At 34.0% G+C, this 72,089-nt stretch overlaps 4 protein-coding genes and 1 long non-coding RNA gene across 5 annotated transcripts in view; 3 read left to right on the top strand and 2 right to left on the bottom strand.

Moving 5' to 3' along the window:
• The window catches only part of LOC105336975 (uncharacterized), a 10,349-nt gene extending 275 nt beyond the window's left edge, over positions 1–10,074 (bottom strand). Inside the window, exons 1-19 of the mRNA XM_020070919.3 lie at positions 9,927–10,074; positions 9,398–9,481; positions 9,173–9,225; positions 8,670–8,744; positions 7,689–7,784; positions 6,746–6,863; positions 6,285–6,405; positions 4,841–4,910; positions 4,419–4,610; positions 4,166–4,295; positions 3,746–3,865; positions 3,443–3,540; positions 3,139–3,260; positions 2,894–3,039; positions 2,546–2,656; positions 2,205–2,302; positions 973–1,084; positions 450–646; positions 37–109 (exon numbers count right to left, since the gene is read on the bottom strand). Of these exons, the coding sequence (XP_019926478.3) occupies positions 37–109; positions 450–646; positions 973–1,084; positions 2,205–2,302; positions 2,546–2,656; positions 2,894–3,039; positions 3,139–3,260; positions 3,443–3,540; positions 3,746–3,865; positions 4,166–4,295; positions 4,419–4,610; positions 4,841–4,910; positions 6,285–6,405; positions 6,746–6,863; positions 7,689–7,784; positions 8,670–8,744; positions 9,173–9,225; positions 9,398–9,481; positions 9,927–10,014 (2,104 nt within the window). The 5' untranslated portion in view covers positions 10,015–10,074. The remainder of the gene's footprint in view (positions 1–36; positions 110–449; positions 647–972; positions 1,085–2,204; positions 2,303–2,545; positions 2,657–2,893; positions 3,040–3,138; positions 3,261–3,442; positions 3,541–3,745; positions 3,866–4,165; positions 4,296–4,418; positions 4,611–4,840; positions 4,911–6,284; positions 6,406–6,745; positions 6,864–7,688; positions 7,785–8,669; positions 8,745–9,172; positions 9,226–9,397; positions 9,482–9,926) is intronic.
• Positions 10,075–14,348: 4,274 nt separating this feature from the next.
• Positions 14,349–18,219, top strand: LOC105335633 (uncharacterized). The gene is made up of 2 exons (XM_011439611.4): positions 14,349–15,294; positions 17,612–18,219. The coding sequence occupies exons 1-2, from the start codon at positions 14,805–14,807 to the stop codon at positions 18,199–18,201; spliced, it is 1,080 nt and encodes a 359-aa protein (XP_011437913.3). The 5' UTR covers positions 14,349–14,804; the 3' UTR covers positions 18,202–18,219.
• An 11,817-nt stretch (positions 18,220–30,036) lies between these two features.
• Positions 30,037–31,448, bottom strand: LOC117690349 (ATP-dependent DNA helicase RecQ-like). Its single transcript, XM_066088270.1, has 4 exons — positions 31,275–31,448; positions 30,982–31,152; positions 30,754–30,845; positions 30,037–30,638 (listed from the first exon to the last, which is right to left on the bottom strand). Exons 1-4 carry the CDS (start codon positions 31,403–31,405, stop codon positions 30,037–30,039), a joined length of 996 nt encoding a protein of 331 aa, XP_065944342.1. The 5' UTR covers positions 31,406–31,448.
• Positions 31,449–32,452: 1,004 nt separating this feature from the next.
• LOC136276426 (uncharacterized) lies at positions 32,453–33,976 on the top strand. The gene is made up of 4 exons (XR_010714854.1): positions 32,453–33,141; positions 33,310–33,445; positions 33,542–33,661; positions 33,763–33,976. It is a non-coding gene; the product is annotated as an uncharacterized lncRNA (long non-coding RNA).
• A 131-nt stretch (positions 33,977–34,107) lies between these two features.
• LOC117690350 (uncharacterized) lies at positions 34,108–36,783 on the top strand. The gene is made up of 7 exons (XM_066088271.1): positions 34,108–34,446; positions 34,553–34,804; positions 34,992–35,259; positions 35,401–35,667; positions 35,798–36,055; positions 36,185–36,316; positions 36,402–36,783. Exons 1-7 carry the CDS (start codon positions 34,147–34,149, stop codon positions 36,743–36,745), a joined length of 1,821 nt encoding a protein of 606 aa, XP_065944343.1. The 5' UTR covers positions 34,108–34,146; the 3' UTR covers positions 36,746–36,783.
• Positions 36,784–72,089: the final 35,306 nt, after the last annotated feature.

Here is a 72,089-nt window from a genome sequence, read left to right on the forward strand (position 1 = left end):
AGTCATTATTAGTAAATAATCTACAGTTCATCTTACCACATGCTCCAGATTTTAAAGAAATGTTGTCCAAGGCAATGTTCTGCCAACCTTCGTTTGCTTCAATGATGAGCTGTAATACAAGATAAGATACACAGTTTATATTTAAACTGTAAAATATTGAATATTTTTTCATAATTAGTATTTACAAGACAATTCGCCATTTAATGTAGTTATACGAAGTCACTATTTGTTACTAACGTAAATTAATTGTTAGGTTTTGTGTGTAAAACTTTCGAACTAACAAATGCATTTAAAAGGAACAATTGCGGCAATACAACACATTAAAATCAATCCCCCCGGTCCGTATTTTCATTAACTTGATTATTCTGATGAACATATAATTTTGAGCTCGGGGAAAAAAAACTCTCCGTTAGCAATTGTATTGGACCCTGAGATTTAGTGTATTATACCTGCAGACCGCTCACAGCGGGCAAATCTAAAGATTTGGTTTGCCAGGAATTGTAGCTGACGTCAGTTGTTCCAATTGTGAACAGAGTGGATTCGGTGCCCGCCGAGTTCCTGTACTTGAATACCATTGAAGCATCATAGCCGTCATCGTAGTACCGATCAATGTACAGGTATTTAAAGCTCAAACACCTTGCAGCCTCTGTCAAAACCATAGGAAAGGTTTTAGGAGACATACAAAGAACCTTATCTCGCTTATGTTATGATGCATAGAATGATGCATTATTATTAAATGAACTATAAATCTCTTTGTAAAAAATTAGTTTCTTTACAAAAAATTGTAGATTTGTTCAAATAAAAATTAATGGTATATTTGCTTCATGATATTAAAAAACCCACGCAAAATACATGATTCATTTAATAAATTTATATTGTGTTTGGTTTCGTTTTTTTGACTGCTGTTTTTAGGATTACTAAAGAGAGTTGTTATAGTCAATGATTTCCTCCTTAGCATTAAATGTGTGTTACCTTGAAAATCAGCAGAAGTGACTAAATAAGCTTTGTTTCCAGGATTTTTGTTTCCATCCATCACCAGATATTGGAATCCGTCTTCATTTCCAGGGTATCTAGTATCCACAGTCTGAAATTAAGAATTTGTAACATAAAACTTATCATCCCACAATAATGTAGTTGTTAGGGCAGTGTCACATGACCTTCTGATTACCTCTTATATAATTTTGAGTTTTCATTTTGATGACACTCTTAAATTTAAAATCAAAGGCCGGAACGGCCACAAAGGCGTCGAGCTGACATTTTCTTTTATATAGATTGATAAAATGAAATGATAATCAATAGTTTGAATTTTTGTACTAATAGTCGTATATCAAATAATACATATTAGAATAAAATTATGTTTTGCGTTCTTTAAAAACAAAAATCACTATATTTCCATATAAAATAGGTTGTGATGCGTTTATAATACAATTACTCATCATAGTTACAAAAATCAAAGAAATTTCAAAATTAAAAAAAAATTATATTATCTATCTGCTTTAAACAGTCTTTGAACATTTTTCAAGGTGAATACATTGACTACAGTGTGTCTCTAATTATAATAATAAAACATACTTTTATTTATTTCAATTCCCGTTTGAAACAAGATTACCTATGGTATGGTTGTTTACAAACAAATCCACAACATGTGCTATATTTTGCTCAACCAAACCGACTGCATTATCGTGTTTATTTATTGCAACAAAATCACTAGATACGTTTATCGCTTACATTCATTTTGGAGGCCGTGCCCGATAACAAATAAATTTACATATCAAATTTTATTTCTATCGGACACGGTCTCCAATTAAAATGTAATCGATAAACTAAAATAATATTTCGTGAATGTTTACACCTTTTGTATTCATCCGCCATTCTTGAATATTATGCAAAGAGTTATCAATAACCAGGGAGGCAAAGTTGGATTTTTTGTACACAATGTAGTTGAATTAGTGGAATAAAAATCTTGTAATACGTTTAATACTTTAAGGAAATTATTTTTTGTGCGCATTTGAAAGGCGGTGCAGTGCATGAATTTTTGGACGATTGCCAATCCAGACGATCGCTAGAAGGCTGCCGAGCATTAGCTCGACGCCTTAAAAAAATGAAAATCGAGAAAAGTATAAATGATTTGCCACTTATTATAAGTTCCATTCCCCTTTTCTAGTGGTGTTGAAGATTTTATAAGAATTTCATTTCTTACGTACACTCATGAATCTGAAATCAAACGCTGATTTTGATTTGTCCACTTGGAAGAGACAGGTTTGAAAATCTTTCTGGAAATCACAAGTCGTTGTTGCAGCGGCTTCATTTAAAAGTAAATTAAAGAAAACTATATAGATCTATACATGTAGCATAGGCCAAGATAATCAGACTTCGTATATTTATATCATAACGTACAATTGATTTACCACAAAAATCTTAATATTTTAACATAAGTTTCCATGGGTCATGATATCCGACATTCATTGTTTTCACAGTACATGTATATTTTTAACCAAATAATTTGACCATAAATATTATGTTTTAACGCATTTCAGTAACTTACCCGCCAGTGTGTTGCAGTCGTTACCGGAAAATCCGTTATTACACGTACAAGTAAAACCAGCGCCGTTACCCTGACATTTTCCGCCGTGTTTACAAGGAGAACCAACGCATCCTTAAAAATAATCGTAATGCGAAATTTCGCCGAGACAATTTGTTAGTCATACATGCAACAGAATGAATTTACCATCAAGGGGAGGTGATAATCATATAGCATAGTTTAGCAGCAGCGAAAATGTCAAAATGTTGGGTGTAGATTAATTGATTGATTAATTTTTAAATCTATATTTTGCATGTTTTGAAATTGTCTGGCCCGTACCCCGTAAATTTTGCACAAACTTGTATATCATACCTGACTCAACTGCCTCGACTGTGACCGAAAACCCTTTTCCCGCAGCCTGATCCGAGTGTTTAGCTGTATTGAATCGAATCATCATTCGGCCTGGGTCGCCAACCATTGCTTTAGTAAAACTTGCCCCACCTTGAGTACCACACCTCCTATTAAATAAATATAAAAATGTGTCTCTTTATCAAATTTCATATAACTTTGTTTATCTTTTGTGAAAAATTGTTTTAATTAGAACCGCGCCATCTTACTCTTTGCCTCTATCGCCTATAAGATAGTCCCTAAATTCTAGCCAATGGTAGCAGTCGTCGTATTCGTTATACGGTAGATCCAACGAATCAATTGTAGCTTTAATGCGATTATTTGCTGGTCCCTGCAACAATTGCAAATTATATATACGATTAATACTATGTTTATACTATGTTTTGTTGTTGTTGTCTTCATAACATAACACACGTGTTTATCAAAAGGAACGATTTGTACATTTAAATTAATGTGGATTTTCATCATTGAATTGAGAAAAAAAAGAATGAACAAGTTCGGAATATGTTTTACCTTGATGACCCAAGTACATACTACACCAGGTGTGTAACTACCCATGCTAATTGTTTTCTTGTCCCCACTGCTACTTAGAGTAATAAATTCACCACATCCTGAGTAGATTATAAAGCAAAAAATTAACAACTAAAACACTAAATATAAACAAGCAAAGACTATTAACTTTGGAAATTAGTTGTAAGAATTTCAACAATTAATTAAAACTTCATAGAATTCCTTTATTATATTAGAGAAAATGAGTGTAATATTTGAAGAGCATAAAAATAATGAATATTCATTTGCGATGAACTTTGAACATACCATCACTGGTGTCAAGCTCAGAGCAATCGCTTCCTTTCAGACCGGAAGGACATTTGCAAGAACAGCCACTGCTGCCTTTCGTGACAACACCGCCGTTTTTACAAGTATTGGTGCAATCAGCTGTATACATGTATAAAAAAAAAACCATACAGTTGAAAGTCGCAGTGAAAGAACATAACCCATTGTTTTTCAAATTCTTATTGATGAGTTAATGTATAAGTCCTTCATATAAACTTTTCTAGTCAAAGTTGTAAGTCACTGAGAATAAAATATTGCAATCTATCGATTAAAATTAGACTTAAAAACTGCTGCACTACGATACGTCTACCGTATCATGATGGCGCGGTTTTACAAAACGATTAATTAGTCTTAATTAGTCTGAAAATATGGTGTATTTTGAAAAAGCAAATTAATGCACACCTGTACATTTATAGCCACTGTTAATCTCGCCAATGTCATATAAGGACAGGGTATTTTTTGTGTTAGTGATAAGGTACTCAAAGCTCGTGTCTGGTATAGACATGGAGTTTTTCCCATTCTTTCCGAATGACTAAAAACGATAAGAAACATAACATATATATATAATGTTTGAACAACAATACAATACTTAATATCATTATTATTCATTACTCGAAAATTTTAAATTTCAATTTCATGAATCATTAAAATTTACTTGTAGTTCGTATTGCATGACAGATTTGTAGTCGTAGGGCTGTGCGTTATTGGTATTCGCCATATCAAAATTATTCAGATTCTTGGTGTCTATGTTCTTCCATAACATGGACGTCATTTTCATTCTGTCACTGCGAGACTGCTCGTGTTGTGTTCCCATAGCATGCAGCAATTCGTGCAGAACTGTATGAACCTAACAACGAAGCAAGCAAACATATCACTGTATTTTTGATGCCACAAGGTATTTGTTAAATAAACAAATAATTAATCAGTTCAATAACCTTAGAACTATTTTCTTAATTTACGTGTACATTATCCAGTGCTGACCGTATAATACGTTTTCAATTTACGTACATGTAACACAGTTCTGATCGTAAGACTAATCAGTTTCTATTTATTAAGTTTACCTAAACCCATACTGACCGTGAGACAGCCGTCCTTCTCGAGAGAAATCTTCTGTTCCCCACCGGTCTTCCCAACATACGACCAGCATCTACAACACATATATATATATATATATATATATATATATATATATATATATATATATATATATATATATATATATATATATATATATATATATATATACGGAACGTCAATTCGAGTTTTCCTGTAGTTATTTTTGAACCCTATTTTTCTCAGTGAGCACTGCTGCCTTTCGATAAAAAAAAAACTCAGATAACTTTTGAAATACAAATGAAAGATAAGTTGTTAATTAAAAAGCTGCAAAAATGCACTACATACCGTATACCGGTATACAATTTTTTCGCACTTCTAGTTGCAAACTGTTATGCCCTTTTCACGGGCCGCCGGAAGGCGGTCCGTTATTTGATATACATTTAAATATTGTTACTGCGTTTATGCGGGGTATTTCTTTTTAAATAGAATTAATATTATGCTTCTTTTTACGAATAAAAAATAAATTTGCATGTAGAAATATGTTTTATGCCTTTTAAAAAATATCACATATTTTTTGTTTTATTCGTAAATAAAAAATAGGTCATACTCAGTAGACTGTCGTGCTTAGCGCGTTTTTATCGAGACTATAATCTATTCGGAAAATTTCGGAGTTCTTCATTCTTTTCAAAACAATGCATCGGGATAGGTATGCGGGACATACTAAAGACCTGAATGTCATTAAATTTTATGTAAATGCTATATATGAATTTCTATGTGCCGTGTCAGATAAAATGACTTTGTATGTGTATTTATTATATCTCCATGTAAAATGTCGTAGAAAAAATCATGAAATGAAATACATATCAATTATTTACGCAAAATTATGACAATGAAATTTTGAATTGACTGGAAAATTTGAACTAATCCATTTTTATTTTATCATGTGGTCCCTTGAAATCATATAAACTAATGCATTACGTTTTAATTCAATACAATGCAACAACAAAAAGCCAAAATGGTTTGAAATACATAATCTCCAAGAGAAAAATGATGAGTTAAACTTTGTATTAGAGTAATGTACAAATCAATCTGTTCTCCATTACTTCAATCTATGGCAATGAATATAAAATTACCGTTAGAAATGCTTACAGTAACGAACTCGATTCTTTATGATAATAGTAAAATGTTTAACTTCAAAACAAGTAGCTGAAAGTATATGAAAATTTACTATAAAAATTAGTACAACCAACTTTTATTTTTTTCTTTGTAGTGTGTTTTTATGTAAACGACCAATAATTCATACAACAATTATATTTTTTGAGGCCCATTTGACGCTTGCATCAATATGATTTCTTGTTTGAATTTGTGTTTAAAGAGAGATATTATGGGACATGGGAATTCGCCTAGTCTAGTCTTAAATTCGCCCGGTGAAAATGAATGCGAAAGGGGCGAAAATTGCACCCACCCGTCAGCACTAGTGATAAGAACGTAGTTCTCCTCCGTGGTTCTCTCCACCCACTTGACGCATGTGTCAGAGTTCAGCTGGTTGATTGCGTCAGCAAGTTGACTCTTCAGTGTAGAGAGATCTGTTAAATGTATAAACGTTTTTTGATTATGTGACTATTCAAATATTCAAATAACGACCATAAGATAGAAAAATGTTCCGGAAAAGGTTTTAATTTTATAAAATACTTTTCTTGAAATTATTGATAAATTCAGGAGGGGTGAGTATTAACATACGTTCTATATCTTGTAAGTCTTTCTTTTAAAATTTAAGTATATAAATACAAACTTGAGAGAGATACATGATACTGAAGGGATCGAAATAAGAAATAAAGTGTTTACTTTTCTTTTTATATCTTTTTATATCACCATAAAACAAATAGCCGAAGTTACTAATTCAAGTGCTAAAATAAAAATGCATACATCCGCTGAAGGAGGCCTCGTCGATTGAATAGGGAATTATGCCGTCCGTCCATAACGTTGCAGACTCCTCGAAAATCCTTTTGTTCCCCGCCAGATACCGGTACACATTGTAAGTGGCCTAACGATTATTCTTAATATACATCTCCATGTTAACATATCAAAATACACACTACATTTTCATTTCAACAACAGAAGTTCTTATTGCATCAAATACATCTTTACCAGGCATTTCAACGAAAGAAATACTAAAATTGAACATATAAAGTTATCTCTTACAGTCAATGTCCGGGCTATGCATAATAATAAAGACTTTGATGATTATTATTGAAGCGGAAAACGCACTATTTTCTTACATGCACTTTACTTCATGAAAATTATTATGCAAATATACTGTATTAGTTGTCATTATTATATATTAATGTTCTGAGTATTGGAGAACATGACCATTGTTCGTAAATAATCATATGCTTTATAATTAGTTTTCTATCCACGACATCAGCAAAAAGGTATATGTACCCTTTGCATTGGTAACACCTGACTGCACACCAGGAACTCATGGCCGACGAGCTGGTATTATATCTGTTGTTGTGTTAGTGTTTGTACTTATTTTGACACTTTATGTGTTATGTGTGTATGTTTGAAATGCAGTTACCCATGCACCTAATGTTTCGTTTTTAGCAAGTCGCGAATTTGACAAAATTCTTACTGATCAACGAAACTGTGGTGACAAATCATTTTAATGTGATGGAAGAAATACGTTCATAACAATACAGATGACATCAACCCCCCCCCCCCCCCCCAAAATACTTTGATATGCGAAGAAGGCAGAGGCTTATAGACAATGAATGAGATGGCTGTCAAACATGGCGGATAAGATCTTTGTGAGATTTTTGTTCAGCTCTAGCCATTAAGAATACTACAAATTGGACGTAGTTTAACAGACCTTCTTCGGTCCACCACCAAGTCCTACGCTGAAATGAGATTTATCCAGATTGTCCTCTTTTTGTTCTTCCTTGGAGTTTGGGTTAATATTTTGTGGCTATATAAAAAAATGAACACAAAAAAGATTACGTGAAGTCCATTAAATGCATTTTTTTTCAATTTGTTGACTTACTTACTTCAAATTAACACTTTTTGTCAGAACACATATTCTTCCTTCATATTAAAGCTGCTTGGTTCGATTTTTTTGTAATTACAGTATCAAATTTTTTTTTCATACAAATCATTTATCTCAGAAAGTTATGGACTTTCTCCTATTTACACCAGGAGAATCAGTCTCCTTTCAAAGTTAGAAATATTCAAAGTAAATAAAAATAATTTCTCTTTGGGCAAACGAAAAAACAAACCAAAATGCTTCACGGGAATGTTTAGAAAAGGAAACCGCTTGGTTTCGTCCCCCGAATGATTGGTGTTATTCAATCCGCATGCTATGCATCGATTGTAAAGAAAGCAGACTTTAGAAATATTAGCGAAAAAAACGTACACATGTTTATTTGTAATTTGTCTGATCATTTCGACCTTTATTTCAAGTGATGTCAATGTCGTAAAACAACCATACCCGTCTCGTCGTCAGGGGTGAAATGTCGTTTGTTTTGTTAGCAAATTTTGTACGTATTTTTCTTCATTGAAATTTGGCATAATTGACGGGTAAAACTACTGCAATGTCTATTATTATACATATACTAAGCATAGCCATCGTTTAAAAGCGTGCATAAAATTTGATATAAAATCGGACCAAGCAGCTTTAAATTACTACTGGTAGTTTCATTTTAAATGTACATTTACAGAGAGAGAGAGAGAATTTTTTTTCATCAAACTAAGAATAAATGAAAAGATAGCCCAAAGTAAGAAATCGTGGCTGGGAAACGGAAAGAGTTCAGAGACATTACAAGAGCTTATCAAGCAGTTAAAGAAGACGTCTAACCTTCTCCTCCCCTCCCGGCAGTTCCACCCTCTGACTCTCGGCGTCATCCTCAGCCTCGGATTCACTGTCAATATGCTTCAAGTATGAAAAAATAAATAAACATTAGTTACATTCATATAGATAACCCCCCCCCCCCCCCCCCGGCGGCTGATCAAACTCTTCCTTTTGATCCGTATCTGCTAAAATTTCAAAAAAAAATTCGTGAAATTTTTTTTTCTTGGCAAATCTTTTTAAAAACTTCTAGATTTGATATTCAAATGTACAACAAGAAAGCTAAATGTATCTATCTCAGTGAGCTAAAAAAGCTGTGTCCCTCGAACAAGCTCTATCCACTTGCTGGTCCGCAAAACAGCACCATTTGAACGTTCAGTATAATATACATGTACATCTCAATTTAAATATTGTGGGATATCATTTATTATTTTTCTTTTCTGAATATAATTATCATTATAAGAATACAGAGAGTTTTTAAATTGATTAACAAAAAAATCCCGATATCTTACCGATGTATCGATGTTGTTTTCATCATCATCATCATCATCATCATCATCATCGACTGAAATGTTATAATTCATCCAACTTAGCACAGTTTAAAGCGATATTGTACTTATCAGGACAACTTAGCAATTTCATTTTGTGCCTTTATATGTTAACATAATGATATTGATATTAAAAAAATAGTATTTGAATTAAAAAAAAAATTAATCTCCGAGTGAATTTGTCCTCACTGTCGCCTCGTTTTCCCGTCTCTTCAACCTTCACCTCATCTGTTCTCAGTTCCTCCATAAGTTCCCTCAGAGTTTCTTTCAAACCTGGCAGGTTAATAAATGTCAATCAAGCTAGTATATAACCTATTTTTTTTTCAAAGCTTACGTTTGTCTAAACATATACTTGGTTCAAAATATTTTACAAATTCCAATACAGTTTTCATTTTGTTTCTAGACATTAGCCAAGTCTTGAAACAAAATCAAAACTGTATTGGAAATTTATTTAGAGTTATTTCTTGCCAAGATTTCTTCGATTAAAATTTTCAAACTTTTAAGAGCCATAGTGGCCAAAACAAAATGCCCATCAGACCCACTTTAAATTTTTAAAAATGATTTGTTAAGCTATTGAATATTCATAATAAAATTAGTAAAGAAATATGTTTTACTATATTTTCATAAATGTAATATATTCTCAAAAATTTAACACGAAAAGCTTTTAAAGTAAAGTATCAAAGCGGACCAAGACACAAAAAAAAGAATCTTTTCTTACCCTTATCAAACTTTGAGTAGCCTGCGGCCCGCTCTACCGAAGGTTGAACACAGGCCAAACAGACGAGTAACAGCAAGATCAGCTTCATGTTGGAAATTGAACATTCACTTTAGTTTACCCGGGTTAAAAACATGTGGTCTCACCTGAGTGATAACAATTCCAGCCCCAATAAGCAGTGTCTAGTTTTGTTCCACTTCATTCGGTTTACACATTCACAGGCGGACTGTACTTTAGATTTAATATGAAAATTCATCGCAGGTTCGGCCATTTGGATAATTGTTGTCAAGCCATTGTTTGTAAAATGTACATTTGCCATTAACGTTGATGGATTTATATTTAATCGTACCGACATAGATTCTTAGTGGTTATATTATATTTGGCTAGTTTCAGAACACTCTCTACATTGACAAAATGCATATGTCTTTTACAAAAATATATGTACACTTATAAGCAAGCTTATTTGACATCCTTATTACATAAAAGTGTCATATTAGCAATTTGAAATGAAAGTCTAAGTATTCCATTAGTATCTTATATGTTAATGCGTATAGACAAACATATTATTATTTTATAGTCTTTGATTTCATAATGTAAAGTTTCAGACATTACAATTATATTCCAAGTTCTTTTCTTTGAGTCATTTTTAAAAAATAATACTAGTACTTTGTTGTTTTGAGCTATACACATACTACACTCGGTTTCTTTCATTTTCAACATCTTTTACTTGACTCAGAGGATTTGGAAGACCAGTTAACAATATGATTATAGATTGAAGAGGACTTAATAATATTGGCATTTTTAAGGCTCTGTTGACCCTCTTTAGACAGAGCTGTGTATAGGCATTAAGATATATAAAAATATATAATTAAAATTCAAGATAGAAAAAACATATCATTTTTAATGGTTTAAGGTTTGCTGACTACCCAGCTTCTATAATTACAGAAACCTGGCTTTTGTGAATAACCTTCTATCCAATTATCCATACTACAGTATTTGAAAACTAAAGAGTGAAAGGCTGCTATAACGACTAAACATTATAAACTAGACAGATATTTTATTCAGTATATTAATCTTAAGTGAACCAATTCCCTTCACATATCCTTGGTACCTTTTGTACAGGAGAGATGAACAAAACTAGATTATTATTGATAAGATTTATAGACATTTACTCACATATTAAGCATATACATATAAATACATATAATTAAATGCATGTATTTTTTTTGTAGGTAACAAACTGGAAAGAACATTTATTCGAGCCATTTTTCAAAACATATGAATGTATATTCGTTAAAAAGGCAGCTTCTTTAAAATCCACCTTGAATTTTTTTTAAAATGGCGCATGTATTAAACATATTAAATCTACCCAGGTTAATCACCCAGAACAAACAACCTTCTTGTACTTTTACAAGATTTAATTTGCCCACCTGCTGGGAAATCCTGAGAACTGATGAAACATACATAAACACTGACCCTCAAGTCAACCTTATATTTATTTCTAAGTGGTCGTCTTGAATCTTTAATAAACGTTTGTTTATTTTTTCATGGACATAAATGGAATAATCGTTGGATGTAAAAGCGTGTTTGTTTTTTCTAACTCAGATGTAATTCAATCTTACTTTGTTTGACAAAATATATTTTCCCATACCTCATGGAGCAAATTTGGATGCAATAAATTACATTTCCTTTTACCAACATACAGTGACTAAATATATCTGTGTAATCGTTGTTATTTACTCGTTTAACAAACAGTTTGATTGCAAGAGAAGCGTGGTCAAAATACTAAAGGCTGTTCACACATTCACTCTTTACAAGCATAACTTATAATTAAACTTACTCAAAAAGAACTAAAAGGTATTATGTATAGTAATTAAGATTATAGTTGTTTAAAATAACTAATTAAAGTTAATGTAAAATGTAAATGACACCGTACGTGCATCAAATAATTAAATTAATCATTGAATTCTCTCTCTCTCTCTCTCGACCGATCGAAAAAGAAGAAGACGACGGTGAAGAAGAATATTTGATACGAATTTCAATCCAGAAAAAAACCTAGTATAATTTATACTACTATTTATTTATTTACATTGTATAATTAATTGTCATATTCGGTTATTGAAAAACATATGATAAAATGAGAAAATTTGATGCCGTCCGTTTCTGTGGTAACCAATTTAGTGAAATGAAAATAATTTTTCTTGCAAAATCCGGTTATTAAAATAGTGAAAATGGTGGGTGGAAAAAAATGGTGGGTTGACAGCAGCTGCCAAAAGATGTCCCTATTGTACGAATAACTCCTGCTACAGTTTTCAAGGAAGACAGTTTATATATATATATATATATATATATATATATATATATATATATATATATATATATATATATATATATATATATATATATATATACACATCACAGAGATGTTCTGTTGAACTTATTTTGCTTGGCAAACTTTTGCTTAAAGGGTGTCTCTATGTGGATAACTTCTGCAGAGGTTTTAATTTGGAGATTTGTTTTGCATCAGGGATTAGTTTTGATAATTTATGAGAAAAAAAAACCTGTTGAAGTTATTACTGTGGTTTCATCAATATTCGTTGAATACCAATTTTCGTGGATTTCGTTATTAAGTTGATCCACGAAATTAAATGTTCATTGAAGTGCAATTTCTATTAACATGTTGTATTGATAGGGTCATTGGCCACGAATTAACGTATCCTTGAAATTATGATTTTCACTTTATCCACGAAAATTGATACTCTTGAATATTAATGAAACCACAGTATTATCTTTTTTTCTTTTACAAAATATTGCATATAGTATACTCAATTTCTTTGGATAGATAAAGTTTATATATAAAATTTGACAAATGTATTATGAATACTATTCACAAAAGCCCTTTTTTATTGTATGCGTCCATCCGGATAGTAAGATTTCATTAGACAATGAAATTCGGGACAGAATTTTTTTTTTTAAACAGTCACTACGTTTTATAAAACCATCATCTTAGCCCCAATAGCAGTGTGCTGGTTGGTAAAGGCTTAAATAAGTTTAATAATGCATAAAGTTTATCAAAAGTAAAAATTGGTAAGTGATTGAATTTTTTATATTTCAAACACAAATTTAAACTAAAAAACCAGACTGAGTATAAATATGAAAGATTTAGGTTCGATAAATCTTCAATTCGTACGAAAAATGCGGTTGACACGTCACTTTTTTTATTTGAACGTAGAAAAGTGCAAGATAAAAAAAACAAAAACTCCGACTAAGCTTAAAAAAAATACAGAAACAAATAAAAAGGCGTCGAGAGATGAATAAAAGGTCATTCGGGCATTCGAAAAAAATATACGTATGTTTTTAGCAGATCTAGGCAAAAATTGGAGGATGGAAAGATTTAAATTCCATTAAGTTTAAGAGGCCCTTTCTCGGAACAAAAACATATATTTATTGTGAATCCATTATCTTAATTTTTATCATTTAAAAGTTAAATAGCACTAAACACCATGATTTTTTAAATCGTAATTATCAATGTTTAACCGAAAATCCTTTAATCTGTTCGTTTTTAACACAAACTACATATTTCATCAAAAGCGGCTGAAAAAAAACAATTTGAATATTTTTTTGGAAAAAAATTATAATCCTAATTATGCTTATTAAAGGATTTACTATTGTTCTGCTTGTTCAATGCCATTTCGTTGACAAAACACATCATTAAGATAAATGATAATTTCAAAGGACATGGGGTTAAATAAAGGACATAATACAAATAAAGTTTAAGAGGACTTTTCTTTGACCTCAAACTCAGACCTGAAATTTTGTTTAAAGATTATTGCAAATTCATTATTCATCATGCAAAGAATGGGTGAAGTATAAGGAAAATAGACCCAAAAGGAGTAAAAAACAACAAGAGGCCCATGGGGCCAGATCGCTTACCTGAGCAACAATGGTTCTATATGGGTGTTCAAAGGATAATGTGCCGTATGGCCCCTCGGTAGAATAAACAAGAGGCCAATTGGCCTTAACGGTCACCTGAGTAGCATATATCCAATACACAAACTTGTCATGGAGTCTCATATATGCCTCTTATTAATTAGGTTTCATACTGGAGTAGAAAAATTATAAATTTGTAATGACAACCACATTTAATTCAAAAAGAACTGTGAAACCTATAATGTTGGTGAAAAACTAAAAGATCTGGTCTACAAAATAATGAATTCAGTTTTCCTTTCAGGTGTGTGGGAGTAAAGAAGATAATTTTTTAATGTTATATGCATTAACATCTATACATCCATTTTGGCCCTGCCCTAGAGTCAAAACTCATACCCCAGGGGACATGAAAATTAAAATTTCAGTAGAGGACTTCCTGGTAAACATAATTATTAGTCGGTTTTTTTTTTATATGTTATTTTTTATGTATAAAAAATTTTGTTTATACATATAAAACAATAATTTTCATGTGTATATTTTCATTCTTCATGTAATGTGTGGTCTACATGTATTTAGGTTTAAACAGTCATTTGCTGGATATTATTTTATAGTCAACAATGTAGGATTTGTTTTATACTTTATATGCAAACAAGCTTGGTCACTCTGTAGTAGTTATTTTTAGACCAGGCAGTGGGTCCCTAATTATTGCAGATACCTAAATTCCATGTCCAAATTAGGTAATGCATTGCATAATGGGCAGCTACATCTCTGGTGGTCAGCCACCACGTGATTCTCTTATCTTAGCAGTATTAAGTTTCAGTAACTACTTGTAGCATCATTCCTTTGTCCCGACTCTAGCTAAGCAGACGCATTGTGTTTTTAATTATTATTTTTTCAAACTTTCGACCAGCTTTACAAACCATTAACGTTTTCTTTAATTTCACGGGATTTAACATGGCAGACCGCCGCAGTGCACGAGCGAGATCTAGTGCAGGTGCCCCGTACGATCTCAACAGACCTGAGAATTGGACAGTCGAGAAACTCAGAGAGGAGTTAAGAAAGAACAACGTTAGTTTTCGTCAGTCCGACAAAAAGAGTGTGCTATTGAAGAAGGTTAAAGACTTGACTTCTAGTCGTAGTCGCGTGGATCATGAAGAGCGCCCCGTACAGTTAGCATCGGGCTCGAGTAACAGAAACGGATTCCAAGATGGCGGCGACCATCGCCAACTAATGCAAACGATCTCGACTCTTACGGAAACAGTGTCAAAGTTGCAAGATGAACTAAGAATCGTTTCAAGTAAAGTGCACAGCGATCAAGCAACGAGTTCTGATGCAGTGGATACGGGACGGTTGATCGCACAGGAACAGCAGAGGCCCGGGGACGATCATCACGATGGCTTCACTCTACAATCCGCCCTACGGAATCCAAGCCAAAGTGTCGAGGGTAGGTCAAGCTTTCTTCAAAAAACGAAGTTTGGTTATGCTATAGAATCATTGCCCTTTGTGGAAACTGTGTCCCCTTCGATTCGTAAGGCCATTATTGAAGGTAAAGACGTAAACCTAGCACAGCTCCTGATACCAACGACCAACGCCATTTCTCTCAGGGACAAAGAAACGAAATACGGAGAAGAGAAACCGGAAAAAGATCCAAGACTTTATAGAAGCCTGTCAATCTCAGAATTCATCTATGCGTTTGGCATTTACAAAAATATCATGTGCCAAACTTACCCGCAGAGAAGAGAAGAGCTGGACTTGTATGAGAGAGACATTGTAGACATGTCTAATCGCTATGGCGGTAAGGGCTTTTATGAATACCATAAAACCTTTTCAGCACGAGCAGCAGCACATTTGAAGTACTCAAACATACCTGTAGACTGGTCTGTTAGGGATAACACTCTTTTCTGCAACATATTTGCAAACTTGCGTCCTTCTGCATGCTACATATGTAATAGCATCAGCCATACTGCTGGATTTTGCCCTATGACAACATCTAAGAACAACTCCACTATACGGACTCAAAGGAAAGGTCAAGAATCAGACAGTCAAGGACGTCCTCGTGTAGCATACCAAGACAGGGAAATTTGCAATAACTTCAACTCATTTAAAGGTTGTGAAAATGCTAGATGTGGAAATACCCATGTTTGTTTGCGGTGCCAAGGATATCATTCAGTCAAAAAATGCAACGACTCAAAAAACGGCCAGACACCCCGCTCCAAACATTAAGCGGGGTTAATTTTCAGTCAAGTGTGTCATCATCTTTAAAAGTATCTGTGCTGCAAGAGGAACTGAAACATTATCCCGACCAATCATTTGTAAATTTTCTCATCAAAAGTTTGACAGAAGGATTCCACACAGGAATTAACCCCCTACCCACCATACCTTTAGAATGTAAAAATCTTTTATCGGCAAGGCAAGATCCAGACACAATTACTCAGTTAATAGACGATGAACTTAATAAGGGTTATCTCATTGGACCGTTTGAGGAGATACCTTTTGAAATTTACCGCATCAACCCCTTAGGACTAGCACAAAGTAAATACTCTAAAAAGAAGCGTTTGATAGTGGATATGTCAGCTCCACACAATAACCAGGATCATCCAAGCCTAAACGAACTCATTAGCAAAGAGGATTTTTCATTACAATATGTGACTATAGATCATGCAGTGCGAATAATCCAATCTTTGGGTAAAGGAAGCTGGCTATGTAAAGCTGATATCATGGACGCTTTTAAACTTATTCCAATTCACCCTGCATTGTGGCCATATCATGGGATTAAAAACAACAACAAATATTATTTTTTCACTAGACTAGTCTTCGGTAGCCGTTCAAGCCCAAAAATATTTGACTACCTATCATCTGTGTTGTGTTGGATTTTGCGGGAAAATTATGGAATTTCAAACATTCTTCATTTACTGGATGATTTCTTAACAATTGATTCACCAGACTTTGAAGCAACACGAACTATGGCCTTGGTTCATCATGTTTTTGCTAAACTTGGTATCCCATTATCAGATAAGAAAACAATGGGACCATTTACAGAACTAGAATACCTGGGAATTATCTTGGATACCAACAGGATGGAGGCGAGGTTACCAGAAGAAAAATTGGTTCGAATATCTCAACTGGTACAGCAGTTTTCTACAAGGAAATCCTGCACGAAACGTGAATTACTCAGTCTTCTCGGCCATCTTAATTTTGCCAGTCGTGTGGTCCTTCCTGGCAGATCATTTGTGTCCTATCTTATCTCGCTTTCCACCAAAGCTCGGGAATTACACCATTACGTTGCCTTGAATTCGGAGTGTAGACTTGACCTGTACATGTGGTCCAAATTCCTGGAAGGATGGAACGGAAGATCGTTTTTCTTGGACAATGCTACCACAGATGCCACCGATCTACATCTGTTCACAGACGCCACAGATACGGCTTTTGGAGGATTTTTTAAAAATCAGTGGTTTCAAGGTTATTTTCCGAAAGAACTGACCTCAGAAGACCAATCCCTGTCAATGGCTTTATTCGAGCTCTATCCAATCGTCGTCGCATCGGTGCTCTGGGGGGCACAGTGGTCTGGTTTAAGAATTGTATTCAACTGTGACAATGAAGCGACAGTTCACATCATTAACAAAGGGCGTTCGAAAATACCCTTAATTATGAAGTTTATGCGGAAACTAACTCTATGTTCAGCAAAAAACAATTTTATTATCCTTGCTCAACATATAAGTGGTGTCAAGAACTGTATTGCTGATGCCTTGTCTCGATTTCAGATGGACCGCTTCCGACATCTGGCCCCACAAGCCGACCCTGTACCGAAGCCATGCCCAGCATATTCGAGCCTCATCGCGATCTGAAGAACCATGCCGAACATTTAATCGATGCCTCCATTGAGTCCAGCACTGCAGCTACATACAGAGCAGGACTAGACTGTTTTTTAAGGTTTATATTGATGTCTCGAATGTGCTCAGCCTTTGATAAATTACCTGTCATAAATGAAGATATCCTTGTGTATTTCGTATCCCATTGTCAACTTATGTTAAAATTGAGGTATGAAACAATCAAAACTTATCTTGCTGGTGTACGTTTTTTCTACCTGAAAGATGGCCAATGTCTTATGTTTAAAGATTTTGAGAGGCTTCATTGTGTCTTGCGTGGTGTCAAAAAGCAACAATGCAACCTTAGATCAAAGAGATTACCGATCACCTTTTCAATTTTGTCTCAAATGTGTGATTGTTTGAACAAAGGTATTTTTTCACCAATGTTAGATCTTATGTTTGACTGTATCTGTAAAATGGCCTTTTTTGGTTTCCTAAGATGTGGAGAATTTACAACAAATTTTCACAAGCAGAAAGATTTTTAACTATACAAGATGTCACATTTTCAGAGGATGAGTCTTTTTATATCTTGAGGTTAAATTCATCAAAAACAGATCCCTTTCGACATGGCATTGACATTAAAATTTTTGAGAATTCTTACTTAAATCCAGTAAAAACTATGAAAAGGTATCTCGATAGACGCTTGAACCTTTGTCACACTCAAGATCATGCTGCTTTATTTATTGATGACAAAGGTTACCCAATGTCAAGGCAATTTTTCTTATTTCATGTGAAACAAATCCTCTGTAGATTAGGTTTTGATGAGACAAGATATTCTGGGCATTCCTTCAGAATTGGTGCAGCCACTTCTGCTGCTGCAGTTGGTATTCAAGATCACTTAATTCAGTCATTAGGTCGCTGGAATTCAGACTGTTATACAAGGTACATTAGAATCAATCAAAATACCATCAAGTCTGCACAAACAAAAATGTGCTCACTGTAAATTACTGTAAATTTTATCTTCTTGGGGGCACTCACTCACATCAATTATTGGTATCCACTACAATATGATGTTTATTCGTTTTGGCCTGGTTACCCCCAATTCAGATAAATTTCTATGCATTATGTAATTAGTTATATCTACCCGCTGGTGTCAACCCGGGTCCCTGCATTTAAACCTGATGGTGTCAACCCAGGTTCCATCCCTTAAATCCCGATGGTGTCAACCCGGGAAATACTCTTTAAATCCCGATGGTGTCAACCCGGGAACCATTATTTACCCGACGGTGTCAACCCGGGTTTCTTAAGTTACAGCTAATAATTTCCTGATGGTGTCAACCCAGGAGTTTTTCAGTTTTATATGTGAGTAGCCCCCGAGAAGGCCAAATATGTTGTATTTTGTGTGATTTTTAATCTATGCTTTGTCAGTAGATTTATTTGTTGTGCTTTTGTTGGTGTTTAATAATTGTAAAGTATTTTCATGTGTAGGTTTAATAAATTGTTCAACATACTTTGATTTGCTCTTGATATATGTATAAAATGTTATTTTTTATGTATAAAAAATTTTGTTTATACATATAAAACAATAATTTTCATGCTTCATGTAATGTGTGGTCTACATGTATTTAGGTTTAAACAGTCATTTGCTGGATATTATTTTATAGTCAACAATGTAGGATTTGTTTTATACTTTATATGCAAACAAGCTTGGTCACTCTGTAGTAGTTATTTTTAGACCAGGCAGTGGGTCCCTAATTATTGCAGATACCTAAATTCCATGTCCAAATTAGGTAATGCATTGCATAATGGGCAGCTACATCTCTGGTGGTCAGCCACCACGTGATTCTCTTATCTTAGCAGTATTAAGTTTCAGTAACTACTTGTAGCATCATTCCTTTGTCCCGACTCTAGCTAAGCAGACGCATTGTGTTTTTAATTATCCCACCCACCATCCCCATGCTTCACCTTTTGTATGCTTTAGATAAGACATTTGTATTTTAATTTGTTCTCAATGCAGTCGTTGGGGCTCTCACAATTAATTGTAAAAAAATTTTAAATTTTTTTTTCTTTTCTTTTTTTTTAAACTGGCCTGGGCCTGGTTACCCCCAATTCAGATAAATTTCTATGCATTATGTAATTAGTTATATCTACCCGCTGGTGTCAACCCGGGTCCCTGCATTTAAACCTGATGGTGTCAACCCAGGTTCCATCCCTTAAATCCCGATGGTGTCAACCCGGGAACCATTCCTTAAATCCCGATGGTGTCAACCCGGGAAATACTCTTTAAATCCCGATGGTGTCAACCCGGGAACCATTATTTACCCGACGGTGTCAACCCGGGTTTCTTAAGTTACAGCTAATAATTTCCTGATGGTGTCAACCCAGGAGTTTTTCAGTTTTATATGTGAGTAGCCCCCGAGAAGGCCAAATATGTTGTATTTTGTGTGATTTTTAATCTATGCTTTGTCAGTAGATTTATTTGTTGTGCTTTTGTTGGTGTTTAATAATTGTAAAGTATTTTCATGTGTAGGTTTAATAAATTGTTCAACATACTTTGATTTGCTCTTGATATATGTATAAAACAGATGTGTGAGAATAGAGAAGAAGATTTTTAAACATTATATGCATTAAAACTTTATTGCCATATTGCCCCCTCATGTCCTGAACCCCTGACCCTGGGGCCATGAATTTCACAATTTAGGTAAAGGAGAATGTGGATATCATAACCATGTATTCAGTTTTTTGCCCACATGTGTGGGAGTAGAGAAGAAGATTTTTTAAGATTTAAATCATTTTTACTATATGGCCATATTGGCCCCACCCTAGAGCATGAACACCTAACAAAAGGGTCATGAATTTCACAATTTTAGTAGAGAGCCTCATGGACATCATAATCATGCATTTAGTTTTTAACAAATATATATAGGAGTAGAGAAGAAGATTTTCCAAGATTTGAAACATTTTTACTATTTGGCCATATCGGCCCCACCCTAGAGCCTGAACCCCTGACCCAGGGGTCATGAATTTCACAATTTAGGTAGAGGGCTTCATGGACATCATAATCATGCATTTAGTATTTAACAAATATATATGATAGTAGAGAAGAAGATTTTCTAAGATTTAATACATTTTTACTATATGGCCATATTGGCCCCACCCTAGAGCCTGAACCCCTGACCCAGGGGTCATGAATTTCACAATTTAGGTTGAGGGCTTCATGGACATCATTATCATGCATTTAGTTTTTAACAAATATATATGATATAAGGGAAGAAGATTTTCTAAGATTTAATACATTTTTACTATTTGGCCATATTGACCCCACCCTAGAGCCTGAACCCCTGACCAAGGGGTCATGAATTTCACAATTTAGGAAGAGGGCTTCATGGACATCATAATCATGCATTAAGTATTTAACAAATATATATGGTAGTAGAGAAGAAGATTTTCTAAGATTTAAATAAATACATTTTTACTATATGGCCATATTGGCCCCACCCTAGAGCCAGAACCCCTGACCCAGGGGCCATAAATTTCACAATTTTGGTAGAGGGCCTCATGGACATCATAACCATGCATTCAGTTTTTTCCTCACATGTGTGGAAGTAAAGAAGAAGATTTTTGAAAATTTGGCTTTTTTTTGCATATTTGGCCCCGCCCGTGGCACCCCAGGGGTGGTAGAGCCATAAATTTCACAATTTAGATTCTTCTTACCATAGAGATGCTTCACACCAAAAATGGTAACGATTGGCCTGGTAATTTTCAAGAAGAAGTTAAAAATTGTAAAATTGTTAACGCACGACGCACAACGCACGACGACGGACGAAGACCAATTGCAATAGGTCACCTGAGTGACTCAGGTGACCTAAAAATACCGCTAAGTATCACAAATTTACACTTATTTTTGCATACACTTAATCTATGACATTGTACCTTTATGAAAAACCATTAGATCCTTTGCAAGATATTAACTAAATTTTTGGTAGGGGTTCACGGTTAACTTCTTAACTTCCAAATCCCTTATTTTAGGACCCCACCACTTTATAGATCTAGAAAGATCAAAATATATTAGAGATATAGGTACATTTTCTCCCTCAACTACCTACTTATTATTGTATGTTATTAAAAAATTCTTATATGTAAAAGAAAATAGTACCTCAATGGCTCAGTTCTCAAAAATTAAATTTTTATTGATCTTCTCCATTTAAAATGATATTCGTTTACCTGGCGGGAATTCATTTCGTATGACGTTTCATAACCTTACTCACTTGACTGATGACTAAACTTAATTGAAAAATGTTGTCACATCATATGTTAAAGAGCTATAATTCTAATCAATGTATTGACAGGCATATCGCTCTATTGTACTAAGGTCAATCCATTATTTTTTTTCTTTTTTTTTTGATGAAATGTTTATTAATAAGCCAACTGCTTCTACATACATCACGTACATACATCACAAATATTCAAGGACACAAAGTATGTTTAAGAAAGCAACGAAAACAATTACATCAATAATGCATATATAATGAACGTTTACTAATAGAGAAAAAATAAAATACATATTGAGCACTTTTTTATTGAGAGAGAGAGAGAGAGAGAGAGAGGGGGAGAGAGAGAGAGAGAGCACTCTAGAGTGAGTTAATCACAGGGGTCCAAATTTCCCAGTCTGTATTGAACTTATCCATTTCACTTCTTTCTTTTGCACAGAATTGGAATACTTTATATAACTGTTTTAAATCATTCATAAGGGCATTTACTGTTAATTGGTTTTTCTGGCATCTACTTCTGTATATGTATTTTTTTATCAATATGAGTATAATATTGAACGCTTTTGACTTCACATCATCTAAGACACCAAAAATAAAAGTTTTATTATCAAGGACTATTCTAATTCCTTTAGAGTTGCAAACTCTAACAAATTCTGCTAATAAATGTTGTACCCTTGGACATTCCCATAATAAGTGATATATTGTTTCCTCAGCATCTTCACAAAAGGTACATAGATTAGTATCCACTTTACCAATTTTATACATAAAACTGTTTGTAGTTAATATATAATGGTTTATTCTGTACTGCAAAACATCCATTTTTTTCATCTTTATTAAAAAACAACAAATGGCTACAAAGAAAGATGATTTTCCGCTGCAATAATTTTTTAAGGACAACAATGTTTTTATCCTCATAATAATAATAATAATGTTTCAGAACTATGGAAACTGTTTAAAAGACGTCATTTTTTACCTGTGTTTAGAAAACTATCGAATTGGTGTAGATTTTATATAATTTATCGTATAAGAAGGGACATCAGAAAGTAGTTACAGCATATAATCTTTTTAGCAAGTCATTTCTAGTGATTAACCAAAATTTCTGCGTCAATCGTAAAATAATAAGCAAGATACAGAGATTGGTTTGAGTCATATTTTCGTTTATATGAGTTTATTACATTCAACTTAAGATTTTTAAAACTTGGTATTTTCTATTCAGCATTTAAAATAAAAACAAATTAAAGCATGACTTCAGCTCTGTGTACAAACATAGCACTGTGCGCAAATCGTTTATAATACGGAACAACTTGACCATCAGATAATGTTAGTAAATAGAAAATTATAAAAAATTAAACACAGGAAAAATTAACTAACTAAAAACAAAAAAAGAGCACAATTTTTTTTCATTAAAATATATCTATATATTTCTAGTAGCGAAAATAATCTCCGTTTAGACTGAAAATGGTGAGCATCCTCACAAAACACGTTGCATTGATTAATCAAAATGATTAAATAGTAATCTTAACGAATTAGCGATAGAACGAATAGTATTTCATAATATGTTGTTAGTGCATCAGTTTTGCTCATCTTGCGCAGGTAAACAATCAGCCGTCTGATTTACCGAAGTCTATGTTTGATTTGATCAAAAATTCCAAAATACAGGCGATAGTTCCCCTCAAGTTTCTACTTCTATCAGATTGCGGCCAACATCAATCGATGATATCTCTGCCACTTTGATACGCATCCCGAATTTTAGAGTTAAACGTTAAAAGGCATGATCAACGAAAATAAAACGAAAATCGAAACAAGCTAAAACCACCATCACAAATGAAAATGTCAGCGCATTGAAATATATAGCCTCATTTTACTTCACAAAATTGGCACGTATATATTTTGCATGTTTCAAATATTCCCTTAGCACGTAAATTCATCTTTGTCAGTTTGAGCCGCTTATCATGCGTCCAACATGGCTGCTTCAAACAAAGAACCTGGTTTTCGATAAACGAAATACCAAACCCGAAGTTATAAACTGATTGACCCCCCTATTCTTATTATTTTCGTAAATTACTTAAATTTGAAACAGAAGTAGCCCACAATGTTCGCAATTTGTAATTTCCTTTCCATAAGGATTATTTATGCTAAATTTTGTTAAATATGACTCGGTAGTTCTTTAGAGGAAGATTTATAAAATTGCACCCCTTTTTTCTACAGTTTCCGGGTTTTCTCCGCTTTGAATAAAGACCGGTCTTTCAATTCTGCAATTTATATTCATCTTACCATAAGGATGTTTTGTGCCAAATTTGGTTGAAATTGACCTAGTAGGTTTAGAGAAGTTCGAAATGTAAAAGTTTACAGACGGACACAGGACAAAATGTAATCAGAAAAGCTCACTTGAGCTTTCAGCTTAGGTGACCTAAAAATTGGTCCAGTCCAGGTTTAACACTACTTTGAACTTGACATTTGACTTATGAACTTTATCACTGCACACTCTTTACCAACAGGAAATCTTGTGGTGAAGTATGAACAAGACTGGACAAATGTGTTCAACATTGGATATTCAAGAGATTTACTATGATCTTTTTTCACTTTTGATCTTAAGCTTTGGTTCAAGTAATGCACATCTTTTTCCACATCGAACACTCTTTTTTTAAAAACATATTGTTCGTCAAATGTGATAAACACAATATTTACTTCCAATATAGGTTCTTCACATGTTTTTAGGGACAGCAGCAATGCAATCATGGCCATGACATCAGCTCTTCTATAGTGGCCTTAATACATGCAAATGTTGTTAGTTCGGAATATCCTTGAAAATTCTGGATACTATAGGGTGCTAACATTATTTTACCTAACAGTAGAAATCATATCTTAATGTCTAGTATTTCAGGTACATGCAGCCACAGGAGTATTTCACTGGAATTGAATGAGCATTTCATCTCAATAACTCGATCTCATTTTTTCGAAGACTGGTGGGATGTGAAATAGAAGTACATAAAAAGGAAAAAAAAAAAAAAAAGTTTGTCCTTACAATTTTAAAGAAGCCGTTATTGCAGGGGGAAAAAAATTACAGGCTTTGTATATGTTCGCAGTTCTCTATACTTTGTAACATAAAATTCGCATGAACGACAAAAATACCAACAACATTAAAATATAATTGTAATTAAATGCATTGGTTGCATTCTAAAATGTACATTTTTTGGTTTTAAAAATGCATGACGTGTATTCAACTGAGGTTATGTTTCACTCAAATGACCAAGCGATTTTCATGAACCCAATACCAAAAGCTAACATGTACACACACGATTAGTAAGCTAGATGAAATCTTAACACGAAACATTTAGCATAGGTTTTCTTGACAACTGGAAGCTTTTTTAAAAGATACCATGTTTACTCGCTATAATGTAATTTGATATTCTATTTGAGAAAAAGAAAGAAGAGTATTGTTTATAATTTAAATTTATATACGATATCTAGTCGGGAAAAATGCATTTTAACGTTTCTTTGCTCTGTTATAATTTGCTGCATCATTCCAAAAGTGTATTTTAAATTTTATTGGTCAAATTACATATTGTCACACTAAGTTATATTGTTACATGTATGTGATCCTTCATCCTATCTGTGTAAAAATTCAAACATGCAAATTGCTAAATTTAACCCATTCCGGTAGTTTTTTTCTACGAGTGACTGCTTTTAAGAAATTATATCAAATATACCTGTATCCGTTTGGTTTATGATATCATTTTCTCGCATTATCACCGGTGTGAGATCGGTTTGTCCGGTGTGAGACAGCAGTGTGAGATTTTTCTGTCTTACACTGTGTATTACTACGCTGTTTTAAAACGTAAACAAACGTTGTCTGCTGTAGGGAAATGCAAAAAAGTGCATTAAGATTATCCATTAAGTAATTGTGTTGCATAATTAATTACAATTTTTCATATTTTAATTGAAAAAACTGACGTATGCTTTCATTAAACTTGCACTATTTGAAGCACGCGGAGGGATAAACCGAAAGTAATCTTTTGAACGTCATAACAGAAAGTTGTCAAACATCATTTTTTTAAGCTAATATAATGCGAGAAAAATAATCATTCATTATATACTCGTGTGGGATAGTGAAATTCCACCTCGGGGCCAAGATTCACGGTCTAGGACTCGGCAAAGCCTCGTCCTAGACAGTGAATCTTGTCCCCTCGGTGGAATTTCACTATCCCACACTCGTAATAATGAATGATTCTATTAATCTCTTTAATACTTGATCCCAGCAAAATGCAATAAACTGAACGAAAACAAGATATCTGTGACCCCCACTCTGATTTGAATATGCCAAATAAGCAAAGTCGACATTTAACAGAAAGTTGGCGTTCGATTGGAACAAAAATATTTATGTTCTTATTCACCAGTTCAAACGAACATAGATTATTTATAAATTAAAAACTCAAACACATATGTAGGAACTGCTTCGCCTGCGTCTGTGCAACTGACTTCATTTTAATTCAAATGTTTACAACAGCAAGTGTATTTTTTATATCTTCTGGTTAATAATCAACATTCTACAATATAAAAAATAGAACATTAGATACATGTACATAGTAAACGTAAAGCAGCGAAAGCTCAGATGCCTTTAATTTCCTAATACCTGGACACAGGTAAACTACCTGTTCCACACGAGAACACTTAATCTCGTATACTCGTCAATAATCCAATCGAAATAGTTATACTATTAATAACACCGGAAACAATAACAACACGTGTTTCCTTTACAATTTATAAAAATATTTAAGTTCTTATTCACCAGTTCAAACAAATTATTTATAAACTGAAAACTCAAACACATTTGAAGGAACTGCTTCGCATGCGTCTGTGCAACAGACCTTGAAGAATAAAGACCGCAAAAAATGGTCCTTCCCTTATATACCTAAATTTTTCGAAACTGTAAGTTGTTGCAAAACCCTGAAAAAAAAAGCCTGATTCCAACTAAGCCGGAAAACATGAACATTAACATTTAGCTGAGTTCTTCAATCGATAAGATTGTATATATTATATGATGTATAAGTCTTCCAAAATGTATAATCTATTATAGATTTTGCTTACAATGCATTGTTTAAAATTTAAATTCAGTTTAATCAACTAAAGAGCCAACGAACGAGAAGGCAAATTCAGACTTGTTTTTATTTTCTTTGTACAAAATTCCTTTAGAGACGAACAGCAGTCATACCGCAAGTAGACTGGAAGCCAATGAAACACCTATTTAATTTGTAAAACATCTGTGTATAACCCGTCCCGATTTTAACTTCGGCTTGCGCATGAAGTTTGGTAGTATTAAGGTTAAAGATTGTAAAAATAAAATTCACAACTTTTCAAAAATGGCACATTGCGTTTGGGAACTTTAATTTCGATTCCACCATCAACCTCTTCTATTGATTAATGAGCTCGTACACCAACTGAATTGTCAACGGCGCTGTGCATTCAGTTATGTAACTCATTCCACATTTGAACCCGAGCAAGAATATTTTGATCAATAAAACTATTTGATTATTTTCTAAATAGAATTTTGTTTATACACAGAGGACTTAAAAGATTTAATGCGTGTTTTTATAATACATATTTACTGAAATGCATGAACACTTTCTGCACTATTTTCTAACGCGTAGACTTAATTCATGTGTTCTACGCGTGCCTTCCGATTTGAGACTTCGGCTGACAGTAAACCAATAGACGGGGTCACGTGACCCCGTCTTAAAACCACATCGGCAAAATGTCAAGTTACACATATGACAAACAAGGCTTTAAAAATATATCAAAAGTTAAAAGCCAGGGTCTTGAGTAAGCTGGAGAAATTTGTCAATAAAATTTGACGTTGAAAGTCACAAAAGGACTGAGACCAAGCAATGCTGGTCAAGTTCTGATAGAGGTTGTCAAATCCTAAGGCATAGATGTTTCAAGATTCATTGAAGACCGTAGAATAAGTGGACGGGACTACTTTCAGAGAATTAGAAGAGCAAGACAGAAATTATTGTACAGAAGGGTCTCTATCCCAACACCACAGCCAACAAGGAAGCTGCACACAGTAAGGCAGAAAATCACATCTGGTGAGCTGTATGTTGGAGAAAATTTGCTCAAAAAACCATGGAAAGAAACAAGATTTCTTCCAACGGTCAGCTTGACGAGACAGAAATGGCAGTCCATGGTAGAAAAATTCCACTAGATTACATCCAACAACAGATTAATAATGACCAGGATCAATTTCGAAGAATCAGCAGCGATGTAGAATACGAAAATCTGTCAGAAGAAATGATCCGCTTGAGATTTGAAAGATTAAATATGGAGGTTCCTTGCGAAAATTCCCTGCAAGTTTTGAAAAAAAACAAGAAATCTGAAAGTGTAGCATGATCATTCAGACATTCTCAACCACAGTTATGTCAGTTTTATGACTTCCCCATTATATGATCCTGCAGTTTTTCTAACAAATCAGGAATACAGAGAAAAATATCCAGAGATACCTCTTGTTGATATCCAATCAGCAGTTGAAAGACCTTATCTGTATATCTTGGGCCAGTCTACATCAAGTGACTTGGACCAACTTTCATACCTTTACCTCTACAAGACTGGACGATCTTCGATCTCTACAATCTCCTACCAATCATAACGGCATAGAGATTTATGATAATTTGCGTGTTTTTAGTGGAGGTGGGTTCGGACGCCAGGCTTTTTGCTGTAAAATTAGTGAAATTTGCCAGCCAGAAGTATGCAAAGAAGAAAATCAATTCAGGCATCCTTAAGCTTTGTAAATCTCTCGTGGATATCATTTCCATCTGTTACAGCAATTGTAGTCAAAGAACACAAAAGAAGTTTTGCGCCTTTACAATCCGTGCTTCATGTTCAGCTTTCTCTGCAAAACCATTATTGAAAATCCCCAGAAGATGACAGCTAGAAAATTTTATGGATGTCACTTCCACTGCATGATAGTGCATGCTCCGCAGACACATCGGATTTTCTGCCTCCGCTCATTAGTACAGGAGCTAGAGGAGCGGTCATTTTGTGACCTGAGACGCATATCCCTAAATATTTCAAATCAACAGTGTGGCAAGGTTATAGAGAATGCTATTTTAGGATTCAATACCCAACAACAAACTGACAGAGGGGAGAGTTATCGAAAACAGGAAACTATCATAAGTCAGCAAGCAAAATTACTGCCACAGTCAGAGGACACCAAATTTTCATTAGAAATTTGACAAAGTCTTCCCTACTTATTCCAGACTCACTGCCAGAGAACTGCTGATTTTCTGCTAGAGGGACAAAACACTTGGCGGTCCACACAGGGAAAGAATATTGTATTTCACGATGGCACTTCTCGTCCTGAGCAGCCCTTAAGTTAATCTCAGCGAGATTCGTCGAGACTGAAAATTTTTTGACGGACGTCTCTTCCGAATCTCAGACCAGTGCCACATAAAGTGATTCGGGAAAATCTGCCCCAACTTCGGCCGGTTGTTTCGATAGAAATACGTATATTTGAATCAACTGCCCGCTTCACTTTTTCACTTGAGACATCCTTTTAACTCTCTATCGTCATAAAATGTTTGTTTCCTACCTTTAAATGGTTTAAATCCCACAAAATATATACTTGTTGATTTTTCAATTTAGTTTCATATTCATTCACACCTCCAACGCAGAAGAGTTCCTGTCAAGGTCGCCTATAGTCTGTTTCTATACAGTTCGTACTATGGTTTACATAGAAAACTGTGCGCGGGTGAACAGAACCTTTAAAAATGCATTCAAACGACAATTTTCGGGGCGTTAAACATTAACCATGGCACTCGCATGCAGTAAAATAAATTTTAGGCTAATAATTATACAGTGTTTTTTTCTAGTAAAATATTTATGTAATTTATCATTTCTCCCAATTGTTTCAAAATTAAAATAATGAAAAGAATTCTGTTTCAAGATGAAATCTATAATAGGGGAAAAAAAGTTTTTTTTTTCTTTTTTAAAGGCTAGTTTGTACTTAAATAAATGTGCATATTTAGTTGTGTGCAACAAAGAATAGCTACATGTAATTATATTTTTATTGGAAGTCTGAATTAAGGTCATCTCATTCTACATAAAATACTGGCATCATGGGATCCCAAACTCATTTTTAATACTGGTTTGGCCACCACAGTTGCACTTCATTGAGCAGAAAGTGCAGCATTTTGAAGCTTGGCATTTCTCATTGCCAGTGCAATTTTGTCCACTTTCCTGAAGGTGAGAGACTGTCATTCCTTTTATCCTCATAAGCTCAAGGACAGAGAAGCGGATGCACATCTTTCTCTGTAAAGAAGATTTCATTACAGTGATCATTTTTTCATCTGTTATGTTTTTTACCAATGACCTGCCATAAGCAAAGCATATAGCGTATGCACTCCTGCCGTCCCTTCCGCCTCGTCCAACCTCCTGCCAATAGCATAACACAGACTTGGGAACTCCCCAATGAACTACAAGTTCCACATTTGGAATTTGAACTCCCATCCCAAAGGCCACTGTTGAAAACAAGCATTTAAGTTCACTGTCATTGTTTCTAAAAGACTGTAATATTCTAACGCTGCTCTCTTCATCAATGTTGCGATGAAACATGTCAATGATCCGAACAGATTTCTCCTGTAGGAGTAGACAGTCCTTAACATGATTGTAGAGGGTGGCAGTTGAAGTCACAGACCTGAATGTAATTTGTAAGGAACATGTAATATTATATGTATATTAATTATAATATTTCAGTCATGTCAAAAGATTTCAAAACTCATTAACTAATATACAGCGATGCTTGCCTGCAATATACAATTATTTTCTTCAAACAAATATCATCTCTCAATAAATAGTCCACAAGCCATCGCAGTTCTTTTTCATGATCCTGTTTGGATTCCCTAATGTCAAGATATATGTTAGGTCTGCAAATATAACACAAAAATTACTGCAATTTACAAAAATTAATGTAGGAAAAAAATAAAAGCTCATCATAGATGAAATGGTAATTGGATAAGGCAGAATGACTTTATATATAGGCCTATTTGAATATAATCCTACCGATCAGGAACAACAGCCACTGTCAAAGATTCATCATCAATAGCCAATGACGTGAAAATGTCTTTGCGGACCTTTTCATCACAGGTTGCTGTTGCTGCCAGAACTGGCACATCAACAAACATACTTCGCATGTGTAACACCTCCTTATATGCAGGTCTAAAATCTTCTCCCCTGAAATAATAAGGACAAATGCCTATTAAAAAATACAGAGTTTTAACAACTTAATCAATTTGAATAGCAATTTATATGTAATAGTTTTTTGTAAATATCAAGATAATTCTGTCAATATATACCACTCAGATATACAGTGTGCCTCATCACATGCTAGCAAACAAACCCTCTTCTGCATGCTACCACTAAGGAATATCTCTCTCCACAACTTTGATCTGATTGACTCAGGGGACATGAACAATACTGAGAACATTCCCTCTTTGATACCTGTAAATAAAAAATACACATCTACATATAAACGCGTTTTCCAGGGGGACTCTGAGGGATATTTGAGTTTTCCGGGATGGGGCGTGGCAGATTTTCAGTAGATGTAATTTCAGCATGTAAATAGTCAGCTCATGTACATTGAAAAAAAAAATATTTTGAAATTATTATTGATCTATTTTTAATTAAAGATTTGGGAAATGTACATAATAAAAATAAATTTACCTGCAATAGCTTCTGTGGACATGTCTGGTTCTATGGAAATTGACCGTATATTCATTTCTTTTAGCGTGTTCACCTGGTCGGCCATCAAAGATTTCAGGGGTGACACCACAACTGCTACATGCTGAATGTTCCAATCAAGCTGGAAATTAAAATGTTTTCAGTAGTTAGTGCAGATCAACAAATTATGAAATACAATGTGTCAGAATCATTTGTATAAAGATATATTTCACCCCCCCCCCCAAAAAAAAACACCAAAAAAAAAAAAAAGTTTCATAGTTACGAAAATTACTTGGGGTGTGGGGTGGATGGCGAACCCCTTTCAGAGGCATTTATCAAAAGTAGATAAAGAATTGTTAAGCACTGTATTTAAAATATAGACTTGCATTTACAAATTATACTGACTTACCTCGTCAAGTAACAAAGGGGGTAGAGTAAAGCACATGGATTTCCCATAACCTGTTGGTAACAAAGCAAAGACGTTTCGCTTGTTCATTAAGCCATGGAGGACTGCTATTTGTTCTGTTTTGAGATGAAATCGAAAATCGTACACGGTTTTCAGTGACTCAAACGTTTCAGATATATCCCTCTCGTCCATAACTCTAGTAATTGTGACGTTGACATTTGGCGCGAAAACGATCGTGTGACTGAAGATGGATTACAAACGAAGGTTGACGCCTGTGAAGACACCGCGAAAAACCAAGATTTTTCGACCTGTCGGAAGTACTCCTTCAAAGTTCCGGGTCCAAGATGTTAAAGTAAGAAAACACGCACAAACCATTCAGTTATAATTACTTATAAAAAGAAAATTGACTCAAGCTCCAAAATTCTTTCGATGGGCAAATTTTAACTTTCTGTTTCAGTCTCTTTGCTGACACAAACAAAATTAATGTATGTTTTATGCCCCCTTCAGAATCACAAAAATAGTGTTTTGATACAAAAGTATAAACGGCATACTCCATGAATTTTCGGCGATGTTTGTCGGGAGTGTGGGGGTGTGCCTATTGTAGGTAATTAAATTAAAATGTAAATTTAATGTTTTGATTTTTCTGGGACACAACCCCATCCTTTTCTAGATCATGAAATGTATATCATACATGTAGTTTCACACACAAATACATGTAGCTTTCTACTGTAGTTGGCAATCCAAAAAGGACATCTACATCGTTATATATTCTATTAATTTTAGGCTAAAAATGTTGGATATGCCTGCAGGTGCATAAAGCATTATGAATACAAGAAAGCCTTTACATTTTTATATAACAATTACGCTGGAGCCAGAAGAGCAGTTGAGCACCTAGTTAAAAAAGAAGTAAGAAAAGGTGTAAGGAATCTTCTAGACTACAAAGAAGGAAGCCTTCTTAAGAAGTGCAACTTGGAAAACATCAAAAATTTTAGGTGGACTGCTATTTTGGCTGATGTTGCAAAGTACATTCCCATCTTGTATGCAGCATTGATTGCCACTGTTACCAGTCCATCTAATGAGAAAGATCTTCGATCAAGGTAAATATTTTGTTATAAACTACACAGATATTAACTATAAACATGTAATTTGAATGTAACATTGTGCATGTATTTACTTGAATTAACAGTATATCTGAAATGAGTACATGTAACTGTGTTTCTTGATATAGTGATATGTATTCATTTATTTTGTAACATTTATTTCAGAATCCGCAACAAAGCATTGGTTCCAGGTATTGGACTTGCAGTTGCAATCCTTCTTCATTTGTATTCTCCAATGAAGGTGAAATTTGTCCAGGGCTTGAATTCTATTGAATTATGGAGATGTGGAGCTCAGAGAAAGGTGTTTTAATTGTTGTCAATTATTTGTTATTAAGTAAATATTTTGTTAAAAATTTCAGTTAGTTATTTAATATGAAATATAATATATAATTCAAAGGCATTTCTGCACATGAACCAATTGGGATTATGCACCAGCAAAAACACAGCCCTGAGATTGATATCCCAGCTAAGAGTGCATTCAGATGAAGATTTGATGTCTTTGAAAAGGGTTATTTAGGTATTTCAATTTATCTTTTAATTGTTATTATGATTTTTTTTTTATACAAAGAGTGTCCTTTCAAAACCGTTTTATGCCTGCAATTTGATTGTGTTTTATAGCACCAAATGGAAACGGGCACATTGGGATTACCGGTATGTGTGGAGGATGCTACCGATACAGACATAAGTGAGCTAAGTTCTGAAGAATTTGTTCAATCGTCAGGAACAGAAGCACCAACCTCGTCAGGCTCTCTTCCAGAGCTACCTGCTATGGATGACTTTGATGACTCCGTCTCAGAAAATGTAGGGCCTGACACAATTGAAAGTGCTTCCGATTCAGGTATCTAGTACATGTACTATACATGTATATTGAGTATAATGATTGAAATGCAATTAAATATTTCTGTTAATGAAAGTTGTTATGAGACAAATAAAAATGCAAGTTTATGTATTCCAGGACCCCATTCACCTGGATATTGCATAACATGGGACAATGTGGGGAAAATGATAAAAGCATGCTATCAGAGTACAGAGCGACAAAATAAGATGATGCTCTGGGCTTTGGCATATGGAGCTGTAAACAGAATCCCAACCACTCACTTGTCAGACAGTTGTGTGAACGCAGCTGATATACCTCTCCAGAAGTTTTTGCCAATGGAAGAAGACATCACAGAAATCAAAAAGCGCATGGAGATTTTTGTTGCCCGGATTATACAAAAGAACATGCCTTACTTCCATAGCTGCACTGTAGTGTCTCACATTAGACACAGTTTCTGGAGGGAGTCAAGCAAGAAGAGTAAAGTTGTAAGTTCACTATTAAAATGTCAAATTATTAACATTCTGCAAAGTACAAATTCTTAAAATTACTGTCAACATAATAAGTATGATTTATACATGTAATTGTATGTAGATCAATCTGGGAGTATGTCTAGAAAACCCCTCAACTACAACTGGGACCATTAAGATCATGGAACAACTCCATGAATATGTTCCACGACAGGGAGATGACCTCTTCCAACTGGTATGCTTTGGAGATGGTTTATTTTGTGAGAGACACAATGATGCTCACATGGCACGATCAAACGGAGAATCTAGGCTTTCAAAACTACAGGGCTTACAACCTCAGGTGCAGGAATTTCATAAGAGGATGCTACATATGCAGGTAGTTTTAGGTCATTGTTATTTAATAAAACAATGCAAATACACATTAGCAAATAGCATCTAAATCTCTCTCTCTTTCTTTGTATTGACAGGATGTTATGGACACTTTTTTTCATGGATCCAGTGCTGCAGAAAAAGGAACTCTTTTTCATTTGAAAAATGTTTTTGGGTATAGATCTGTAAAAAAGGATGTTGGGGAAACCTTTAACCATGCAGCAGACTTCATGAAATTTGTAACTTATGGCTATGTCCTCCTGGCAACAATGGATTTGTGTGGAATGGAAAGTTTAGGAGACCCTCCTAGCAATGCACCGCAAGATGGAGATGATGATACTTTCTTAAAAGATGTAGCCGGAAGAGTTGTTCAGCTCATATGGCACGATCCCAGGGTTAACAAAATCCTTGCCAGTGATGAAGAGAAGGAAAACAATTACACTTATTGCCTATGCAAAACTGGTAAGTGATCTCGATCTCATTTTTCTCTTTCTCACTCATACTCTCTCTCTCTCTCTCTCTCTCTCTCTCTGTATGTATGTTGGTATATTGTATCATTTGAAATGTTTTGATATAAAAAGAATTATTATTCAATCATTATAGATCTTGGAGATGATGTACCAATGGTCTTCTGCTCAGGTATTCATTGCCCAGGTAATCATTGGTTCCATTTGCAATGCTTAAATATGGAAGAAGATGATATTCCAGATGAGTTCTACTGTTCAGATGACTGCAGGAAGCGCACCGTATATAAATACTGCAGCTGCCATGTAGATATGGGGGATTATGAACCAATGGTGGGCTGTGACAATCAGCAATGCAAGACTGAATGGTTTCATCTAAAATGCGTAGGACTGAAAGATGCCCCAGGTTCATAAACTGTTAATAACTGTATTATGTTTTAACTGAAGCAGTTTTGTTTAGTCAACTATTTAGAATTTGTAAGCTGTTTCATTATCATTACTGAAAACTCAACTCTCTCTTTATATTACAATTATAGCTGGGAAATGGTTCTGTAGTAAGGACTGTAAGATAGCAAGTTCTAAGAAGAAGAAACTGAAATCTGAGCCAAAGGAGGATGGTGTTTACAATTATGTAACAGGACTTATGTTTGTTGGGCTAATGGACCTTGTTCGCCATGATGCTGTACGGGAAAATGATGGACAGGCCATGATGTCACATTGGAAACTGGACATGATCCTTTTCCACAACAATCATCATCCCAAGTATGTTCTACTTGGACACAGACTGTTAGCAGGTATGGTAATTTAGTTATAACTAGTGTAAGGTTTTCATGTAATATTATATGTATATATATGTAATTTATATAGTCATGTCTATATATTATACATGCAAACACTAATCAGCTACTTATATACACTTTAAGGGGTGTCGGGCTGGCTGCCAGAGCGTCTTGCCATGGACAGTATGTGGAATAGAACAGTGAATCTGGCTGGTGGTCCTGGCAGAAATTTGGAATGTGACATCGTGAATGAATTCTTGAACAAAGAGTTTAAAGGTATTTGAATAAACCCATTTCTCTAAAAACAATCTTTTGCAGAAGAAAGTACATGTCTAAAGCTTTCTTCTTTTTTTTTTAATAGAATCCCTGAAGGATGCTGGTGGTAACTTGACTGAAGAGACAGTTCACAGGCATAGCCAAATGGCTGGAAGTTTGGGCCGAGTTATTGACAAAGTTTATGCAGAGTCTGTTGAGGCACCTCTCTCAGAGTTCATCAGGAAGGGCAATACCAATTTTACAAGGGATTTGGAGCTCTTCGTCAAATTACTTCTACCAGAGCACCTCTTCAGACACAGTCCAGGAAGACACTTTAAGAGTTATCAAGACTTCTCCTTCTCCATTGAAGCTAAACACCCAGAGAAGTTAAAGAAGAAACTCTGCCAACTATCTAAGAGACTTGACAAGATCAGAAGATGCACTGATTAACATGCCATGAAGTCAGTGCATATATCCATGTATTTCATTAAGAGAATTCTGTATATTAAATATGATTATTCATATAAAATATTCTTTTTCTTTTTAAGGAGTATTTGAAATAAAGTTGTCTATATAAATATAGGAAAGCTTTAGTAAAAATAAAACTGTTGAAAATTTATAAAGATCAAAATCAGGGACGTATATATACTTAGTATGTACGTCCCTGTCAAAATTAATACATTTTACTCAAATGCCGTAATATTTTCAAAACACTGTATAATTATTAGCCTAAAATTTATTTTACTGCATGCGAGTGCCATGGTTAATGTTTAACGCCCCGAAAATTGTCGTTTGAATGCATTTTTAAAGGTTCTGTTCACCCGCGCACAGTTTTCTATATAAACCATAGTACGAACTGTTTAGAAACAGACTATAGGCGACCTTGACAGGAACTCTTCTGCGTTGGAGGTGTGAATGAATATGAAACTAAATTGAAAAATCAACAAGTATATATTTTGTGGGATTTAAACCATTTAAAGGTAGGAAACAAACATTTTATGACGATAGAGAGTTAAAAGGATGTCTCAAGTGAAAAAGTGAAGCGGGCAGTTGATTCAAATATACGTATTTCTATCGAAACAACCGGCCGAAGTTGGGGCAGATTTTCCCGAATCACTTTATGTGGCACTGGTCTGAGATTCGGAAGAGACGTCCGTCAAAAAATTTTCAGTCTCGACGAATCTCGCTGAGATTAGTTAGAGGGGTGTCTCTTGTTGAAATTGATATGCCCCTTATGTTAGGTACATGAGAATCAGAAGTAAAATGCGAAACCTGCTGCTATGACTGTTGTGCTGACTTTACACAGTGAAATTGCAAGTTACAAACGGGAGGTAAAATAACACGAACAGTAGGTGGATGGGACATTGTAAACTATACACCGGTAAGTTTCTGACATGTGATAGTGCAACATGCACGCGGTACGGAAGGTCAACCCTCAGCAGGGAATTAGCTTGGGGAGGTCTAAAAAGCTGAAAAATCATGAAAAATTAGCAAAATATGAAAGGGTTAAATATCTCATAAAAACCAGAATGTAGAGAATTTTACAGGTTTTGATTAGTAATTTTCTTCAGAAATTGGTGATTGGCCTTATAAAGAGTGAATTAAAGGTATTTGTGCTGAATGGGAACTGAAGACATTCTAGTTACAGAGTTCCGAAGACATGCATCCCTTGGCTACAATGAATTGTATAAAAAAAAACTGTCCCCTGCCACCTTATCATCCTTGCAACATTTTAGATCAGCATCAATGCAAGATACTACTACTCTTCTCAAGGATGGCTGGCAGAATTGCATCAAAGATTTTGAGCTGGGAAAATCCAATTTCCTCTGCTCAAAAAAACTTCCTCATTTGGGGGCAAATATGAACAATTCATTCTCTTTTCACTTCATATTTTTGAACTGTAAATCCATACACTAAATTTCCGCACATTCCTTGTAATCAATTATCTATACCTTTGTAGATACATTTTCAAACAAAAATATCAAGAAAATCACAGGCTGTAAAAGAAAATTGTTTGATCCTGGAGTATATGAAGGTAAGAACTCTAAACTATGTTTGAACTGTACAAACTTTAATATTGAAATAAGGTTTCAAACTGATAAATGCAGTAACTTCCAATGAAATCTAACCAATATGTTAATTTTGAAGAAGAAAAGACTCAGGTAAACCTGGCTTCTGGAGGGAACAAAAGATAAGGTATTCATTTATAAAAATAAAATAAGTATAATTTGAAAATTAGGAATTGGGATAATTTTTTAACAAGATTCCCTATAATTGCAGCCTTGACAGAAAAATCCCAAAACAAGCCAAAAAAGACAATTCCTAAAAACATTCTCAATAGTTTAAAAGGCATTAAATTGATTATCGGCTAATCTCCCTCCCCCCTCCACATGATAATTATTATAATACAGGAAAAGAAATAATGCCACATTATTAAATGGTGAAGTTAAAACTTTATAATATATTACAAATTACTTTACTTACATGATTTTGCAGATGCAGAATCCATGTATCTAAAAATTTAGAACCTCCTTCCAGGTGACCCATTCATTAGAGAGTATTTCAAATACAGAAGATTATTCAAAGGAAGACCTTATGACAAGATTCTGAAGGCAACATATGAGGTCGCTCTGGCAAAGCTCCAAACATCTGTCAGCAAGTTCCATAACAATTTTAAACTAGATGCTGTCGTTAGACAGTAATACCCGCACCAAGTGTTTGCCCCTAAATAACACTGTTTTGTACCAGTTTAATTAAAATGAAGGCCACATGCAAGCTTCTGTAATACATTTAAAAATTATAATTTTCATAACTGAAGGATGAGATCCCTTCCCATATGATAATACACATGAGCAGCACTTTATGTGCAATTTGGGTATGAACTGTTTACAGTGAATTTTCAGTTAATTAATAATCTTAACATTTCATGTCATAGAAAGTATAATGGTCTATATAATTATTACAAACAAATTTAAAAATTAAATTATGCCCCCTCCACGTGGCGGTTGCCGGTTTTTAAGATTTGCTTCTGTGTGTCTACATGTACATCATGGTGTGCACAGATTTAGAGAAGGGGTTGGAGTCAGGGGTCGAGACCCCCCCCCCCCCCCCCAATGAAAATTCATTTATATCAATAGTAAAATTACCAAAAATACACCTTGAACCCCAATGCTCTTACAGACATGTAAACACTCTAACCCATTGCGCTTCAATGTTAGGTTACATTATTTTGGGTGTAAATATTTAATTGATCTATACTTTATTGTTTATCTCAATTAAGGAAGTATACATCACAATATGCAGGTGTCCTGCACCACCTTCAAGCTGTTATTTACCTAAAAAGATAGTGCAAGGGGTTTTGAAGAATAGGTCATAAAAATACATGCATGTTACAAATAACTGATCTTTGTCTGAAGTTACGTACACAACACAGGTCTGCAGGTCTCTTTAGCGGGTACTAGTTTTACCCAGCTCTTCGATTAGATGGTTTCATGTACCGGTATGTGTTTTCCATATGCAGAAAAGGATTAGTTAAGATCAACTAAAGGAATTCATTTTTGTGCTTTAATTGGATTATCATTATGATGTTGACCAATATAGGTAAGTATAATACATGTAGTAGCAGTAGCACAATATAATGAGATGCCAGCATACATGTTTTACTTTCACTTTCTAAATGTGATCTCCCTTTGACAGCATATTGTATCATCATCTTTTAATATTTAAATAAGCTTATCATTGTTACCTATCCTATCGCATTTGTAAAGTTTCTGTCATTTTAATTGCAAAAGTTATTTTTTTTATTTGTCAGACTTATACTATTTAGTTGACCCCATATTGACCCCGTATAAACAAATTCTTATTAAATTTGTGTATTACATGTAAGTTAGTGTAGACACTTATCATTTTTATATGAGTTATAATAGGAAGGAAGGAGTATTTCTTTCTTAATGTATTATAATGCATCAAATACAATGTAGGTCATGACCTTATGGGACTGTTCGATCTGACCCCACGAAACAGGAAAATATGGTGTAAAGTACATTAATGACCCCCAGGTGTTGTCTTTAACCCCCCCCCCCCCCCCCACCACCCTTTTTATGAAATAGGAAATGATGATACACTGTATATTTTGTTAACTTCTGAGATCCTCATCCCTAAACCATATAATTTATTCTTGCTCTTTGTGTCATTACGCATCAATTGTATATATATATATAGGTTATGCCCCCTTGAAGACACTCTGACATTCTAGAACTAGAAATAATAAAGTATTCTATCTTATTCATATTTAATGTTTGATCCATATAGGTAATTCCTAGCCTAATGATGACACTGCTTTGTTTCGGAGACTTTACAATTGCCCAAAATAGGCGAATACACATGCATATAACATTTTGTTTATAAATCTTAAAAATTGAATTAAGCAATTTCCAAAATGTTAATGTGCATCAGGAGAGAAAAAGCAATCAAGAAATAATTTAAAATTTGCTACTGTACACGTGTGAGAAGACTAAATCTTTAGAACCAGGTTAGATGGGGGGGGGGGGGGGGGGGGTGGATGTGGAGTATAAACAATTATAATTTAAATCATTTATTGTTATTAATTCTAACTTGTCAATGAATATTAGTTATTGATCCCAAGGTAGAAATATGATCATATCTCAATAGATCATTTGTCAAGTATGCAAGGTGTAATGTAATTTTTTTTAAGAATAACATTTTTTACCAGTTTATAAAAGTTTTTAGACACCCAAATTATATTTTGATTTTAATAGATCATTCGACAATTAAGGGGGGGACAGTTTATATTTGAGTTTGTTTGGGGGTGGGGGTTCCAAGTCATCCCGATATATTTGACAATTTTTTAATGTAATTTAAAATAAAACTATAAGCCATACTACAGTCATGAACATGAAAAGTATAGAACAAAACACAAACTAATACATGTATATATACATAGGAAGTATTACAAAACATAGATGATTGATCTATATCTGGGTTCTTAAATTAAATCATATATCATGTACATATTATATTATTGTCTCTTTGTTCAAGGCATTTCAGATGGTATGTAGGTCATGATACCAAGTGCCCTTACTGAAATTATCAAATATCATAAAAACCATTGAGATCCCCACCTTAATCCAAAGATATTATTCCTCCTTAGGTCATGGAGCATCAGGTCATTATGGCATGTAAGTCATGACCCTAAGGGATCAGGATCATGCAAATAAAAAAAAATATCTTAAGATTATTGATGTTTGATGATCCTATCTCTATTTAATCTTTATTATTAAGTTTCCCGAATGAAATTTGGAGACATATTGTTATTGTACGGTTCTTAATACATGTATTATTATTATTCGTCTTCTTCTTTCCCGCTTTGAACCTGTTTCTCAGAGATGGCTGAACAGAATTGTACAAAACTCTAGGATATGATAGGCCTGCATATCTAGTTGTGCATCCTAGTTTGATTTTTCTCATTTTGGGTTAGACAACAACTTTTGTTATTTTTTTTTTTTTTTTGGGGGGGGGGGGGTCAAAACGGTGTGGGGTCTAACATTGAACCTTGTAGGAAGAATAGTAGACTCTATTGTAAATGGTAACTTGAAAACGGACAAAGATAATAATATAGGGTTTTCATAATCATATATTGACTGTTACTGGCAATATATAGGGTTTATTTGATCTGACCCCTGGGGTCATCCCCACCCCCCAGGAATTTGAAATTACCATATATCTCAGAAACTGTTATAATCATGACCCCTTAATCATATATATTTATGGTTCTGATGTCAAGGAGCATCAAATGTTATGTAGTTCATGGGTCCTGTGGGTGGTCCTGACCCCCTCGAACAGCAAGTCCCTTAATATCTTCAAAACAGTTGAGATCCCCGACCTTAAACCATATATATTCTTGTTCCTTGTGTCAAGGGGCATCAAACAGTATGTAGGTCATGGGCCCCGGGGGTGGTCGTGACCCCCCTCGAACAGGAAGTGCACGAATATCTCGAAAACGGTTGAGATCCCCACCCCTTAACTATATATATTCTTGATCCTTAATTAAAGGGTAAAAGGTACGTAGGTAATGGGCCTCAGGGTTAAATTTAATTTTTCAAAACCATAATGCACATCTGTAGAACAGTCCCTATCATATCCCAAAATATGATGTGTCTATCCATTAAATCATAAGAGGAGCTCTTGGATCTATGTTTTTTATAGTGATAAACGTCAATTTTCTGCTACTATTTGACTCCTTGTATGAAATTTAAATTTTTAACACCTTACTGCACATCTATAGGACAGTCCCTATCATATCCCAAGATATGATGTGTCTATCCATTAAATCATAAGAGGAGTTCTAGGATCTATTTTTTTTTTAGTGATAAACGTCAATTTTCTGCTACTATTTGACTCCCTGGATGAAATTTAAATTTTTAAAACCTTATTGCACATCTATAGGACAGCCTCAATTATATCCCAAGAGATGACGGAGCTACTGGGAACCATACTTTTTTGCAAAAAAACGTCATTTTTTGTTGCCCACTGATCCCCTTCATAAAAAAAAAATTCTGGAACCTGATCACACTTCAATATGACATCCCCAATCATATTCTAGAAGATCATTTGGCTACTGATAAAAAAAAATGACGTTTTTGAAACCAGGTTTTTGTTTGTTAAAAAACGTCATTTTTCAGCTATTAAATGACCCCCAGGACAAAATTGAAAATTCCGAAACCTTATTGCGCATCTATAGGATACCCTAAAACATATTCCAAGAGATGATTTGTCTACTGTTGAAAATATAGGAGGTGTTCGAGGAAGAGTTGACCCCCAGGACTAACAGAGAATTTTTGAAACCTTTTTACAAAACAACATGATACCCCAAATCAAACTCCAAGAGTTCAGTTTGCTGGTTTATAAGATGTAAGAGCAGTTTGAGAAAATAAACGTGACAGACGGACGGACGGAAGGAACAGGGTAACAACAATATACCCGAACTTTCTTTAGAAAGTGCGGATATAAAGATCTTATGGCGATGAACACCTCTTGATAGCTGTAGAAGATCTCGTAAAACACTGGGGATATCTATTTTTTAATCTGCAACAAAAAACATTTTAGTGTATTTAAATGACTGTTTGTCTTTTGTAATTCCAGATTATGTTTTTCGCAAATTTTACTATGGGGATAATTAAGTACATACATTTTTAAAAATTTTTAAATTATTAAAATGTACATGATGTAAGCTTTTGTTACAATTTATTTCAATAATATATTTAAACATTTCTTTAAATGCTAACAGCAGTCCATGTATTCAAGTAACGTTTTGATATTGTTCATGTTGTTTTTGTTTAATATCTTATTTTATATAAAAAAAAAAAATAAATCAGGCAAGCCACAGGCCGTTAAAACCAATGCATATTTGAAATGACCTTTTGACTTGTTTAAAGTAGATCCAGTGTTCTGTGACGTCACACTTTTTTGTAAAACTTTGAATTCTTTAAAAATTGTGCAAGATAGTTTTATTTATTTTATGTGAATATAATGACATGGATGTAATTAGAATTATTGGTAGGTTAAAGATATTTTCGCACTTAATTTTATACGAAATTTCCAAAATTTTATATATTTTATCTATGCAAAGGGGAAATAACTCTTTTTCTGACTTTTCTCTCAGTTGTATGTCTAAATTCCATAGTTTTTCTTATTCCAACGATTAATTTTAAAATATTTTTGTAATTTTAGTTTTCTGATAAAGTTGACTTTAAAATTAAACAAGGAAAACAAATTTCTGCCTACAAGATTTTACTTTTAACAGAAAAAAAATACATTTTCTAACGCTAAAATATGCTTTATTTTATGTTTATCTGGCATCTCAAAAAGTGTGATGACAGGTATATTTTTTCTAACAATTGATGACATTTAAGTGTATTAAGTCGAAATCAGTTCGGTTTTTCAACTTTCCTCAGAGAATTTTACGAGTATGGAGCTACCTTAAAGCTAACATTCGAGCTCTTCAGCAGGTTAAGCTTACCATGTTATCGTGACACAGGAAGATATGTTATAGTATTTACACTTACAAATATGCTTTCCTTATATGAACCTATAGAAATCGAAAACGTTCAATTCTGTTTGAACTTTTAATCACATCACAGTGATTACTGCACGCGCTAAAATTGCTTGACATTTACATGATTTAAACAATATAAAAAAAGGTAATTTCAAAATTTCTGAACGGTTTGCCTTTTCCAAATGTAAATATAAGTAATAAACAGCAATGTTAAGAAGTTCAATGGGATATGTGAACTTGGTTGGTACAAGATCAAATCTTCTGAAACATGTGAAAAGCCCTTCGGGCTTCACAGGATTTGATCACGTGACCAACCAAGTTCATATCCCGGTGAAGTTTTTAATTTTCTGTTTATTTCTTAATTATACTGATTATGAAAATCTACCAATAGAATTATACTTGTACAATAAATTGATTGGAGACCTTGAGAGGTCGTGGTTGTTGTAGAATATTTTGTAAATGGTGTAGGAATTTAAATAATGAACGAAATCTACAAGGGGATAGTAAACTTATAAAACAATTGTAGAATGAACACGCAAGATAAGTATTTTAAGATACACATTCATCGAATGAAACAACAGGTTATATTACAATTAACGCTACGGCATAATATGTTGACTGGCAAGTATCAGAGCAGAATTTACAATACGATTAAATAGGAATTAAGATATAAAAGAAAGCAAATAATGTTTTATTTATAGTGTTTGTAAGGACCTGTACCAGGAGTTAAAAGATTTCATGCCATAAAACTAGAACGTGTCAGACACCAGAAATTAAATAAAAAACCATAAGTGATCTGGTTAGACAATTGTACTGTACTTGAGCACTTGTGTCACAACTAGTCTTGCTAAAAGCACTGAATAGTTTACCAAACATCACGTATATTTCTTTTAAAGTTTATTTACAGGTACCTGATTTAGACGCTGCGATTAGATCTGCTACTCGCAGCTACCACCAAAAATGGAACTTGTTACCGAGTTTTCGTAATGAGATCTGCCAAGGCCTTATGAGGGCAGAGTGGACCAAAAAACCTTGTCTGGCAAAGATGTTCATTTTGTTACAACCAGCTAAATGCATCAATTATTTATTAGTCATACTTTGTCTTTGTAAACAGCCTATTCACATTCGTGCATATAATATTCATTTTTCAAATTAAGGGTCCTGTAAATTTTAATTTTTTTGTGGGGGCAGGAAATTCAGAATAGTTTTTGTGAAGACTGTTCGTGACAAGAACAAGAAATAGAAACAAAGGCGTTTCTCATACAAGTTCCAGACTGCTGTACCACATCATATTTGTGACCAAATTAAAGTGTATGTATGTACTGTATAACAAAGATGTATGCTCAGAGAGGTTGTGATTTGGAAAATTAGATCAATCATATCACTGTTCTCTTTATTAAATCTTCATTATACACAATAATTACAATATACATAGGGCCATTCATCATTCCCAAATCTCTTCTGTCGAATTTTGGGTTCAAACAACCTTCTTTTGTAAAAACATTGGTCACGATAAGCCAATAATAAAAGCACACGCTGTTTTGAAAAGATCACAATTAATAGCCGATACCGCGTGTAAAAAACAAGAAACTGGCTTTTGAACACATCTTTTGTTTTACATAAACATTAATTGGTTTGTTATAAATACTTCTTGCTGGGTGACAAATGCAAGCTTTTGCTCGATAGCTCGGATTAAAACCACGTGTGCTGAACTGTATGAATCTGTTTCGTATATTTCTAACTCTCCAATCATAAAAAAAGGAAGTCACGGTTTTATTTCCCCTCTTTGTTAAAAAAAAATACAGAATCAACTTACCCTGCATACTATTTTCCTCTTTGTCTCAAAATCATTTGTAATTTCTGGAAAATGCGCACCTCCATCGTCTCAGCTGTTCAACTTCCCTTTGCTATGGCCGATCAAGCGTCAAAGTGATTGCGAGTGATTATGATACAACATATTTTTTCCCGTAAAATAAGCACAATTACCAAAATGTTAGTATTTCGATAAAATTCAAAGTAAAATAAAAACTTGTGTTCAATATCACATGTTTTATCAATTGAACTTGTTTATTTTTGTATTAAATCGGGGTTTTTTTCAAACTCATGAATAATGGGCGGAGCTAACGTCAAAACGATCACGTGCAATTAAGCCCCGCCTCTCTCTTGCAGCCTTAACTGTGCTGCGATCTCTTCAGTTGAACAAGTTCCGAAAATCTTAAATCTTAGAAAACCAGCATAGCCTAATAGACACATACAGCATGTTCTAACATTTAATAAAGAAGACGATTCACTACCATAAAGACTACACAGTTGCTTCAATAGATTGGAAGTAATCGGTTCTTTTTTATTAACTGCTTTATTTCCAGTGGTTCTGTGGCAACCTTCTCTAACCGATATAGTAAGATCTGATGCACAAGGATAAGGAAATCCCGCCATTTTATGTGCCCAGCTGATTGCATAGAAAGCCTCATCTATTATTGCCGTAGTGTTACATTTATCACCAAGACTTTTCAGATTCAAGGATACAATGAAGGAAATATTATACAGTAAACACCACTTACGAAATTTTGTAAATGCATATCCATACTTTTTCCTTGTATTATCAGCTTTTGATTTCGGGCATAATTCCGTAAGTTTCTTCACAAGAGGCTTTAAGGATGGATTTGAAGTCGTCCAGGATGATTTCCACTTTATGCTTTTAAAAACATCTGAAAAACTAAATAAAATGGAGTTGTTAATCGACCATGCATGGATGCCCAAGACTTGTTGCTCTTAGACCACGCTGATCAAAAATCAGCCTTGTCTGTTTACCGCTGACCTTACCAGCTTAAAAAGAACTATTAAATTCTAATTAAGGGCCTTGTCACGACTTGTTCCTCGACCTTGCCATATTCGAAGTTATCAGCCTTGTCGAACAGAACACACAGCTGTAAAAATTATTTCAAAACACTAACTCAGACCTTGCCTAAAGTGGCCTTGTCTTCTATTTTTAATCTCCGCAGTCTTACTGCTAACACTCTTGAATTAAGAGGTTGTCCAAGCAAACATCAGGCGAATATATAAGAAAACGTCGCACAACAATTTTTACAATTTTTTTGTTTTCCCTATAAAATAGTTTCTTTGTATTCTCTTTTGACCCACAATAATGATGATTTGTTTGAAAAAATAATTTAAGTGGTTATTCGGACGGGAAGATATATATTTCATTCTATTATATAAATCACTGAAACCATGTGCCAAACTGTGAACTTCAAAATCCAATACATTGTTATTGGTGAGGATTTGTATTTCTTATAATTGAAAAAAAAATATTTTGACTCTTTATTGATAAAATAAAATGAGTGGGAAACGCTTGCGTTAAAAAATAGACTCATTCGGGGTAATATGCACGCATGCGCATAACCCCCATGGGTTGGCAAAAGAAATATGCACGTAAATTTTACCATTTAACGTTACTTCTATCGAAGTTTATTTCTATGTTATTAATAAAATGATCGTAATAAACCAAAATATTCTTACATGCTGTTTTTCTTCTTTTCTTCCAATATGTAAATATAAAATACTAAACGCATAACTAATTTCCGGTTAAACCATAGTTATAACATTGTTTACAAATAAAGATGGCGACCCGGGAAAGTTTGAATAAGTTAAAAAAAAGATTCTATTAAGCGGTTGGCAGAAGAGTTGGGTATAGAATTTCACAAGAAAACTAAAGAAGAAGAAGAAGATTCTATTTTAAATTTGAACGTGCCATTATATTTAGAAGGAAGTCCTCTAGATACTCCACATTTTACTCAAGTTCAGTATACCCCTTTGGATTCGACATTACTACCTGATTTGCCTTTCTCGGCGATTGTCCGTTTCATGGTCGATCGAAAGATACACGGTCGACCAGTGGAAAACTTCCGAGGTCTGGATTGTGCCTCGAAACATTTCGAGGCAGGATATGTAAAAGACACCCAAATGGCCAAGGTAAACTTGTTCGTGATGGCATCGGGTGATAGGGTCGATATAAAAAGAGCTTGGACTTTTGGTGGGATGTTACTACCTTGTTTACTCATGAAAACAAGCTGTCAAATACTGACAATCACTAAAAGAAGCTAATATGATATCCAAAAACTTTCAAAATAAATATTCCACATCTGTTTCGACGCAGTGTCAACTGAAATAAACATCCTTATTACTTATATTTAAATAATTTAAAGCCATCGTACGATTTGAAATTTAAAGATAAACTAGCAAACCCCGCTGGCGCCTCAATTAAGCGTCATTGGAAGTTATGGGTTATATAGTACAAAATCGATACGTCGTGTTATCACAGGCAAAGACACTGGAACATGTAAATATATATAAATATTACACTTGATAAGATAGCATAATCCAATAACATCTTAGAGAAATATCTTTGATAATTTTAGTTACCTCCCTTGCTAAATGAATATTTGGAGGCTTAAAAACTTAAGAAAAAAAATAAAAGCAATAAGTTTTTAAATATAATTAATTCACATAAATTCAGTTTAACTGTTTATGATAGACATAATTTTTTCACATTGCCCCCAACTTAAGATCAATTTTAATTTTTTTTAATTGTCTATATAAACATACATATTACATTGTATACATATAAATACAATTATATATATAAACACATTTATACAAAATAATATATGAGATCAAATATACAGTTATACCTCAGTCTGTCTCTCGAGTAAGCACGCATTGCACTTTGCCGTCCCTTTTCCAAGAATTCCAAGTCCTCAGGTCCACCGGTGAGGTTCCTTTGTCTGTAAACGTCTGATCCTTGAATTCCTTCCAGGATGATCCTCCTTTTCTCCCTGCTTTAAAATCTTTATTTCTATCTCCCGTTGTGCAACTTGTGGTTGGTTTTTTTCTCCAAGGTATAATGCTGGGATTTGTATGCACTGTCGGTCGATAAATTAATCATTTCGTCCACATTTCTTTAGGAGTTTGATGAACATTTATCATGTGTCGTTTTAATTCTTGTTTCCCTTTTTTGAAAGACTTTGCACAATTTAGACACATATGTAGAGTAACAATGGAACAATGAACATTCTTCCAATGTAGTTTTAATTTTGAATAATTATTAAACCAGCGTAGTTACAATAAGGAACTGGACATCTCATTCCCTTCCAGAATATGTCGTAGCATTGCCCTTCATGTTCAAGCGAATCCATCTGTTCTAGTTGTTTTAAATTGAAGAGAGGGAGGTTTTGATATTTCGTTTTCTGTAATTGATGCATCTAATTGGGTGACAGAATTTTTATTTGTGTTTTCCGATGTTCGGTTTTGGAAATGTTCAGGGTATTTTCTGAATTTTTAGTCATTTTTCGAAAGCAAGATTTCCTGTATATGGTTTTAAATGGTCAACATGAACCGTAAGTATCGGACCTGATTCGTTTCTTTGAATGTCATACAAAAGATCTGAAATTTTATTTATGACAAGATATGGGCCCGTCCATCCTAAACCTAACTTTTCTTTTGCTTTCGGCGGGTACCACCTCCAAACCCTGTCATCTTTCGTAAAAGATCGGGTCGGGGTTTAAGACCTATATCATAGTTATTCTTTTGTCGAGTTGCAGCTTGATGAGAATGCTCTTAAACAAAGTTGAACGTGTGTCTCATAGCATTTTGAAGCCAATCTAAGTATTCAGAAGAACAGAAATTATTTTGATCAGGAGTTCGTGTCATTAAATCAATTGGACAATTTAGTTCACGACCGAATATGACAAGGTTTGGGGTACAACTAGTACTCTTTTGAACGGTGGCTCGATATGCCATGGTCAAATACGGTAAGTGATCGTCCCAATCGTTCCTGTTCTCATTTACAAACATTGATAACATTTGCTGGATTGTACGATTAAATCGTTCTACGAGGCCATCTGACTGCGGTCTATATGGAGTCGTTCTTGTTTTATCTATACCTTATTTGGAACATAGCGTTGCGAATAGTTGGGATTCGAACGCTCGACCTTGGTCAGTGTGAATTCACTTTGGACACCCTAATTTTGATATGAACTCGGTCATAAGTTAATTTTGATATGAACTCGGTCATAAGTTAATCGGCTACTGTTATGGCTGTATGATCAGGAATTGCGTATGCTTCTGTCCATTTCGAGAAGTAATCACATATGACCATAATAAATTCGTTTCCATTTCTAGTGATAGTTAATGGACCCAAGATGTCTATACTGATCAGTTCTGATCAAAAATTTTGGTTCCCAGAGAAAATGACGAAAATGTTGTACAAAAGTTATTACAGAGAGTAAATTCTCTACGTGTTGTACAGTACCGACGTTGGGACCTATTGAACGCTCTACTCGCGTATGCTATAACGCGTTCTTCTCCATTTTGTACTTGCGATAGTACAGCTCCTATACCAAAAAGACTGGCATCGGTGTCCAGTATAAATTGACCTTTTAGAGTTGGGTACACAAGTATGGGCGTGGATACAAGCAGTTGTTTTAATTTTTTAAAAAATTTTTGACATGATTCGTCCCAAACAAAACTTCGGTTTTTCTGAGTTAGTCTAGTCATGGCAAATAAAACAGGGCTGAAATTAGGTATAAAGCGGCGATAATATCCAGCTAAACCTAATAATCCACGCACTTCGCTCACATCTAGTACTGTTTGAATTTTATCTTCATCACAACTTATCCCTTGATCAGAAACGTGACCCAAAAATTTGACATGATTTTGAAAGAGAACACATTTCTTGGGTTTTAATTTCAAGTTTGCTTTTCGAAGACTATTAAAGACTGATTGTAAGTTTTCCAATGCTAATTCAAAAGTGTCTCCAAAAACAATTATGTCGTCTAAATAACATAGACATTTTTGCCATTGAAATTTCCCTAATACTAAATTCACTAGTCTCTGGAAAGTTGCTGGGGCGTTGCATAAACCGAAAGGTAAAACTTTAAATTGATAAAGACCTTTATGAGTTGTGAAAGCTGCTTTGATTTTATCTTTTCCCGCCATTTTGCATTGCCAATACCCACTAGCCATGTCTAAGGTAGAGAACCATCGCGCACCTGTTAGAGATTTTAGTGATTCATCTATGCGAGGCAAAGGAAATGCATTTTTCTTGGTTTGTGAATTTAGACGGCGATAGTCGATACAAAACCTAACGCTGCCATCTTTTTTTTATAAACATACAGGGGAAGCGTAAGGGCTATCGCTAGGCTCTATGATGTCATTTTGTAGCATACTTTCAATTTCTCTTTCCACTATTTCCCTTTGCATAATTGGAATACGTCTAAGGGTAGTTTAAAAGGTTCAGGATTACCCGTATCTATTTGATGTTCTACTAAATTTGTTCTCCCTAACTGTTCTCCAGGACCAACAAAAATATCTCTAAATTCAGATACTAAGTCAAAAACCGCTGCTTTTTGTACATCTGTTTACTTTTCTGAGAATTTGTCTAATATATCTGCTAACTTGCCAAACGACTGTAAACTGGCAATGATTGTATCTCTATCTAGTTTAAAAGGGCGATTGTTAACATTTGCTACCGACACGAAAACTGTTTTATTCTGGGATTTAACAATTGACTTGCACATTAAAAGTTCTTTATTTTTGACAACTTTAGAGGGTTCTAATAGACCTTTGTCATTCCTATATTCACCATCAATGTACCCTAGAATAAACATTTCGCTGTTGGGAGGTATTGAGACTGGTTCAGCTACTTTAATTCTTGCACACGACTTTTATCTGGGTTAAGGCGGACAGAATCCTTGCCTATCTTGAGGTTACGACTTTTTGAAAACAATACTGCAGATTTTTTACTCAAATAATCCATACCCAAAATACCTCTAAGTCGATCACTACCTAGTCTGACAACAAGGATTTCGTGATTGTACGTTTATTCTAAACTCAAGACTTTCCAATAACTTCTAAAGAGTTCCCTCCGGTCGATTTCAGCGTAGTTTCAACGCTTCGTAGGTCGGGTTTCATATCTCCTAACGACTGTAAGTATTCATAAGAAATGAGGATGACGGGAGATCCCGAGTCAACTACAAAATCGCCTATAACAGAATTTATCAATACGGGTGCATACAGACATCCGTCTGTCGATTCAAATTGTTGGCCAGATAGGTTAACCATCAGTGTGTTTTCAGGTCGAACTTTTGGCCTCAAGCCCGACCCTACCTAGTTTTCCGAATTTTCAGCTTTTGAAGTTCGAGACTTACTGACTGAAGTACCGGGGGTATTTGATCTGGGGCTTGATATTTGTGGGTTTCCACAATAGTTACATTTAAGGACCCTTTGATAATTCCTTTTCTCTGTTTGCTCCCCATTATTTAGTTTGTTATGTAAGGCTTCCGACAGGTTTATAAAACCTTCTACAATTTGTTTTTGAATACTTTCTAGCGTATTATTCTGTACGCAGTCCAAGTTTTGATGGGGTTTATCAACTTTGAGTACAACATTCACTGTATGCGGTTTGCTAAGGGTGTTTTGAGACCCTTCAAATGACTCAAACTCTACAGCAAGTGATATTGCATGGTCTAGGGTTTGAGGATGTTTAAATTTCACATGCTTTTTCAATTCCTGGTTTCCCAAACCATAAATGAATTGGTCATGATGTAAATTTCTTTAACATCATTTGGGTTTCCAGGAAAGGCCAAGCATCCTAACCTCCGAAGAGCGTAACCGTAATCAGTGACGGACTCATTTTTGTCCCGCCTACGATTTCTGAAGTCGGATCTAAATGCTGATTTTTGACCAGGGGGTGAAATCTCTGTTCTAATGCAAATTTTATTTCGTTATAATCATTGACTTGTTTTGCATTGAGGTCACTTAAGAGTTTTTGTGCGTTTCCCCTTAATGACATACATAATTGTTGGGCCATTTCTGATTTATCCCATGTATTCCAACGGGCAACTTGTTCAAAGTGAACAATGTAATCTTTAAAATCCGTAGATTTTCCATCATATATGTCAGGTTATTTCGCTTTTCTGTGAACTCTGCTCGCAAACTAATGTGATAAACCAGACCTTGGAATTTCTGCATGTTCGACAGAATTACTAGTAATCTCCGATTCTGGCCAACTAGATTGGGCAAAACTAAAGCACGGAGTTTCAGGAATGTATTCCCGACAATGATTAACATTTGTTTCATCTGCCCTTGTTTAAATTTGTTGAGCATTCGAAGTAAATGAAGGTGTTTCGGGAACATACATAGTTTCACCTTGGTCGGGTTCAATAAATTGAACATGTCGTTCCGGTGTTCTAGTATGAACGGGTTCGTTTATAGAGCACCTGTTACTCGGTGAATCGTGTTCACTGCTCCGAGCCTTTGAATGGGTACGCACAGGTAGTCCGTCAATGTGAGGCGAGTTCAGTGAATCGTGTTTACTCTGCATATTACGGAGCAAGTTTTCACGGTAAATTCTGGGCGTTTCAATCGTAAAATAACCAGAGCTAGCATTTGACCTTTGATTTGTTTCTCTTTCTAAATTTTCAATTTCTAGAGAAAGATCTTCAATTTCTTGACTAGATTTAAGATTTTCTGATTGAAGAAAATGAATTGAATTTCTGCATGCCGTTTTGTGAATTCATTGACAAACTGATCTGGTCGCGGCAACCAAAAATGTAGTATAAATAAACAAGACGGAAACGTCTTTCAACATCAACCCAGGTTCATTCTTTTCAGTTTGCCTCTTAATTACAAAATAACAAAGATAACGAAGATTTACAAATTTATTAACAAAATCAAATATTGAACATAAATAACATTGTTTAATTCCGTTTATAACCTAAGAAGGAGAAATGAAAATTTACCTTAATGAATGCCGAAAAAGGGGAGAGGGGGAGAGCTTGGTCCGGAGACCAACAAGAGAGTCTCTCGAATGCCCGATGACGGTCGTATTTATACACTTACAGACAAATTATGCCATGAATAATAATCATAGACTTTTTCATGTGGTTAATACTGGGAAAATATCCTATAGTCTATACAAAGATTTTAGATAGGATTGTGTTGGGAAGTGGATTGCTTTTTTTCCTTTGATATGCCAATTAAGTCTTCAATCTTCGTCTCTTTAATTTTAGTAATTGAAAGATATTGCTTCGTTAAAAATTGAAAAAAAGTAATGAAATGACAAGTTTTTATAACATACACAGCAGACAATATGGGGTGTTTTTCTTTGGTTATCACAGCAATATTTTTTAACACAGCAGCTATTGACTTGGCAATCGGTCAGAGTACACATCTAACATGTGACAAGAAATGTAAATAAACAATTTCACACAACAGTATGATATTAGTTTTGCTAATGCTAATCAGAATATGAAATGGAATCTCTGTATGTGCTCCGCAATATTTATTATCAATTTTAAGATCTTAACACTTGAAGGTACATGACTTTGTTTTATAATGTGGTTTTAGTTGGGTTTTTTTTTTTTTTAGAGAGAAGTTCAAAATGGAATATATTCTTCTGGAAAATACTGTCCTTCTGTATTTAAACTTGGATGAAACATAGGAACAAAACCTACAAGATTGCTGAAAGAAAGTTGCTTGGCATGATGGATTTGGATGACTTTTCCAGCATCTAATATCATGGGTAAAATGATATTCCTGCATATGAAACAGTGAAAGTGTGCGGAATAAGAGAGAAGATCAAAATGGGGGGTTCAAGGATTATGTGAAGCAGTAATTTGAAAGGATATATTTAGATGACAGAAAAACTAACTAGATTTCGAGTCATTATATAAATGGCCACATTCATTTAAATAACCCAATATTTTCCTAAGAAGTGGTTGAATTTCCAGAAGATATCACTTGGAATTTTTTTTTCACAATTTAATCATCTGCATATTTATCTTCAATGAATAAAGGATGCAAACAAGACTAAAATAAGATGCTTTGAAGTTTGCCGGATTGACCACATGAGAGAGAGAGAGAGAACTTGTCATCATGCACTGTATGTACATGTTATCATTTAGCATTTTAATGCTCAATAAATTGTTATTTTGCACGAGTTTATTCTTTGTTTATTTATTCGAAATTGCTACTGCACACAGCTTTCTAAGATAATTAATTTTATTTAAATGTTATTATTAGTTTGATATCTTCATCTATTATGGTTGTTTGTCATACTATGAATTCAAAGTAATTTATTCTAGCCTAGTTAATTTCAATGTAAAGAGATCTCAATATCTTGATTAAATATGAGTAAATATATTAATTAGTACAACAGTATCCACTGTTAACATGCAAATACTGACATCACTTAGCAATATTATACTATACAATAACACTGTCCGAGTAAATTGTCCAAACATAGCATTGATACATGTAAATGAAAAGTATTCTTTCACTCTTGTGCACTGCTTATTTATTCATATATCATCAGTACAAAATGCTTGAAAGTAAGTCAGCTGAGTAATTTAGAAATAATTTTTTTAAAAGAAGAAAAAACAGTTAAAAAAAGGCCACTGATTCTCAGATGACCATGGATTTGATTTGGGAATAGGGTTTAAAAGGGGGGGGGGGGGTGTTTCAAAGCATACTGTCCCATGTGTATTTTAGCTGCTCATCATACTTGGATAAAAAACATGGATTAATATGGGGGATCCAAATATGGAGGAGGGGGAGGGGGGTGTGATATCTGACTTTTCTGCTAGATTCATTGTGAACTAAGTCTGACTAAAAAATTGTTGTATACCATTCTGTTTATGTTAATTTTTACCCAAAAGTTGAACACCTGCCTAGAATTTCCAAAAACTACTCGACTGAAAGTAGAAGTCACATTACTTAGTTCTCATTCCGAAACAGTTGTATGCATTCATTTTGAAACTTTGGATTGAACAAGTTGCTAATGGCACTAAAATAGAGAAAATAATAAGTTAAAACGTTACTACTGAGAAGAAATGATTTAATATTAATTATGTGTATATGTAATTGTTATAATTGTTTTGCTTAAAAAAAAACCCTCAAATTCAGTAGTAGCAATGATAAATTGGATTTGGCCTTTTTGCACAATTTAATAAAAAAAATCTTTATTTAAAGGTCATATGAAACGATTTTTAACACCATGATTTTCTTTCATGAATATAAAGCTTTGTATAAACAAATGTTAAAATACATGATGTAAGATTTTTTTGCCTTTGCATTACTGAGAAATAACCGTGAAAACTGAGCACCTGAAAAAATTCTTGCCCGCTTATCGTTCTTGATTTTGTGGATTTATGACGTCACAAAGACCCACCGATGTAAACAATGCATTAAAACTAGTGTAATTTTACAGTAGTTTATCGATTAAATTTTAGTAATTTTTGCATATATGAACGTGTCTTTCTTTTCAAATGAGATCATTTGATTTCGTAGTAGCCTACAGATGACTTAGTTTTAATTGGTCGTTAATGAATAAATCTAATATCAGCTTCTCACAAAAGTAAAATCATGATGAAGATCCCGTACTGGAGTGGAAATTTAACGAAAGAAATGCTCCAACATTTACAGCTGATTAATGAATTATCCTTATCCTTTTGAAATAAAAACATCCCTTTCTTCTTCGGTACGTATAATGATTGAGCTACATTTAAAGGGAATTAAAGCATTTAAATTGATTTGATTTATTTTGTCACATAAAAAAGTATATAAGGCAGGCCAATGAAAATGTTTGAGGCATTGTGTACATAGTTTGTATTTAAGAGCTGCTATAAAATGCCGCAAAATTATTCTCAAATTTTATTTCGAAATAATATAAATTTCTGACTTATTGATATATACATGTAACAATATCTTTAGAAAATACTTTGTGTACACGTGTATTAACGTTTTATTAAATTAGATCGCGGAAATATGGCATTTAGGGATTTAGAAATGTATCGGTAAAATAAATCGGATAAAAATAGTTGTGAACGAATGTGAAGATAATCAACAGATTTTATTAAGAACAAGCATCAATAATGATAAAAAAACCGAAAGAAAACATTGCGGAAGAAAGTGAGATAAAAGGGATCTGTGAGTAAACACCGCACATACACGTTTTAAAATCAAAACACCGCACATTCAAGTACACGTTTCAAAAACAAAACATTTGAAGAAATTTCTCTTAGACTAAAAATAATTAAATGGTAACATATTTGTGAATTTGAAAGTGAAACAAGCAATATAATCGTGAAGCGAATGAGGCACAATGAGTTTAGAAAAAAATCTTAATGAATTGCATGAACGTGCAAATGGGAAAAAACGATCAGACTTATTTTTGAATTTGTCAATTTCATTAAAAAGATCAAAATAAAACATATAAATATGCTTATATTAAAATTATATTATACTTGCATGTGGATCTATGAAGAAAATCATTTATTCTCCCTACAGTCTCGAAACTGAATATCATTATGTACTCGCTATTACATGGACATAAAAACGCACACGATCTCATTTCTTGAGAGAAAAAATACTGACGTGGTTGATTATTGTATAATTATACAAGTTTTTATATAAAATAGTATTTTTTTTCTTTTAAAATGCTGCAAAATGACATGGATATTTGTATTCACAACATAGCTTTATAAGGCGATTGGGTCTTACTGACGTCATAAGCAAGGGAGGTAAGCCGCGTAAGTCAATGTTCCTTTTCCCGATTAAGTAATTTTGATCGACTGTGGCGCTCACATTTTGCATAAAATATCCAAAAAACAATGTCAGTCTTATTAAATAGGCACTTATGAACTCATTCCCGTATATAACTCAATATTGTCAGGATATCGTTTCATATGACCTTTAAGCTAATATAGCTTCAATATTATTATCCCACTAAGTTTATTACCAGTTTAAGAAGAAAATTTTAGTGAATACTTATTGAAAACACACAAATACATTGAATTTGATAAATACATTCAGTTTTACACTGCATTAATTAATATTCCTTAATCAGTGATTAACACATTATGAATCCTTATTCTCAAATATATGTACTTCATGAAATAGTGAAAACTCTTAAAATAATTGGAATGTATATTAAACCATCCAAATAGTGAAACGTTCAGCTAGTTTTCCTCAGTTGTAGATAGTTTTAGCAGACTTAAACTCAGTTTTCAAAATTTTTGTCAAAATGACCTTTTTTGCACTTAAAATTATGAAAAATGTTGGTTTTTGATGAGTGATAAAACATTTCCTATTAGAAAGATATAAACATGTATTAAAATAAAGTCATTATCTGTGACATGAGCTTTGTCACTCAGTGTCTTTTTACAATAATAATAACATGTTATGGATGGAAAAACTTGATTTTCAATGTTAAAAATAGGTAATTTTGTGCAAATGCTTCTGTGAGACCAATGGTGATCCCACTGAATTTATTGAAATTTCAAATAAACATTAAAATACCAGAATTTTTTTATTTTTTTTTTACAAAATATGCACTAACTTTGATAAGGCATATATTTTTGTTTAAAATATATCTATACTTCAAAAGCAGTTTAAGTTAAAGTGTTAAGTGTGTTTAAACTATATAATATAATTTTTAAAAGGTTTTTATAGAATTAAGTAGTTTTACAACTTTTCAAACTTCCCAATATTTTTACAACTTCTCTGACCTTTTAGCACTAAACATGTTCCAAATTCAAAATTCAAAAAGATATTTTTCTGCCTAATTAGGCATACAATGAAGTTTTTCTTTCACATGTATTACAATCATGTTAAAATGAAGTGATACACAAAAATTTATTGAAATCCAAGACATGGCATGTGCAAAGCCCTGACTGAATTTAGCTTGGACAGCCTCTTAAAACAATCAGAACCAAAAGACCATGCGAATTTTTCCCGTGCTGGAAAACATTTTGGTTTGGTTCGAATTCTAATACATCGATAACACATGGTTTATATCTCATGTTCTTATCAAACAATAAACTCCAGAAAGCACTAGATGGTCATTTCTTAACAATAAGTGTGCCCTCACTTTTACATTTAATAATGTGATTAATAGTTTGACACACTAAACTCATGGGCGGTGCTAGCCAATTATTGTCTAAACGCCATTTCTGTGTAAACTCATCAACTGCTTCAGACTCTGGATACCAAAATAGAGAATTAAACCTTTCTAATTTAGTATTATAATCACTGGCAAACCAGTATGAGGACCCCAAATACTATCGACAAAACAAAAGAACTCTTCAGTCGTTAGCCAGTCTTCATAATTATCAATCAAATTAGACAAGTAGTATGCTTTTGTATTTTCGATTCTAGGAATCCATGAAATACTGAATGAAATAGAATTTTCAATACATTTCGAAAAAATACTAATGCCATTTTCTTTAAATGAATTTTTGTACTGCCTCTTTGTACAATCTTTACACAGTTTTGATTATCTGTATGCCAAAGTAACCTCTTTCCAATAAACGCACCTGCAAAAGATTCTAAAGCTAATTGAATGGCTTTGAGTTCTCTCCACGTGGAGCTCATAACAGATTCATTTTTAACCGGGTTTTCCCAACGGAAGAATCCGGTTATTAAAATGGTGAAAATGGCGGGCGGGCGGCTGCCAAAAGGGTACCCTCATTGTACGGATAACTCCTCCTACAGTTTTCAAGATAGGAAATTGTTCTTTTGCAGATCAATTGTACATATATCAGAGGTGTGCATATTGCTAGGATTAAGATTTCCGATAATTTATGAAAAAAATACCAGCTTTTGAACTTAGTCATTTTTTTGGCAAAATATTGCATATAGGGTACACTCATTGTACGGATAACTCCTACAGTTTTCAAGATAGGAAGTTGTTCTTTTGCAGATCAATTGTACATATATCAGATGTGTGCATATTGCTAGGATTTAAATTTCCGATAATTTATGAAAAAAATACCAGCTTTTGAACTTAGTCATTTTTTTGGCAAAATATTGCATATAGGGTACACTCATTGTACGGATAACTCCTACAGTTTTCAAGATAGGAAGTTGTTCTTTTGCAGATCAATTGTACATATATCAGAGATGTGCATATTGCTAGGATTTAGATTTCCGATAATTTATGAAAAATACCAGCTTTTGAACTTAGTCATTTTTCGGCAAAATATTGCATATAGGGTACCCTTTCACCTTATCCATTTCACTGAATACGGGTTGACATGGATTATGGATACAGTTCACATAAAAGAAAACCCGGTTTGTTGTCACATTGACAGCTTTTCACTTGTTAGACCATGTTTTGTGAAAAATCTTTTCATTGACTTCTACTGTATATGCACCGGCTGCAATGTCACTGGCATCTGAAAACACAAATATAACTGGTTAAGAATCTTAATCAAGCGTTTATGATTCAAATTTCTCAAGTTCTGCAACCAAACCTGCAATTCTGATTTTACTGCGTCCAAAACTGCAATTCTGATTTTACTGCGTCTGGAAATAAAAGACTAATAAAGCGATCCCAGTGATTTCTGCTGTCTATGGCTAAATCAATATGTCTGATCATTAGACTTAACATTACGAACAACTGGTGACATGGAGAACTTTTCGTGCCGCTTTTGCAAGATCCCGAGCTGAAATTTTGGAAATCTGTCAATAAGAAATTTGATTGAATCATTAGTATCAGCAATCCTTCTTTGTGGTATACATAGAATATAACCTGGAGTCCCAGACCAGACTTAGCCACTCTAAGCATTGAACAGGCTGAAAGAAAGACTTTTCCTTATTTATGAGCAAACATGCTTGTGTAAGAGTATCTTGTACAAACTTTGATGCATTTGAACAAGTTTGTAAATCTCTACCAAAACCGAGTCCATTATCTAATACAGAACAATGCCGATCCAACTGTTTCTCCAGTATTTCACGGTAGGTCTTGGACATTTTGTGTAAATGTACAGAGCATATGTTAAACCGGAACGGGACGATAAAACGTTGAAGCAATAAAACTTATGAAAAGTAGGATATTTGCCTTTTACAAATGTCTATACGACGATAGCCTTATTTCAGGTCAAATTTAAATAAGAAACAATCGTTATTAAAGAAATTAAGTCTCTTTTGACCAGACTCCTTATTTTCGGTTCGGCAACACAGAGTGGACTAATCACGAAAGGCTCTAAAGGAACTTCCTGCATGCACCCATTGTCTAGGAGATCTGAAATAAGACTGATCTATAAAATGCTCGTTTTAAATAGATGTTTTTTTATTCTCATACGTGGAGGCACTGTTTTCAATGGAACAACGTAACCTTTTTTTTATTTATCCAATATGAACTGATTTGCGCCAATAGTTTCCCAAAATTTATAATGCCTTCTTTTAACTCCTTTACCAATATCAGGTAAATTTTCAAAAAACTTCAACTTGTTGAATATATGATTCAAACTGATCAGTAAAGATCGATTCACCCATAAAATATACATACTGATCATCGGAACTACTGCGTTGCCGAGCTTGTGCTGGGGTTGCCTGTTATAGCTCAGGCTGTGCATGACGACTTCCAGTGTCCGAGCTTGTGGCATTTGTAGCACACGTCGTATGGAAAGGCCTCCTTGTTCTTGCAGGGACGAAAGGACGATTAGAAGAAGGCCTGCCGTCAGGTACGTTAGTTGCAGTGGCGGACGGCTTTGTATATGGCTGATAACGTCGTTTCTCCTTGATGGCACGCATAACGCGATTTTCTGCCTGTCGCAGCCTTTTCTCGTCCTCCGAGTCCGAAGACAAAACCCACGTACAGTGGACCACCCCGCCAGAGGCTTTTATGCGATTCTGATGAGCTTGTTTCGTTTGTTTATCTTAATGATGAGCCCAGCAATCATGTCCTAGGGAGTAAGAATCTGACACACGCTTCTGTAACTTATTCAAATCACCAAGTAGTTCTGAATTAAAGTTAAACTGAATTTTATTGCCCTCGTTTTTGAATTTTACAGATACCTCTTATTAATGTTTTTTTTATTATATTTTCAATGTCGTTACTAGTTGAAAGTTCCTCCATCTAATTTATTGTCCAGGTACAACTTGAAAAGGTTAAACGTGTCTGCCAAGTCGGTGCGCTGATGTTCCTTAGATGGGTCTCTTAAGCCCCTTTCACAATTGGCGCACGAGCTGAAGCGACTAAATATTCGTGCGACCGAAAAAATTAGATATGAAACGTTAATTGTTGCCGAAATAATCGCATATGAAAAAAGTATTCGTACGAATTTCGCACGATCAAAGCGAGCGTTGTGCGATGTAAACGCATTGAATCTTGCGATATATCTTGCGTCTGTTGAACAATGAAAGCAACTGTTGAAAGATAATAAGATAGGAATGCGCGAGAGACTAGGTGATCGGACGATTGAACGTGCGATTATGCGTTCTATGGTAAGAATGATCGTGCGAGTCAGAGGGGGTATATACACCGCCCATATTCAGTAGATATAGTTGAAAGCGCGAAAAATACAGATTTGCAGCAGCATTTATTAATAGGCCCTATACCTCAATATGATTATTCTATTATATCTGATTGGTCTAGAAAGTCACGTGACAGGGCGATGTCATAAGAATGAAAAAGCCTAGCATGCGATGTAGACAAATATGATTGAATCAAAAATATTTAATCATTATGATTCTCTTTATATCTCAGAACCAACTTAACTATCTATGATTTATGAAAGAAAAAGGAGACAGTTACATGGAAAATCAAACAATCACGACGTTAACGTTGCGACTGTTGAAAAGTCGAACATTATTGGAAAGCAACGTATTTTGTGTAATCATATGCTGCTTGGTATAATAAAACGTTGATTGCATTATTGTTCAGGAAATATGAAGATTTAATCCCTAGAAAAAACAGCAGCAATTTATCTTACGATCTTTAAAATCGTGTAACACTCTTACGAGTCGACAAAACGTTGTAAAAAATTCGTACTAATGTTCGTGCGTTGCACTGCGATAATTTGGATCGCGTCTGAATAGTGTGCATGTCCACTATTCAGAGGAGACTTGATGCGACCAGTAAAACGTATGCAACGAATGCGAGAGCTCGTGCAACGTAAGCGAGGGCTCGTGCAACGTATGCGAGAGCTCGTGCGAAGCTCAAAAATTTCGATCGCAAAGTGGTGTAAAGTGGTCGTGCGTCAATTGTGAAAGGGGCTTTAGATGGTGTATCCCTTAGTAAGTTTTCTTCTGCAGTCTCCTTCTTTCCGAAATGGGGCGAGAAAATCTGTTTTGTCCAGAAAGGCTGTTGCACGTAAAGCAGCGAAACCACGAATGACTTTAATTCCCTAATACCTGGACACAGGTAAACTACCTGTTCCGCACGAGAACACGTTATCAGGTTGGGCACAATTACCCTATTGAGGAATGATTACGCTAAACGGGAACTATTCCCCGTTTCAGTAATAAATCATTTTGACATGTTTTTTCGATTCACATCTTGTTTTCTTAAAACTGAATCAGTACAAGAATATTTTTACATTTTATTATCAACAAGGACCCACTTACTATGTATATGCTTGGAATTTTAACTTTTACAGCTGCGTTTCAGTGAAATCCAGTAACAAACAAAATATATTCAGCAAATTTCTTACGATAGCCTCTATGAATAATATTGTGGTTATTCTGTACACATGTTAAGTCGTACATAGAATTATTCGTTCAATATTTTTTTTCATTTGTTATTAAAATATGGAACACTAACTTCTTTTAATCATTGTTTGGTTTTGGACTGAACTTTCTTTTAAATAAACATAGCTTTAAATCATTTTCTTTGAAATTGTAGTTTACAATATGTGTTAAATGCATTGTATATACAAGCTTCCTTAGTTTTCCTGGTCTTCCCGAGATCAAAATATTAAATGCAAATTAGACAACAATTTCTGCATTTTTAAAAAAAAAGTTCTTGCATGGTCCAGTTGCGTCAACTCATTGAACACAAAACTCTGAAATTTTGGGGATTTTAGGCAGTAAAAGCAAACTATCAATGGAAATTTTACGATCAATGCAAGAATACTCACGATTTCCACCATTTCAAAATGCAGAAGGATAAAACGTACGCTCAACTAGGACCTGGGGTCACCCGAAAATGGTTCTCCAAAATGAGTGTATGAATGAGCACTTGTGGAACTCTTTTACAAGTAAAGATAAGAATGTAAAACTACTTTCTTTCTTTTTTCTATATCCAAGGTGTTCAAAATCGTCTTATATTCGTTTGCAGCTGTGAAGGACTAAAGTTATAGGCCACGAAGGTCAGTTGTATAGGATATCAATATAAACTATTTAATGAGCACAACAGAAATATCGACTGAAAATTATGGTATACTAAAAAACTTTCCAGAATTTTATAAGCAAGTTTTTACCTGTTTTAATCTGTGTAAAGATGTTAAGCAAAATAATGACAGATCAATAAATACCGAATCGTTTTTATTACAACCAATTTGGTCGAATACTTAATTTAATTTTAAAGGTAAAACGATATGTTTTGATGAATGGATTAAAAGCGGAATACTGTATGTTAAAGACATCTTTAAAGAAAATGGTAAATTAAAAAGTACAAGAGATATATTTGATAGGTTAAACAAAAAAAAGCAATTGGATATGCGAGTATAAAATAATACAAAAAGTGTTTAAGAAATTTGAATTCATGTATGATTTTTCTAAAATCCCCTATATCAAAATGCAACAGAATGACGAAGAATATAAAACTAAATGTTTTTATTCGAAGCTTGTAAAGCTCAAATTTCAAAGTCCACTTTCACAAGGAAAACTTGGTAGGGATTTCCAAATCCCAGATAAGGAAATTTGGAAATCAATATATTTCAACAAAATTAAAAATGTCAAAGATAAAAGTATTGCAGAATTTAATTATAAACTTCTAAACAATTTACTAAGTAATAATCTGTTAATTAGTAAGTGGAATAAAGGGGTAAATAACAAATGCAAAATGTGTAGAACCGAGATAGAAAATACACAGCATCTAATTTTTGATTGTGTAAATGTAAAACATGTTTGGCGTACGGCAAGCCAATGCTTAAATTTTACTTTTGTTTGGAAAAATGTCATTGTTGGTTTTTTCGTTGGTGATAAAGAAACAACAAAGCTTTAAAATATCTTCCTTTCATTTATTGCATTCAGAATTTACAAATATAAAATGTTCTGTAGAGTCGAAAACTTAGAAGAAACAAGTCAATCGTTAAGAATGTATATTAAAGAGAATACTTTATCATATTGTTCAGTTCTATCTTTTTTACATCAAATGAAAGAAAAGAAACTTTTTCAAAATTTTGCATTTTTACTATAAATATTCATTTATGAATATGTATTTATGCTTATATCTATTATGTATGTATATATATATATATATACGCCCACCCTCCGAGGGAGACAGTCCCTCTGTTGTATACAAGGGTTTCTAACATGGACACAGACTTTGACTGATGGTAGGGAAACCCTTTGTTATGTGTGGGCCAAAAAAAAATCACATGTAAATTATCAATGTTTTTTTTTGGCCACTTTTTTCTGATTAACACATACATGTTTAAATGTACGTACGGTTTTTTCAACATATGTTGATTTTTTCCTTTTTTCTGATTAACTCATATACATATACAGTGTACGTTTTTTAGTTTATAAAAACCTGATATATATTGTAAATCTGTTTTCACCATATGCTATTTTCTGATATGTTATTATATACTTGTTTATAAGGAATCAATATTGGTAAAAAAAAAAAAAAAAAAAAAAAATTCCACCACATTGCATTTCTCATGCGCTTATTTTTACTTAAGTGGGATTTTTTATTAGTCCCCTACCGGTTTTCACCGGAGGGACCATAGGTTTTCTCTGCGTCCGTCCGTCTGTCTGTCCCACTTCAGTTTTCCACACTTTTTTTCTGTATGCGTTTGAGGAATAATATGAATTTTGCTGCACAGCTTCAAAATGTTAAACTACAGATCAAGTTTACTCTTTTGTAGCGTCTGGTTGACATATTTTCGCGAAAATTAATTTTTATATTCCAATTTTGTTAATGTTCGGGTTCATTATCGGGTTCGGTGTGTATTGAATAAACAAGGAAAGTATGTAGTCAGTAATAATAATATCGTGCATTACTTGGACCATTCCTTGTATTGCTTCTAACAAACAAATAAGTTCTGTAAAATAGTGTCAAGCATTGTGTTGTAAATTTAATCTACAGAGTTTTATGTATTATTACAATCGGGTTGGTCTGTTGATTCGGGGTGCAGAAGACGGTACACAGTCCATTGTTTTCACAAATTTCTACAAACCGGTAGGGGACGTATGTTGCTTATGCAATACTCTCAGACTGCTTGTTTATTTAGCATACATCGAGAAAATCTTGCATTTGCGAGAGTTTTTTTTTTATTACTGAAACGGGGAATAGTTCCCGTTTAGCGTAATCATTTCTCAATGCGGTAATTGTGCCCAACCTGTTCACCCCGTATGCTCGTGAATTAACCAATCGAAATCATTATACTATAAATTACACCGGAAACAATAACAACACGTGTTTGACGAAAATTCGTTTGAAAATTTTGGCTAAAAACTTTAAAAGTCGTCAGTAAACAAGAAGTTGACGTCCGATTGGTACAAAAACATATCCCACAACATGGCATGCCTAAACAAATAGTGTGGTAAAATTTCAAGCACAATCATGCGATAAAAATTTGCTGAGAAATCTTGACGAAAATTTGTTTGAAAATTTTGGCTAAAAATTCAAAGTCGTCATTTAACAGGAAGTTGACGACCGATTAGTTACAAAATATATCCCACGATATGGCATGCCTAAACAAATAGTGTGGTAAAATTTCAATCCTCTGCAATAAATATTTGCTACCAAATCTTTGACGAAAATTTGTTTGAAAATTTTGGCTAAAAATAAACAAAGTCGTCATTTAACAGGAAGTTGACGTCCGATTTAAACAAAAATATATCCCACAATATTGCATGCCTAATAAAATAATGTGTTAAATTTCAAGCATCTGCGATAAATAGTTGCTGAGAAAAATACAACAGAATTTTTTGTTATGGACAGAAAGACAGACACACAAGGGTAAAACAGTATACGCCCTTCTTATTCGGAGCGGGTGTATAAAAGAAAGGGAAATGAATGTAGTTTTTAACAACATGATCAAGCTTTTGTGTTGTGTTTTTGAAAATAAACTCTTTATTTTGCAAAGTGGTAGACATCTCTAAAAACCATTTACGTCATTAACAGAGACAGTGCAAATCGTAATTGGGAAAACAAATGTCATTATAACTTGAAAGGATGAAGACATTGTTTCTTCTCTTCTTAATCAAAATCATGAATTTTGCAAGTAAAAGGTTACATTTTTATGGAAATTTATCAAACACAAATAGTTAGAAAATGAAAGTATCAAGAAAACTTATAACAATTCTTCAGTGAGCATTGAACTATCTTTTGAAAGTCGTAATCAACACGACTTTGTCGTTATCATTATTTTTTGGACTTTAAAGATTTCACAAGATGATAACATCATAACATCCTTGATCTCTATTCTTTCCCTATTCCCAATGATGTCCAAATCATTATACTCATCCCTGCCTGTGAGAAAACAGAGGTCATTTATGCCACATTCAAGATCATCGAGATCATCCCAGTCCAAGACCAAACCTGAACTGTTGAAGAGATGGCGATAGAAACTGTAACAAGGCCACAACTGAGCGGAGCACCCCCTCGCAAAATGAAAATATTGTGCGGGAAAATGCATTATTTAGGAATAAACATGTTATTGAAGAGATAAAATATTTAACTTGTTAAAAACCACTTCAAATTAAAAGAATTCGTCTATTCCTATCCCCATGCACGTTTTGGGGTGTATCAATGGAGGATGGGTGTATTTACGTGGTTGTACAATTCCTCCCATTACCAGCCGAAACACTCCACAAACGTATTAAATTTAAGTAAGATAGTTTAAAAGAACCAGTGACATACATTTCGCATTTAGACAATTAGTGTAGGCAAATCTAAGTTTCATATTGAAAATGAAACATAGCTAAGATCTTGCGATTTGTAGTCTGCTCTATGAGAAAATACGAGTTAACATGTCGAAATTTTCACCCGTTTGAAGTAAAAAGAACATGCTAGTGACATTTTGTAGTACATTGACATGTTGGGGATAAATAAATTACAGGTAGACAGACTTCAATTAATAGACCCAAGAAGCAGTTGCTGCATTTGGGTTTAATATTAATAAGTACGTGATGAAAATAAGACCAAGGCAGCCCCTGAACCCATTTACGTAATGCATTTAATGTTCTCCATTATCATGATGTAAACAGATTCTATAAAAGACTGCTCATACCAAAGTATTTTTCACTTAACGAGGCCGAGTATAAAACGAGTACGCACGCTTTCGCGCAGCGTTTCATTTGTATTGTGACGTCATCTTTTTGATTGGTTGACGCCATGGCGTGATAGTTTCAGCTGCAGATATTCGGCGAAATTTATTGAAAATAGCCTGTTTGGTGCGTAAAATTGATATTATATTGTGGAATAAACATAAATGTCTTGAAGTCTATACTATATTTGAGCTTGGGTCGAAAACGTGAATAGGGTTCAGCAAGCCTAGCCCTCTGTCACGTTTTCTTAAACCGCCCAAACATAGCTAAATTCATATATTTCAAGACAGTAACCATGTAATTATATATTTTTGACCCTTAATATGTGATGTTATATATTTATTTATTACTTAAATATGTCTAGATATTTTAATAATACTATAAAGATCGCCATTTTCGCCTTTGTCAAATAAAAAATAGCCATTATCTGACAAATCTGGGCAATTGGGCATACAACAAACAACTTTGATAAAACCCCTGGAAGGGCATACAGAAAACAACTTTGATAAAACCCCTGGAAGGGCATACAAAAAACAACTTTGATAAAACCCCTGGAACAAACCAGGAGGTAAAAGGTTGTTTTTTTATTTGACCATTTGATGTCTTTTAGCAATTACTTTAATATGTAGAACAGAAAAAGAAATCCCTAGGGTAGAAGTTTAAAAAAATTGTAAAAAATATGCAAAATTGATACATTTCAAGTAAAATCCCATAGGGTCCTATGTTAAAAATTAACAAACTTTGAGATGACCCCTTAAACAAACGGTGTGGTAAATGTCTTATTTTTTTATCTTAAAATAATAATTATATCAGTAGAAATTCATGTAAAAAATGTCATTCAAAAGTCTAGGGCAGAACAAATTAGACTCGGCATCGTTAAATAATGACCCACGTAAACGAAAGAATGTTATTTCTAAGAGTTGGTCATATGTGCAGTATGCAAACGAATCCTTCAAAGCTACTAAAACTTTCCCCTGATTAAATAGTATACAGTTTTGAAAAATGATATTCCTCCGCAACTTTGTCTATTATTTTTTAGACTTTAGATTTTGCTATAACTATGTTATAAAACAAGTTTTATTAAACTACCTAAGTACCTATAATTTTACAGAGGCTTTAGACAATGCACAAGGTCACTTCCAACTAGGAGACAACTGTTAAGACACTATTAAAGAAGCCCTCTTTTTCGACATCACATCCAAATATCTAAGATGTTTCAACAGACCAGGATTAATATTCTATGTCTTAACGTATTAAAGATAAAAAAAAATCGTAAAATAAATTATAATTAACTATAAAAATGAAAAATGTCACCGAGACCTTGATATAAGAATATAACGATATGAAGCGTTGAAGATGCTTACACAGTAAAGTAACTAAACGTAGCATAGTAGTTATTGAGAAGAATTTTAGACAAATTTCCTATATACCTGTACAGTGTTTCATTAAAAAACGTGCTGACTAACGTTTTTCATACTTACTAACTATTATTCATACAGCGGATTGACTACGGGTTCTTCCTTTTTTCTTGATCTTGACAATGAGCAACCGGTCGGCAGGGGATGCTTTCTCCTCCTAAGCACCTGGTCGCACCTCCATAAAATGTAGGTCGGTGTTTGCTCAAGATTTGCATATTGACCATCACAAACAAATTCATCATTTTTACCTCCTATGACAATTTCCCGATTTTGACATGTACATGTACCTCATGATCATGACTTACTCGATTGTGACAAGGAGCACACGGCGGGTGTGAACGGTCAACTGGAGATGCTTACTCTTCTTAGGCACCCGATTCCATCTCTACTTTTTAGAGCTTGGTGCGTTTTGCTCTGTTTTGTATCTGTATGTTGCTCTATGGATTGTTGAGATGGTTGGCTGTTTGTTATTGAAATTCTTCATGTTGAACTTAAAACCCATCTTACGGCCCCAGTATTGGTTTGGGGTCCCATTTAAAATCTACATTTTTTCTGATGCTTGCATAATAATTTCACACAATGTAACGTTGTAGTTCTTGGGAAGAAGATTTTTAAACATTTTCCAAATATACTTCTATGTTAAACTTTGAACCTCTTCAGAGGCACCAGGTTGGATTGATGTCTTGGTTTAAACTATTTGGAATCAATATTTATTGATGTTTGCAAAAGTTTCACATATTGTAGCATTGTAATTCTTTAGGAAGGACTGTTAAAAAGTTTTCCTATATATTTCTATATTGATCGTTGAAAATTGAGTAATAACAAATAATTTAATACCGCCAAAACATATATATTTGTTTGTTTGCTTTTTTTCATTGTTTTTGGAGTATGTGCTGTCATAATTACTTTGGGAGATAAAGAGAAAAGTGATGTAAACATCACATCATTAAATATCTGCCCAGACCTCCACAGACAGCCAGGATCTACCGAGGATAGTCGTTACCAAACTAATAACAGAACGGAAACTTCCAGTGTAATCAACAACTTAATCGTTCCAGAGTACACAATTGCATTATGTTGGTCAAATGAGGTCATTGGGGACTAAAAAGGGCATAGTCAAGATTTCAGCTGAAAATGAGTATATCAATGTTGCTGGGTGCCTTGGGGTTTAAGCCAGTTTCGTAGCTGGAGAGTTTGTTCTAAACTTATAGGAAACTAGATGATTTTCCCTTCAAAATTTTATCTGAAGGACTGAAGTGTAGACCTTATGTAATTATTTAACGCTGCTGGATCAATGAGCCTTACGTCTGCTGTTTCTTATCACCATGGTGAGATTCGAACTAAGGTGGAAGATCCGTATGACGATAAATGCAATAAGAGATTATTTAAAAACGAACATTTTTTTAGAAAATTTTCTTCTCACAGTTCTTTTTACATATAAATCATTCACAAATTAGTGCAGCCTTTAACAAAACTATTTGAATACCCTTTTTAGAGACCGATATATTTATATAACAAAAGAATGAGTTGTATATCATGCTTCTGGATAAAATACATGCATCTACAGATACCTGAATTTTGTTTTACTTAACTAGTCAGATTAATTTATATAAACAGGATAATTATATACGTGTACATCTCTTCCCTCATTACCGCAATATTGTATGCCACATGTTAGAAATGCATACAATAATAAATACTTGTATTTCTTGTATGTTTACATGTAAAAATGTGAACTTAGACTCCAAACGCAATGATATAACGTTGTATAAAAGCCCTATATTACTCACGACCTCTGGTACCTACTCTTCTAGCACTGAGCAGTCACCGCGCTAACCACTCGGCCATCTAGGCAAGTCAAAAATCTTACTTTCGATGACGAACGGAACCTAGCGCGCTGGTCGCTCACTACACGGTCGTTTGATATTGGTGGAATACAATAAAATAACAATTTTAGAGGATTGAAACGAAACACATTGCATAGATATATACATAATTATAATAAGCACAAACATTG

Source organism: Magallana gigas, chromosome 6 (genome assembly GCF_963853765.1).
Source record: "Magallana gigas chromosome 6, xbMagGiga1.1, whole genome shotgun sequence".
Lineage (NCBI taxonomy): Eukaryota > Metazoa > Mollusca > Bivalvia > Ostreida > Ostreidae > Magallana > Magallana gigas.

Bases quoted from the DNA above. Each gene is read 5' to 3' on its own strand.
- LOC117690350 (XM_066088271.1), top strand. From the start codon at position 34,147: ATGATAAAAGCATGCTATCAGAGTACAGAGCGACAAAATAAGATGATG. The intron at 34,805-34,991 runs GTAGTTTTAGGT...TCTGTAAAAAAG, and splicing joins AGAGGATGCTACATATGCAG to GATGTTGGGGAAACCTTTAA. The intron at 36,317-36,401 runs GTATTTGAATAA...TTTTTTTAATAG, and splicing joins CTTGAACAAAGAGTTTAAAG to AATCCCTGAAGGATGCTGGT.
- LOC105335633 (XM_011439611.4), top strand. From the start codon at position 14,805: ATGGCAGACCGCCGCAGTGCACGAGCGAGATCTAGTGCAGGTGCCCCG. The intron at 15,295-17,611 runs GTAGGTCAAGCT...TCTCGATTTCAG, and splicing joins TCCAAGCCAAAGTGTCGAGG to ATGGACCGCTTCCGACATCT.
- LOC117690349 (XM_066088270.1), bottom strand. From the start codon at position 31,405: ATGTTCTCAGTATTGTTCATGTCCCCTGAGTCAATCAGATCAAAGTTG. The intron at 31,153-31,274 runs GTATATATTGAC...TTATTATTTCAG, and splicing joins GCACACTGTATATCTGAGTG to GGGAGAAGATTTTAGACCTG. The intron at 30,639-30,753 runs GTTTGAAGAAAA...ATAATATTACAT, and splicing joins TTTATTGAGAGATGATATTT to GTTCCTTACAAATTACATTC.